Source organism: Myzus persicae, unplaced genomic scaffold, assembly GCF_001856785.1.
Source record: "Myzus persicae strain clone G006 unplaced genomic scaffold, MPER_G0061.0, whole genome shotgun sequence".
NCBI classification, from domain to species: Eukaryota; Metazoa; Arthropoda; class Insecta; order Hemiptera; family Aphididae; genus Myzus; species Myzus persicae.
The window spans coordinates 46,883-118,971 of record NW_019103912.1 but is presented as its reverse complement, the minus strand read 5'-3'; the positions used below and the strand labels follow the sequence as shown (position 1 = coordinate 118,971).

The following is a 72,089-nucleotide window of genomic DNA, read 5'->3' as shown; positions in this document are numbered from 1 at the left end:
ATAACTTTATAATATGTTTACACGTATAAATAATTTAAATATTTGATTTTAAAATACACTGTAATTATTTTGGACTAGGTATTCGTATTATCCTTGTCCGATGGCCGATTATAAATGTATGCGATTAAACTAATAGTAGGGTTAAGTATTAACTACACCAAATGTACTAACACGGATAGTGCATACAAAACTACTATTAAATACTACACTTTAATGCTGTATATAGTAACATGTATATAGTAACATAATAATATAAATGTAATATCATGCATGATATATATTTTTATTCTGATAATATTGAAACCATACGTAATCCATATTTGGGTGAACAATAATACATTTATAGATAATTAACGGCAATCGGATTTTTGGTAACAAAATGTTTTCAATTAAATTTAATTGAACAGATAACAATATTATGAATACATTTTAAATCATTTCCTACAAGAAGGCTAATCGATCATTACAGTTGACCTAGGCAAGAAAAATTATGGATTGCATAATTTATTATTAGGTAATAATATTCCAATATATTTTTTTACAGTTGGTTATTTTTATCAGCCTTATATTAACAAATTATATTTTTTAAAACATAAGTACAACTTACAATTAATACTCAATAGATATAATTGCCACTTCTTTAACCAAAAACAAGTCATTCTAACTTGAATCCCTCAATGGCAAAATTTTTTTTTACAAATTATAACTTGCTATACAATAATAAAGTGTCCATTTAATCTCATATGTTATATTGACTTCAATATTCAAATTATATGAGCTTTACACTTCTTTTTTATTGTTCAAGTTTAATCTCACGAAATGCTTTGGATCAGCGTTTTTTAAACTGTGTTCCGTGGAACCTCAGGGTTTCACAAAACTTGTGCTGTTTTTCAAAATGTTGACGCAAGTTGTAGGAACACGATCACATGGAAAAAATTGAAAACCTCAGGCAGTTTATACCTATTATTTTAACTTAATAGTTAATATAGTGGACAGTTGTGCTATTTCATGTAGAAAAAATTGTTTACTTTTAAACATATTGTATTATTGCAATACACAGGCTGGTATTAAAAGTATACCTTTAGTTAATATAGAAATAAATAAATAAATAGTAAATTTGTCAATATTTGTGAAATGTACTACCTTCATATTAATTACAACTTAGGTAGATTAGACTAGTATAGTTTTGACAATCTATGAACCAGAAATTCTACTAGCTAATAATTTGTTTTGACTTTATCGTGATTACAACAATCATAAATGTATATATGTACTCAAATTAAGTATATAAGAAATGTAATGCAATTCGTTACTAGTTTTGTAGAATGTCGTGACTTTTTAATGAACCGAATTTTGAAATAATTGCATACGAATGTTTGATATTAAGTTTGATTTCATATTTCATCGTAAAAAACGCAGTATAATTAATAAAAAAGAAAAATGGTGAAAAATCAAGGACACAAATAAACAATTAAAAAAACTTTGGAAAGTATTGCGTATACAGGTTATAGGTTGTAGGTACATAAGTAGAAGATCAATATCATAAAATCCTTTTAGTATTTGGTTAATGTACCTTTGTTACATGTATACATATAGTAATTCATTAAATCGAAACCCAATCAAATTACCATACATCATACACATAACTCAGTAGCTAAGTAGTTACACTGATGGATTTTTAATAAAATGACATACTGTAAACTTTATTTTTTGAATTACTACTATAAGATCAGACAGGGCAATATCTATAGTGCCTTACTGTCTTTATGTTATAGACTTTAATAGTATTAGCACTTTTAATTAATATACATTATACATTACAATGAAAAACTGCATATTTCATAAGTACGATTTAATTCTGTTTTTTATTTTTTATACATTTTAAAATCCTTAATCGCAATCAACGAATTATTATTCATCATTCAGCTCATTATAATTATTAATGATAGTGGTTGTTGTAAATATTTCTCAGCACAGATAATAATAAATTATTAAATAGTGTATTATACTATTACTATCAAATGCATTATGTATCTATTTACACACATTATTTATTTATATTGTTATATTATTAATTAAACTCACTGTGACAAAGGACAAAAATATTATTTTTGTAATTTGTAAACAGAGTCCATACGATTGATATACCTGCAATGTCCAATACACTTAATTTAAATTAAAAATCAACAAACAGAAATTAGAAATTAATAAGAATAATCATTATTGTGTTTATTTTTCTCTCATTGATAAGATGAGGGAAGATGGACTCTATAATCATAATAAATGTTTAAATACATTTATTTGATGTTATTATGAATTAGTTCAGAACAGATACATAGACATATTTTATAAACTCAATAAAGCATGATAAGGACAGCTTTTGAAAAGGAATCTATAAAACTTGATGTACAAAACATGTGCGCATTTAACTAATAAATATATGCTACCTTAAAATTACCAATCTATTACAACATTCACACTACATAACTTCATAATAATTATACACTATTAAGTGTGCAAAATTACAAAATAAATTGCATAATTGTTTAATATTTTGAAGTCAGTAACGTCATGCAAAAAAAAATAAAATTTTTAATAATATGTTTAAGTTATTAATGCTCATAATTATTAGAAATGGAAAAAAAATTTATTTAATATAATATGTGCTTTGCCATGAAATTTCAATAAATAATTAAATAAATTAAATTAAAAAAAATAGTCTTATTTGGATGAATAATTTACGAAATTAATATTGTATTAATATTATATACCCTTATGATTACTCATAATTCATAAATATTATCAAAAAATATATACTCGTTTCGGAAATAAATTAATATTCTCAAATTGTATGATTGTTATCTCAACAATTAGCAAAATTGTTTTACAGCACAATTAATTAATTTCAAGACTATAATATTATTTTTTTAATGTTAATTCATTTTATAAAGGTATTTTATAATTTTAAGCTTTTGATTAATTGTATTCTATGGTTTTGTTATCACAGTAATTCGTATTATAAACATCTAAACAAAAACACTAAAAATGGGCAATAAACTGATACCTTGTCTGGTATTCTCTTCGTTCACATCGTTGTCCGAAATCAATAGGTAATATAAAGAGCATTGGAAAAACAATTTACAGTGAAAATCACGGTGGCTGGCTACGAATTTCTTTAACTTTTTTCGACGGTTGTCGGTTAGTTTTTCCATATAATCGGACTGTTCGAAAATATAACTAACTGAGTGTATTGCGAAAATCGAAAAATAACCTTTTAAAAGGGAGTGTACAACGAGACTTATTGAGATTTGTTTTGATTGGGATTACATATTATGTAACTTTTTGAGCACTACCTCCAGAAAAAAAGTTGTCCGCAAAAAATATAATAATGAGAATAAAAAAAACCATCATTTCAAATCTAGTAATAGGTTTTTTCGCTTCACGTGGAATCTTAAAAAAACACAATATTATTAGAAACTTATTCCCACTTAGAATCGTTTTCCACGTGAACTGTTTCGTAATATACGAAAACGATAAAGAACTGTTTCTTATGCCAAGATGAGTAAACCAAGACGTTCGACGGACGTCCAAATATCCAATTTGTATAATATTCCATTAAAATTTTTTTTAATTATATTTTTTTAACACATTCCATAATACGTAGACATTTTTTTTTATTTCTAACAACAATTTAATAATATACTACGAGAAACTTCGCATATTATATTGGAATTACAAATGTGTAACAACGGAAAACAATGGTTTGTATAATTTTTTTGAGAGTTTTGAAAATGGTGGTGCTTATGTAGCGGACCTCCCAAAATGTATACTTTTATTTTTATTATTTTGTAATTTTATTTACTGCCTACCCTATATTATTGTGAATCAAGTAAATTTGAAATGCATGTATTAACAATATTATATATTGGAGTATTCGGAGAACGTACTTTAACTTAAATTTGTAGGTAAACACAGTTAAGTACAAAAATACAAAGTTTAAAAATATTTAATAGTTCAATAAATTCATAATTTCTATACACCGAATCTATCACATTTTGATAACAAATTTGTCATTATGTTATATTAATTATGTTTCCACTTGTGCACTTGTGTTCAACGCAGTGTTATTATATCTTAAAATATGTCAAAACGACGGTAAAATATTAATAATAGCTGGTATTGAGTATGCAAGTTTCACATAGTATACAATTCCATTCATATTAATTTCAAATAATTAATTAAAACGTCATAAATCATATTTGCATATATGTATTAATAATATATATATATATATATTAATTGTCGGTTGAGTTATACCAAAATCATGTATTTAACTTAATGTAGTGTAATACGAAATCCATTTACACTGACAATATATATGTATGGGATTCAAATCGAATGAGGTCTACAACCCAGTCATTAGTAACAAAAATAAATACCTACCGCGGTCGTTCCTTATATGGCTGTTACATATATTATACAATATCACGTAATCGTAAAATTATACAACTTTTTTAAGACATTTTACGATCGCGGTTATAATTATTGCACATTATTGCGTTTTCGGGATCAAAATTTACCGGTTCCAATTAAAATGTCTGAGCCTTAAGGGTATTTTGAAACTTGACATTAATTATTGATATCTATAAGTATTAAGTAGGCATAATATGCAAGCTTAATGAATTCGTTGTGGGTACCTACTTGTAATTCCTGAATTTCTAGATTCATACAATTTCAAAAAAAAAAATGTTATACCTGTTCCAATCATTTTTAAATGTATACAAGTGGTATCTACTATTATTTTTGTATAGGTACAGACTACAGAGTAAGAACATTCATAAAAATAAATTATCGATGTTTTCTCACTGTGTACAATGTTTCTTTCCTGTATAGATACCTACAATTTGCTTCAATAATAATACAACGCTATGAATATCATAGAATGGATGAGTGTATTTACATGACATTTTAATACCGGATGATTACAAATATTTCTTGATTTATATTATTATTAATTACGACTCGTATCACGTTTAGCTTGGAGATACGATCGTAATTCATAGTATATTTTCAAAATGGATTCGTTTCACGAACATCGGAACTTATTCATTGTAGTTATAACCAGTTATTAATGAATAGTTTCCTACGACTTGGGCACTTATTTTTACGAATACCTTTCTATTTTCTAAATTAATTGTTTTTAAAAGTAATGACTACGATTTAAAGCAATAATGATTCATCTGCCGCTATCGATTTACAATATTAAAGTAAACTAATGATGAAAATTCCAAACTATTTATGTGTACTCTTCTCTTATTAGTTATTAATATTGTTGGAAAATATTATTATCGAATTTAATTGTAATAGAAAACCCATCGTCCGATATTAAGATATTATAGTGAATATTGTGACAGAATTGAGTCAATGAGATATATTTGAAAAATTCAAGTAAGTAGAGTAAGCAACTGATATCATATACTGTGAGAGAATAATAAACAAACGATTTAGAAATATACATTGTACATAATATTATTAGCACAGTTGACGCTTGCAACACGGAGAGTTTTGTTTGGTGTTTTAATTTTTAACACTAGTCTTATAGTTTTTAAGGTGGGTATAATAAAATAATCGTTCGTTTTTGGCCACTAGTTTTTAAATTTGAACGCTGAACTGTAAATTAACAATTAGGCACAGTTAACATTTTTAAAACAATAAAATTGAGGTTTCTGATGATTCTCCATCATTTATACTATTCGCTTATTGTACATAGTATGCTACAGATTCTAAATTTTCTATTTAATAAAAAGAAAAAAAAATACATTAAAACTCGATAATAGTGAGATTGTTGAGATGTACCTATCTACCTACTGTAATATTACTAATATTTATATATCAACTTTTTAATAAGACCAGCTGCAACAAAAATGGAAGCGTCTATTTTCTATATTGCACCAGACACCTTCGGCCGCCTCGATGACCTCACTGACCTGCCAGCGCGAGACTTCTGTGAACGGAACATGAGTATAATACAACTGAATCAGCCTCCACATTCCACGTTAGCTACATATAATAATATTATATAGATTAAAGTATTCAACAATTTTCGAGGACTTTAGTGTACTATTATAAATTAAATTAATGCGCGATGACAAACTTCATGATAATCACGAAATCGCGTTCTCACAGAAATTTAAAAAAAAAAACTATATCGTTGTAATATAATATATTTTAGAACTCGAATCGCCCTCAGATATACTATATGTCTATATGATCATTGGAAAAATCCTTAAACAGATTATGTGTTTTTAAAACAGCTAATAAAGATAATGTACAACACTATCATCGTGGCTAAAGAACAAAAGATAAGATTTAAGTGTACCGCTATAATATAATGACCAATCGATTTACCTTGATACTTTACTCCCGCGGTGTTTAAGCGCAGTCAAAATGGCTACTAAAATATTATAACTGCGGGTATTTAAGGAGTGTTTAACTTTGCAGGCATGCAATGTGTTAAAAATTGCTGAATACGATTTCGCAAACAATGCTCTGTAAATGACAAACATTATTTGCCTTGAACTATTAAAAGTAGGCTATATCTGTGAAGTGGGTAAAATTTGTTTCGATTATTATTAATCCTGTTATGTTTCAATTTTGTCACGAAACGCATAATCCACGCATGTATAATTCTTTGAAACGTTTATTATTGATCGAGTATGAATAAAAAGTAAAATATTTAATACCATAATTGTACGGTCAATGCACGCATCACGTACTATAGACTTATGTATACCGCAGATTATAATATGGAAAATAATTAAAACAATAAAATGTTCATATAATCTGTGTATAGGTATCTACCTACGTCGTCCGGGTTCTAACTATAGGTTAGAATAGAGGTCGAGGACAGAGAAACACTGGTCACGTTAAGTCAACACCAGTCTCAAGTAGGTACCTACTAATATTTTTAGGAAACTGATCGGAATGATGGAAAAACAACATAGCTCTATTATCACACCTAGTTGGGGTAGTAAACCGTATGATAACTGTACCGGTTTTTTTTATATTATATACTTTGAGAATTGCACACAAGTTATATTTTTAAGAGTCAATTTTTTTTTTTTGCAACAGCCGTCAGTATTAAATATTTTAGTTGCTCTATGGCCAATGGTAAAATTAATTAATATCATAGTGCAAAGTGAGGAAATGCTTAGTACGTGTACGTTTCGAATTTTTAAAAAGATAATATTAGTCATAGGGTCTAGTTTATTTACTGCCCCAGGGTCCTTTCCCGTCTAGGTAGGCCACTGACTCTGGGTTGTATAATCAATTTCTAATCGCATTCATCATAATATAACAAATTTTTAATAGTCTAGGAGAGATATATTAAATTCAATAAACCATGTGTCTGTGGACATTTGCGTGGCAAAACTGTTTTGAACCAAACGTTTTTCAGATTTATAGTAGGAAATATCAAAATTTAAATTGATTTATTATCTGATTATTCTGATATATCTATACTTGATTTATTATAATTGTGAAATCTGAAGGCCGATACAACAAAAGTTTTTTACGATTTTAGTATAAAGAAAACTAAAGCAAAAACTATATTATATTTAAATGCGTATCTTAAAATAATGTAGATTTATGGGTCTAGATAATATTTTATGTCAATAATTAAATTTTCCAGTCAGGGCTGAGCGAGTCACGTCTAACACAATTTGAGGAACAGTCTTTTACAAAACTTGTAATTATTATGGCCGCAGCATTAAACTGTACGAATTACAATTTTGTGTAATAAACCTTCTACTTAGTGCGTATAATATAGTATTAAAATGTATCCGACAAACGATCGTAATAATTGTTACCCCGCGAGTTGTCTGTATGAAATTATATCAATGATATACTCGAATGAGCCGTATAACTATGTAACTGCTGTTGAAACCTTGTGTGTCCAACATTATTAATGGTATGCCACAGGTCGGTATAATTTATTTATATTCTTCATAACGTCAGTGTGAAGCTCATTCATTTTAATGAGTGAAAATAGACGAGAAAAAAAGTCAAAATAGTAAAAATAAAATAAAAAATTTATAAAACGAACGTGACAATTGACAGATCGTACCTACGGCTCAATGCTATGCACGTCAATGAAAAATAAACGACGTTTGTCGTTTGTGTTACATTTTATATTATTATTACATATTATAGTCCCTATCGGTAGATCGTAACGTCGATCTATATCTGGTCAATTCCTAATAATAATTTAGATTGCTAACCTTGTTAAGGCAATTTTTTTTTACATCACGTCTTTTTATTACTTATTTTCATTTCAAAAAAAAAGTGATCGAACTGACTATGCGGTGTCATGGGAATTTTAACGTTGACGTAATTATTATAAAAACTCATTTTAAAATAACACCGCTCGAGTACACCATGATAGGTATATAGAGTATAGACGTAAAGCAATTAAGTTGACCAGGACCATATTTGGAAGTTACAAATACCTTTGCACATAATATTACTCTTGATGCGACTTATTATTCCGTTATATATTGTATATAAATATAATTACACGTTTGACGCATAAATTAAAATACCATGCAATTCTCAGATTTGTATACATTTCTGAACAAAATCATATTATTTAGGACTTAGGTATATACGATTGTTGCTACTTTAATATTATAATCAATTTTATAAATCTTATTACTAGTGTAGGTACTGTTAAACACCGTTGAATCTAATCTAATTCAATAATTGACGTCATGGAGCTAGTAATTAATGGCACAAACCTTAAACTGCATTGTTGTTGTAATATTATAAAATAATAATGTTTAAAATTAAAAATAAACTATTTATTTTAAGTGGGTGCCTTTAGGTTCTAGAGAAACGACTATGTATTTTAGGTAGGTAAAATGTTTAACGATATAAATATCTATTGGATTGGCTTACATCATATAGTTAAATTTGTTTTAATGGAAGAGCTGCAGTTAAGCTGTTTAGCTTCGTTCACAGTTACTACTTTATTGCAGCTAGACTACACAAAAAATAACGATACGCAAACACCTATACACAAATCGTGTGAACATCATAAAATAAATGCAATTAAAGTATATATCAATCCACCTAACCTATACGCAATTTAATATTTTAAATAATGGAAAAGTTTACAATAATTTATAATCCGCTATTATGTTATTATTGCATGGTTATCAATATTGTAATGCGATGCCAATAGCCGACGGCCAATATTATTTTGATGTCCATCCATAATAATGGTGGCGAGGAACGCGTATTTCATTTGGTAAAAAATCTGTAAAATGAAGACGGAACGTTTCCATAATATTTTTACTCCACAGTACTCTGCGAGTAATTAAAATAATACAATAATCAAAAATATTAAAAATTGCATAAATATTGAGGTAGGTAAGGTCCGCGAAGTAAAACATTTGATCTATAACTGTTGTACGCAATATCATAATGTTATTAGCATGAAATAATAGTAAGACCGCGGTCATTATTCCCAGGATAAAATTGTAAAATTATAATTATAATATATTCATGGGATTCATACGAAATCGTGTTTAATGTATTATGATATATTGTGACTGACATTTCTTTAAATAATAAAACAATGGTATCTTATGATGTGATTTATCCACGACAGAAACGAGAGCAATATCGCGCTTTGAGAATTTTAGAATATGAGTTCAAGGTAAGAATTCAGGTGCGTACATTATTGACCTGCAGTGACGAAATTTAAAATGAGAGTATAATATTGTTATATTATCTCTTCTGTCAGGCCGCCGTAGATTGTCCGTGGATAAAATACACAATAATATAATGTTCCTGCTGCATATTTTGTAATAATATATAAGTTATATTATATTATGCGTTCATAAGATGTTGTCTGTGTCTGCGATTCGCGTGTTCGTAGGTCACAATAAATAATAATATTGGTACTTCCATGCAAATCTAAAAAATCGGTTTCTCGAATAATGTCTGTAAAATTAAAAGTTCTCTAGTTTACGCGGTACTCAAGTATGGGTGGAAAAACACGGTGTGTGCAATATTATACGCCAGGGTGGTCCTCATAATTCGAACAGAAATCGGAAAAAAATTGTTGAACTTATATCGAACCACTTATTAGGCCACTTCTATAAAAAAAAAATGTTACTTATGAAGTCTATGACCCTACTGGATCAACCATTTTGCATAGTATAAACTTTAAAGGGATTATCAGCTTAATAGTTAAATGTAATTAATAGTTTAAAGCTTAATCCAAAAGTGCCATGCCTTGTTTAAAAAGTGTTTTTATTTAGTATAGTGTTGACTGTTGAGTATAAATATCTACTATAAATAATTTACATACAAATTAAATAATATGAATACACAGAAAATAATACAAATAATATTGATTAAGTATATTACAAAGTTTCTCGTAAAGTCTGGATGTATAATATCCATAGTATAATAAATACAGTCTGTTGTATCCCAAGTTATTTTGAATTATACTTAGGTATGACGTCATAAGTACAACGTATACAAATATAATAACTGTTGTAAAATATCATATTGAAGTATTATAATGCTATTATCTAATAGATGTCTAGATTATATATTATAATAGAAGGTACATAATTACATAAATATACGTTTATGAATATACATTATCATTTCACTATATATTTGTAAAGAATATAGAATATTTTTTTTTTAGTTTATCTTTACTAAGTCAATGCTAAACGGCTTATTATATAAAAATTAAAAATAGAAAATTAACTGTGTCCGCCTAGAAAAATGATATCATAATGTTTATTTAATAACGATTAGATAGATTATTATTTTTATACTGATTAAGAAATTCCGTGTTAAGATGACTCTATTAAATTTAAAACGAGTTAACCTTTAGTTATGGTCGACTGTAAGAAAAATGTTTTGATGATTGCAATCGTTGCTATAATGATTTAAAAATAAAATGTTATATTCGACTAGGACTATCTATAGTCACACGTCGTATGAAAACCGAAGTCCCTCTCTCTATTATGTGTCTCCAAAGGCCAAACATACTTTACATTCCAATCTGATGCATGTCTCTTTTTTGTTTCATTATTCTGAATATACATTCATTAAGCTCTATCTCACATAAGATTATGCCTATTGCAATTTATGTTTTTACAGACTGTATAAATTCTTAATACCTAAGTGTTAAAAGAAAATATTCTAATTTGTACTACAATTAGATATTATCATAAAATAATACATCAAAAGTTCTTTAAACATCAATTCAAATAAATAATCATCAACATAATATAGGTAGTTGTTTGAAATTTGGAGCAATACAATGAATAATTATTGTAATTATTTTTCATTTTATTTTCAATAATTCTTGTTTTTGTTTTAAACGCTTGGATCTAAATACTAAATATTTAATAATATTACAGGGACGAGTATATTCGCAAAACTTTTTGTTTAAACTCAATACTAAAATAAATAATTACTATACAATCATATTCGTATATATTTATTAAAATTCTCATAAAGTTGGCTTAGATTGGTAAATACAATTCGCATTTTACGATTTGGGTTCTTTGAATGTACATTAATTTTATAAAAAAAAATCAACACGCTGCTTTTGAAGAAATTCTTATTAAATAATAATTTTACTGAAAAGTATTACAAAAAAGAAGTATTAAAAAATGATAACGAAATTGTAAAGTAAAATGACTGCATGTAACAAGATCATAAAATAAACACAAAATATTCAAATAATAAATAATTGGTAAATATAACCATAAAACAAAAAAACAATTTATTTAAAAAGAGAGAAAAACCAAAATTACGACGTAAGATTTTAAAATTAAAAAAAAACTTTAGAATATTAGGGATAATAATATTAGGTACGTAGGTAATTACTATGTCATATTTTTAATTTATTTCAGTGCCAGGCACATAAGGCTGAAGATATTTTTTCTTTAAGGAGAAATGAGAATGCATTTTCCGAGATACTTTTAAAAATTATATAGAATATATTATATTATCATAAAATATCATTTTTTCCTTCAAAGTGAGAGAATAAACGTGTTCGTTGTCTTTGACATATTTATAATTTGACGTATTTCATTATTCAATACACATTTCAAATTCTAGTAAGTATGAATTCATAAGGTTTATTGACAAACGACAAATAACAATAATCTAAACCGATAGAAATATGCATTGTTATAAATAAAAAAAAACGAAAACCACGAATAATCGAAAAATCGAAAAATGTTGAAATAAAAAGATGAACGATTGTCTGAGACAGACCGAAACGTCAAAAATGAGCTCGAGCCCTGAGAAAACGTCACTGCTGTGCCTATGCAATATTACAATGGTCACTTGAGTGCGCCCTTGATATAATATTTTTTGACGAAATCGGTGAAATAATAAATAAAACATCGCACGTACATCTATCTAGGCACGTGAACGCGGTGAATGGTGATTTTTTTATCACTAAATAGTCATTTGCTCGGTAAATTGATGTGTTTTTACATTGCTTAAATAGACATTACAACACAACATTTTAAAAAGTAAACTAGGTTTTTCAGTTTTCTGTAGTTATCATTTTTCTAAATTAATTGTAAGTGGAAACATACATCTCTTATTGTTTGAAATCAAAATATTTTTATAGTTGACCTGAGAATATTTAAAATTTAGATTAGTGATGTAGTAGCTACTAGTCAGTGGACTAAATTTTTGGAGGGTACTAGCTCCGTGCCACTCAGCTCACCTAAAATAAAAATGCTCATAACTATACAATTACCGGGTTATTATAACTTCTGTGGTTATGTTTTTAATTTTAATATCATATTTGAAAATATTTGCAAATGTTCAAAAAAATATTCTGTTTTAGAATGTATATGTTTTCACTTGAAAAAAAATTGAATTAAATTTTTTTGTCACAATCTTTAAATGATGTAAGAAAAAAAGTGTTCACAAGAACATATCATTATACATTTACCCGGAAAATTACTGTCAAGTGATAAAAGTATCAGCCTGTCACACACACACACACACACACACACACACACACACACACACACACACATACAGTAATAATATGTAATGTGTGTATAACGATCATATTATTTATGTACCTACATTAATAATGATATTATTATTTATGCATTAAACGTAACCGCGGCGTGTGTGCGGGATAGTAGTTATGTGTAACACGTTACACACGAAGGTATCCAGACGCTGCAAGAACATAATATAATACCTATTATACATATATATATATATAATATTATTGTACACATGTTACATATTTATTCATTATAAACCTTGTTAGTTATTGTTATATGGGCCATAACGCATGTTATACGGAATTGATGAAAGCCGCTTCCTGCTGCAGTATACCTCTGCAACTACAATGGTACAGCTACCACGGTCGCAGGAGTCATTTTTGCCGAGTTATAACTATTATAACGCGTGTTATCGTAAACCAAGTCGCGTTATTGTTTTGATAGTTTTCTGTGTAATATAAAAATACAATAATTACCGCCCGGACGACGTCATCTGTTTCCGTGTGAGCAAATCACACTCTCGCTCATGATACGATACACGCACGAAACGATAATAATTAATAATTACATAACCTGTACCCGCCTATGGTACAGGTACCTAATTGTTCTTGCCTAAAACCGTGCGCCTACCTATATAGGTATAATATATGGGTATCATTTTTGTCCGACTGGTTTTTTTTTTCACCGAGTTCGTATTATAATTCACATATAGTGCGTTTTGATGTGTGCCTCGATGTCGTGTCATGTGTCATAACTATGTGACCTTTGACTTCTATCGTCATAATTACCCAGGTGGATACATAATAATAATAATAATAATAATAATAATATCACCCTTTGGATGCCAGCAGCGTGTCTGTCGTCACTCGTCAGTGTATTATATAGCCAAGCGTGTATACGACGACGAATATGCGTCCGAAAAGGAGAGAAACGATTCGAAAATCCGTCGGGTGGTCGCTGCAGAAGTCGTGGGGAAAGCGTAGATAGGGGAAAAACCGTATATGTACCTACATACCCGCCGCGTATACTACAAGCAATGCGTGTTTAATTAACTTAATTGGACGTTAATGTAATATTATACTATTATATGTTTTCAGAGAAAGTTTACCGATTCTGTTCTTTAATTTTTTCACGGACATAATACAAGTAGGTAAACGCGTTACGCATTACATTATTATCATTATTATTATTATTATTATTATTTGATATTATCAAATGCTTTTCGGCGGATAGACACGTCTTGTACACACGTGGGCAAGTACGGTGATGTGTACCTACCTAAATATGCCACAATAACATTAGAGCATATAGTGCGTATAGACGCGTAATATTATGCGATGTGTTTAATTGCATGGCGTTTCGTTTAATAATGCAATTAATCGAAAAACAATGGCGGCCGAAGGACGAATCGGTTTCGGTTTTCAAATCGAATTAGGACTTGGGAGCTCGCGTTTGCCGACCGCACAGAGCTGCAGCCGCACGGAGACTTGACGGGTCTAGTCGCTGTAGTTTATGCGTACAACCATAACATTTTAATATAATATACGCAAAGTGCGTCGAGGATAGAGTCGGTCGCCGTTGGCTTGGCAGGTCGTCGCCGCTCGTCGTACCTATATATTATTATTATTATTATTATTATTATTATACACGGCCATAGATAATGCGCCTTGTCATAATGTTTTTACGGTCTTTGGTCGTGGCAATCAAATAATAATAATATACATATACAAACATTTGTGTGTTTCAGCAACTCACGTCATTAGCGCGAATGTGTTTGCGAAACACCATATAGTCGTCACCGTTGCCACACATTGTACTGTAGGGACCTTACATAGAATCTCGCAGAAAACCGCAACTTAGCTGCTGTGCCTAATATTTTACAAGTATTGTATCGGAGAAAAAATATAAATGCAATTTCGAATACTTCCGTCACCGGGCGAATTGATAATATCATTCTATTATATTATCGTTTTTGTTTCGACCGGGTCAAGTGTTAAGAATCGATTAAAAATCGAAATTGATTTACTTATGTTAGTTTAATAATAGTATAGTAATTATATTGACCTACCTACCTGGTATGTTATTGCAGTTGCATGCGATGGAAATAACTGACTTGTTACGAGTAATATATATATATATAATATGTAAGATTCCAATCAATACTATCGTGACCATCGAATCAAAATATTAGTGAATATATTTACTCAAGCATTAGGTCTTAAACAAGATCTTGACGATTAAGTTTTATAGTATTTCCCTCATACGTTTTGGGAAAATGAATGACTAAATACGTTCTATTTGAAATCGATTATACTAATAGAGACGCAGGTTTACTGCCCAAAAATTGATCATAAAATATGATAAGCGCACTATGATTATACCGAGTATAATGCCTAATGACAATCAGAAATTTTTGTAATTTGTAATTTATAACCGGGCAAAGAATTTTTCTTGTTAAATTTATTTTGTTTCCACATAATATAACATGTTAATACAAGTTTGATAAATGTTTATATTACATTATGTATAGGTATATGCATCGCAACTGCAAAGAATTTAAAATGTGAAACTATCATAAATATATAGGCGTGAGAGTGAGATAAAATAAACGTGTAAATAAAATCTAAACTTTTTTTACTTAAATTACCGAAGAAAAGTAACATATTATTACTATTATTATATAATTGAGTAAAATATAATACTTTAAAATACCTATATTATATCAATTCAAATAAATATAGTTACTTAGTTATATTCAAGCGGGAATGTCTCATTAACCTAATCATACTACACGCTAGTGTCAATCTGTGTATTATTAAGCTAACGTTTTGCAACAAATGTAATCGTTATTAACCTCTTTAACCACATCAAAAAAAATACATTGCACAAGTTTATTTGTGGTTAATATTCTGCCCACCTAGTTAAATGGGATTTGTATATTTAAGAGATTAACAAACACTTTACAGAGATTGGCTTTATTTTAAAAATTCTGTAAACAACAATATTTATTCATAGCTTTTGTTTATTAATCATGATTTTCATAGGCAATAGTCAGCACAAGCATACCTACGTTATTCTAAAAACAGTTTTACTGTTATATGAAAAATTTGTATTTTGCTATTTTAGACTAGCTTAGTCTCGGAGTGATGAATATTGTATTGATTGTATTGATTGTCCTATATTGTGTGTTTTTTCGTGTCTGAAGACACTTTTTCTAGTAGAAAAGTTTTTTCCAATTATTAACTCTGAGAGTGGTTTAAGTAGAAATTGGATCAAGTTTGTATTCGGTGTGTCAAAAGTAGGATTTTTTCAGTATTTTTAAAAATAATCGGAAAATACATTACCAACATTTCTTAAAATTGTAATATTTTTATTTAAATAATTGCTGATTAGCGGTGTTTTCGAAAAAATGATCATCTCCGTAGATAATCGTTTTTCGTATACGATGATTAGTCAATTTATTGAATTGAAATTTAACACATCCATTGCAGTAGCGTAATTGTAAGTGTAACCTAACACTTGTCGATATATATCCATATAGGACATAGGTACATCTATGCCACGATCACAGTTAGAAGAGACAGCAAACAGTAAGAAGGGTAATATTTTTTAAATCAAAAGTCCATTTAGTTATAAACGAAAGATACAATGATGATAATATCCTTACTTTGATACATATTATTGTTATTTTACAATATACACATGATGAATATAAACAAATTACAAATTATCACTCACTAGTTAGGTTAGTAAAAATGTTTCTAAGAAAAAGAAACTCATTTCAATTTGTAAGTCATTGCGGATACAAAATAAGTAAGTGACACATATAAATTTTAAAAATATGCGTACTAACTTATCGTGATCAGGTGATCTACACATTTTATTAAAATACTTCGGGCTGTATAATATGTTTCAGCTCGTTATTTTCAATTTTTTTTTTTTAAGAGGAAACGCGTTTTTTCCTTCTCTCTTCTCGCTCATATATCGTAAACCTATTCTGCGACGACAAGTTGCTGTGACATTTGAAATAATTGCTGTAGAAGTCTGTGTTATTTTTTCCCGAAAATCCAGTTTACTAAGAATAGATCGTAAAAGTGATCGAACGGTTTCGCTAATCGCACGGGCGTACGAAATGTATGCATTTCGAGGATTCTTCGCTATGATCGAGTGACTTACTACAATATTATTATAACAATTACGATGTCCATTAGAATACGTTAGATAAAGATTTCGTTTTAAGTATACGAAAATCACTAATTTGTTTTCTAACACAGTCGAACGAACTGTGGCTGCACGCTGCACTCAATAAATATTATGATGCATAATGTGTGTAAATCGCACATGTGAAAGTGTAGTGCAGTTCATAATATGAAACTTTAAACTTTCGAGAGTGCAGTTGTGATGCACGCGATTGCTGAGTGCATTTCAGCTGCAGTGGCGTTATTTTCGTTGTGAACTCCATGACATCGTTATTATAGAAAATTATTATATTAATGAGACGCGACATAATAATAATTATAATAATGACATACAAGACTGGGAACCACATTGTACACCTACTATATCTACCTACCTACCTACATGCCTACCTATATAATATAATAACACTCATAATATTGCACTTGCTGCAAAACGTGCAGCAGTGTTAAATTCACATTGTATGTTATTTGAATCGATATAATTAATAAGGTACCTACGTTTTAATTTACATACAGTGCAATGTACAACGCACGACGGCACGATGATGTATGTCCACAGGTATACATATTTAAACACCGTTTCAAAGATATATTATGTATACGGCTATATAAAATCGTTTAACATCTCTGGTGTCACATAGGTATGTATGATATGATGCAATTTCCTTCGTTTATCATTATGATGACTGTTATTAAAACGGTAGTACTCACATTTTTTTTTTTTTTTTATAACGATGCCTGCTACAGTATGTGAACGAAAAAACATCAAGATAAAAATGAAAACGAACTCATTATTTCAGTTCGACTTACACCGTTCAGATAGTGTTAACGCCGTAATCGTATTATTCTACTTAGAAAGTTACATGTTTCAGCTACGTAACGGAGGCACACAAGTGAAATAATAAGTAAGTGCTAATATGAGATCCGATCTAGAATTTTTGTACGTTATTTTTGATTTTAATTGAGTATACTTTTGCTGCATATGTTCAGAAACGTGATGGAAAATCTTCGACTACTAATCTAACTGTAAAAATGGGATACATACGACGGTTATCCGGCTATATTATTTTATAATCTTTCGTATATTTCGAGCACAGTATACTGTTTCTTGTAATATTATGTTTTCGTTTCGTTTGACCGAAATATAACAGTAAAATACTTAGGTACTGCACTAGAGCATTGAAATCGTGTTTATAATATTATACCTAATATACCTACGTATAATATGATAATAACTTGCGTAATATTTCGTTCGATCGAACGGACGACGATTGATGTTGAATAATTTGTTCTAACCATTAAATATATTAAAATATTTTAACTAGAAAGTATACTCACGTCAATATGTATCTGAAAAAGTTTTGACAAAAACCAAATCGAATTATAAAAAACATCGGCGTATTATATATTATAATATACGCCAACCAACTGCAAACCGAACCCATCATAAAAAATTCTGGTTCACGTCGCCGGTTCACATTCTCGACACATAATAGGTACCTATGCCAATTAATTTATATTTGTTATTCTGGGATGCGTATGCTCTGATAGTCTACAAAAATATTATATTATAACGTGGAGTACTTACACGTGGATTCGTGATGTATACATAAGTTATGTTTAGTTATTTGTTTATTTTTATATCGAACATCATATCCATGAAAACCGTTTACATATACGCTCGCGCTTGACTGCATTTGAAATACAAAGGATAAACAGTAAAGATAAAAAAATATCGTACAAACAGTAGATAGCAGAGTGAATATATAGTGATGTTTTTCTGCGTGCTCAACGGTCTAAGTAAAATCAAACAATTTAGTACTGCCTTTAAGTCCTGTCGATGTTATTTGTCATGTTCTTCAGAAATACGTAGGTGGGTACAACGCATCGCATTATTGTGCAGCAAAAAGAAAAAATTTACGAACAATTAATTACTGTTTAATAAATTGAAAACTCACAGATTATTTACATATACATTGTATGGCGGACACCCAAATTGAGGAAAGTAAATCAAAGTCAACTACAAGTCTTGAACTACTTGTGTATGTACAAATTTATCTTAATAACCTTTTTCCGCATAATAATTAATTTGTAACTGTCGACTTACACCTATTCGAGTTCATGAATGACGCAAGTACACTTATTGTGGGTCATTATATTATGTACCTACGATACTTCGAGAAGTTTTCAGTTGATAATATAATTATTATGTCAGAGATAATTTGAGATTGTCCGGATAGATTAAAATGTTTAGAGTGTCTCTGCGTGGGACGTGTGTCGTGGTCGAGTTGTAAAAAAAAACAACGATATTCAATGCTACAAATTGAATAAGGTAAAACAGACACGTACACAAGACAGTGACACCTATTATTGTTCTGACCTATAAGCCTATAATAATACTCGGAAATATTCCATACATTCTTCACTGCGCAGTGCCGATCGATTTAAAATATGAATTGATTTTTTTATAAAAGTTGAGATCTATTCCTTCGCAAGACAACGATAATATTATGATTATTATGACAGTTAATAGAAACTATTTTTATACAAAGTAATATAACATCAACAATTATTTACCCTTAGATATAGGAAGTTTAACCTGAGCTCAGAACACGTGTACTATGTATAATATTAAACTCAGGATTTGAATTAACAATAATTTTACACTGTTTTTTCTTTTAGTTAATATCTTTTAATACTAGAGTCAGCTCTAAATAAAACAATCTTGAACACCAATCTTAAATTGATTATTTTTAGATTATTATAGCAATATAGCGTATGCTATACAAATAAATAATAATTCATACTCAAAATGATTCGTGATTACATACTAAAAAAAAATTACAGGTTTACCTACCTACATAAATACATAATAATATTATCGAATAAAAGTTAGTATAATATTTTGAAATCCCGCCATTACACGCGGCTATTTAGAAGATAAAATAACAACTAAATAATACTAAATTAAGATTTTTTTTTTTTAATCTGTTATTTACTGATTGGAAATAATTTATAACTTACCTTTTAAACTGTGAAATGTTTTTGCACATTATTGAAATATAATATACGTTTATATGAGTTGTAATATACACTTACTAATGGGCCATTACAATTAATGAAGTTATAAATTGTTAAATATGTTTTTAATTATCTAAATTTAATTCCAAAATGAAATAAAAACTATTTGTCATCTAATGTTTTACATATATCAAACGTTAATATTTTCAAAATATATCTTACAACGCATTTTGATTTTATATTGACTGTTGACCTGACTAAATTTTGGGAATGATTTTTTAAGCAGTTGATTAGTAGTTAAAATTAATATTTAATATTTTATCGGAAAAATAAACATAGATATAAGGAATCAAAAGTGATTATGTTTATGTATCGTGTGCCGAGGATTGTAAAGTACGAAACTTATATTTCATAACCGATTAAATCAACACTCAGACTGATAAGGTAAAATCGAATTGAATTATTTAATACTGAGATTATGTTGTGATTTTGCAGGTCAGAACACTCTAAATTGATCAGAGAATAGTTTAAAAAAGAGAGCTATAGCTATCTATTTGGTTGTCATATATTACTGACATCGCCGTTATGCGTGAAACATTATTTTGGATTCTTGCATCAAAATCGAATTTAAAAAAAATTAAAAATACGAAAGCAACAAGTTTGTAATTAAAAACTGATCTTAAACAAGTTGTTAATTTTCTCGAAACAAACGTACAGAGAACCATGATAGCCGCAGGTATATGAGGTCAACCATTTTTGGAACGCGAAGATTTTGACAAGAGGGCATTCCCAAACACGTCGTGTTCCATGTTTAGCAATTTAAAAATAATTATTGATTAACAGAGAATTTGAAATTTTATATTTATCTGTTATTAAAATCTCAAACTTTTGCAAATTTATATTTTCTTTTTTGACTTTTAATTATTGTACACTTTAGCACATGATCCCAATAATATTATTATAAATCTTAAATACAAAAATGTAATTAATTGTGTTCTTGGACGACTAAGCATTATACGTAGGTACCCAAAGATTAAAATTTAAAACATTAACTGAGAACAAAGTTATGTTTTTCAAGTTCAAGATATCGAATCTTATAAAATTATATCACATAAATTACAGTGAGTAATATTATCTTCTTCTTTTATATTATTCAAAACAATTAATTTTGTTATGAAGAGTAAAATACGAATTTTATGTTCAGCATACATACCTATTCGATTCAAATCATTAGGCTTAAACCATTCATTAGTGTCATGTACAAAATATGACATTAAAAGAATTAAAATCAAGAATAAAATGCAGTTATTTTTAGTACCATGTGTGTTTTTCGTTTTAAACAGCAAGAAGAGAAATTGGATGATTGAATGAAAAAAGTGAAAGTCTTTACAGAAAAAAAGATTCAAGTTCGTGGAATTCAATTAATGACATCGAGAAATGTATTTGGTGACGTTATTAATGAAACTAAGTAAACAATCTCATCGCTGAAGACGATAATATGATTCTTTGTTCAATTGTCATAAGTATTGATGAGAAGACATGTTTTATAATACAGGTATAGTATATCATTATAAATGACTTAGCTATCAAGTCTACCTTTTAATACTTATATTAAGATTTTTATTTTAAACAGTATTTATTCACGAATGTAATTTTAATAAAAATACTCAATTAAGATCCATCCACATTACACAATATAATATTATGCATAGTAAATTTGAGAATTTGGAAAAAATAGGAATAATATTGTAAACAATAGAAACTGCTGAGATAGAAAAACACACGAATATAGTATCACTCGCAGACTCCGATGAATCTGCACTTGAAATTCGAATGTTTAAATCGTCAGGTTATAGGCAAAATTAAAGATATCAGAATTACGAGAACCATAATTTAGTCTTGGATCGATGTTCATAGTTGAGTAAATATTTACTTGCGTATTATGTAAATCAGAAATAAATAATAAAATGCCTGTACAACAGATAAAGTCAGAAGGTCTAATCTAATCGATAATTTTTAAAGACACGAATCATGTTTTGCACATTTAATGACAACTATGAATTTGTCTAAGATATATAGCGGATCAATTGTTGTTGTAAATCAATGACTTATTAACTTTTAGTATATCATATCATACAATGCGTAAAATAAAGATAAGCACGACCACATTTATATTATGGTCTAAGTTTAATCGTTCACAATTTGTTTTTCACTCTGCAGGTTGGTACCTGGACGTCCTGTACGTTGAACATACCTGTATACCATATTACAAATAACAACATTATGTAGCACGAAGTCATAAACAATAGTATATACATTTATAATTTCAAATATTTCGCTATTTATAATATGTACCTCACTACATAGTATGTATGTATACACTACTATTGATAAAATATATGACGTATTCTTTGTGTGCATTAAAACCACTTTAAAAAGTAGAAAGATATTTACTCGTAAACGTTTTTTCTATAAAGAATATCGTGAAATAACAATGGAGAATTCCGACTTTTATGATAATAGACAGCGCACGCATTGTCAATTCGAATGAAAATAAATTATAAATTTATTATTATTATTAATATTATATACATCATTTGTAAAGAAATAACGAAATTCTCAACTGATAAAATACAAACAGCATTACGTCGAATAAAATGATATAACTACAAAACACACTATCGAAGTGTCTAGTGTCCCTGCAGTATAGGTATTTGGGATATTGAAAACATGTCTGCGGTATGAGTGAAATTTTTGTAAATTTAAAACTTAACAATTTGTTTCGATGATGACAGAATTTCTTGTGGACATAATACTGAATTCGATGCCATTTTCGATTTTTGCTACTCTGTGATTTATTTGTGACAACGGACTCGTATTGTGGACGAATTAATATTAAACCATATTATTACTATGTTATTTTATGTTGATAAAAATTATGTGCATTCTTTTAATATATATTATATTATCTTTAAAGCGTTTTATTATTAAATGTTTAACTAAACACAATTAATATCGACTAAATATTTAGTATGTTACATCATAGCCATTTTTAACTCAGCGTTGATAAATGTTTAGTTATTTCTGATATATTCTTGTATCTATCTATTATTTTATTCTATAAAATCGTGAGATTGTATTCTTATTGAATATTCAAACGTTCCAACATACACTGAATTTTGTAAACTTTTAATTTTACACGAGAACAATATCATCAAATTAATAAGTAAAAATATTATAAATAATATAATAGGTAGTTATTAGTTATTATAATATAGTTTTTATTTTGTTCAAGAACAACTGCCTATTGAGTTTATAAGTCAAAACAATTATAGCGTTGGGTGCAAACAGTCCGATAGGTTTAGTAATTTGGGTTATAGTAGTTATTAGTTATCATATTGAAGTTTTCGTTTGATGTGCTTCGGCTTCGGAGTCTGTGCGAGCAATGGAGAGATGTTATAATATTATGTTAATGGTGCATCACATTATTATTATTATTATTGGATTGCGTGCAAAATATAAAAGATTCAAAACTATTGGTAGGTAGTCAGAGAACAAACAGTACCTAAAACAATTTGAATAACAATATGAGCGCATTTGTTCGTTAATAGAAAGGTGCGAATTGCGTCGTATTTATTTATCGGCTCTTTGAAGCGTATTACCATATTTGCCTCGCCAAAACTTGTATAATAATCGTGTAAACGCCGACGCCACCGTGTCAGAGCACGCGTACTTGCTAGTAATAAGATTAAGTAACCCGGACACGGCATAATTTATTTACGATGGACGAAAATTTTTGCTCTACAACGACCGTATTCCTTATAATATTGTCGTATTAAAATCGGGCAGGGCTGTAATTGGACGCGGAGGGCTGTTGTTTGACAAATACATTAAAAGGCACTACTCACGTATAATTATTAATATGTGTCTATACTTATGGACTTGATATAATTACACCTATAGGTATATATTATATGGTTTCGTGCGGCCATCACGACTTGGATAGAAATTATACACTGCAACAGCGCTGTGCGAGAAAAGTTTCAGTAAGTATAAAATTAGATTTAAAAGAAAAAAAAAATGTTAGAATTGTATACCAGCCGTCTGTGTATAAAGTATATAGCGTGTCACGAGGACAGGTTTTTTATTATCATACATTTATACGTAGGTACTACCTACGTGTTATGTTTAATGTTTAAAATCTCGGAAAATCACATGGTGATATTATTTATTCATTTTCACTTCAAGTATGATATATACATTTAAATATAAAACACATATTATGGTAAATAAAATATCTGCCATATACGTGCGGGTCAAACTAAACTGTCATACGATTTGTGTGCCCTCTCTATAGTATAATATATATATATTGTGATTCACCGAGAACCCCATTTTTCTTGTACAATGAATTTACTCAAATTCTAATTTTCTGAATTTCGTAATCATTATTTAGATTTGTACACCATGTGTAATGTGTCGATACAAACTTCTTTTTTTTTGACTAGGTAGGCATAAATTATTTTAAGTTAATTATTTTTTCTAAATCAAAACTGGGACGAATAGTTTCTGAGTAATCAATATGTATAAACATATATTGTACCTACTAGGAATAATAGTCCTTAAAAATGGTTTCATATGTATCAAAAACAGATTATGTAACATTGAATATAGTGTGTATATCTACATTCAAATGTTTTTACAAATTATAAAATATAGATGGATCAATACTTTTTTATAACCATTAATTGTTGTTAAAGTTTTAAAATCATCAAAGCACGCCCACATCTTCTAAACACATTAAATAATGGACATATATATTCGTAGGTTAAGTTATTTAAACTCAAAAACTAAGTATTTACTTGCTCGAATTTCGATACACCGACATTTTCAAAAGATTCATCAAATTAACATTTTACAGAAAAAAAAGAGTGATTGTCATTTGAAAACCAAAAACTGTATCGCGCCACCGTGCGTTTCTTAACTGGTATAGAAATATATTATCAATTGAAAACATTCTTCTTTTTTTGAGTAATACTTACACACTTAAAAATTCCAAAAACCAGAATTTTAATACATTCATTATTACAGAGAAAAATGAGAGTCAGCACTCTTTGCGAATCACCGCCATCGTGGTGTATACTGTACACTTTATATCTTTCGTATGATATACTCATATTGTGTTGTACCTATATATATATACTGCAGTATAGATATTACTTCGATGATCATTGGTATTCGGAAAAGATATTGCTATTACAGAACGAGCAAAACGCTCTGGGTCCCGGCACGAGTCCGTAATGTACAGATTGTACATTAAAATATAATATATTATACGTTTACAAGACTAGTAAAGCTAGAACGAGATATCGACAACGGGCAAAATACACCGAGCATTATTACGAACGAATCATTATCTTTTTACAGTGCAGATATGGATGTGTATAATGCGTGTATTCTATATATGACACGTATCGGCGAGTTCTGGTGTTTTCGAGTTCGTAATGATCGAGAGTTGAATGTCGGTAGTCAGTAGTGTGAAAACTTCCGATCATGTTGCGTCGTCAGATTACGTTAGACGAAAAAATCGGTATAATACGGCGGTTGGAGAACGGCGAGGGAACCGACGCAATCGCCAAAGAATTTAGCGCCTCGTCGTCGACGATTTCCACCATATGGAGCAGACGGGATTCGTTGAAAACGATGTTTGAGAACACGTCACTTCGGACCAAACAGTTGCGGACTGCGCAGCACATCGACCTCGAAGAAGCTGTGCTTGCGTGGTTCAAAAAACAACGATTGGCGAACGTGCCCGTTAGTGGTCCCATGTTGAAAGTAAAAACTGAACAGCTGGCTGAAGGATTGAAGATGGAGGATTTCAAGTGCTCTGCATCTTGGATTCTGAGCTTCCGCCAACGGCACAACATTGGTTTCGGCAAGATGGCGGGTGAGTCAACGGCGGTGTGTTCCAAGTGTCACGACGACGTATGGCCAGGTTACGAAGATGATGAATTTTGTTGTGAAATTCTTGAATCAGATCTAGATGGTTTCGACATAGTCTTGACTCCTGATAACTCAAAGCGAATAAGTGGTTCAGGATGATATTTCTGTCGAACCTGATGATGATTTTGGAACTATACCGTCAATATCCGAAGCTCGTGCTGCAACGATGACTCTTAAAAAAAATTGACTACATAAAAAACGACAAAGATGTTAGGAAAAAGCTTTGATTTTATTAGAACCTTCTGTTGACACTAAAATATATTTTATGGAGCAAAGTTCGATCAAGGTTTATTTTCAGGAAATTAAATTCAAGTGATGATATATTATATTATATATATTATATTGTATTAATAATTTAATTTGTAATTATTTGACGAGAGGAGTATAGCAATAAACTTGGATTATAACTCAAGTAGAATCGTCTGTTCTGTTGATATTTTCCCGCTTTCCGATTATGGCGAGTAGTTATGTCCACTCGTATACAACGAACTAAAGAGTGAATAACGAGCTATGCTGATTACAACGAGAAAACTCGCTGGCCCCCTGGGACTGGTCGTAACCGTTTTCTTTATATTATTATTACGAACAATTAGTTATAAAGTCTTAACTTTTCATTGTTCGATCATCGATACGTGTGTATAGGTTTCAACGTGTTGCATTTAATTTAGTACTCGTGCACATGTAATATTACGCCCTAGATTGATAGTATAAAAAAATACTTAAAAACGTCTGGAGCGAGATACTCATAAATAATATTATATCCTATTACTAGTATTATTGTTATTATTGTTCTTAATACTTTTCGTGTATATTGTTGCGCGCAATTGTTGCAGGATCCTGAGCGTGGAGTATCTATACCTACACCTACCCACCTATCTACCTACCCGCCTACTATTACTATAACTATGCACATAATAGTATGATATAGGTAGTGACAGCGCGCGTATATAATATTGCGTCAAAGAAAGAAAGAACAAAATTACCGAATTCCGAACGACTCGTTCATTATATTATATCGAACGGGCATTATTCTTGCGTATTGTCTTAAATTTAATTTGATTTATGCAATATGCGTTTTGGCCGGGGCAGGAAAAAAAAAGAAATAAACATAAAATCTCGTGTATTCGGACGCCCGCGAAAACCAATCGACGTACGCACATACTATTCTCGTTATGTACCTATATAATATTATTATATTATGTAGGTAATATTATTTTTATTATTATTATTATTATTATTATTATCATGATTGAGTTACGTAACCGAAATATTCACGTGTCATTCGTGTGCGGATAGTTACGGCGAACACACGCAATCTAACACTATATAATACTGCAGATGCCTGGTGCACATACCGCTTTATATACAATATATATATTATATATAGGTACGTATATGAGTGTAACAAGACGGAATTAATACGATTTGTTTACGTAAGTCAAAGGCTCATGAGAATTCGTTCAATTAAAAGGACGTACACACATAGGACTATAGGAGGTAGCTGTATAATAATATATATACAATATATTATTAGGTGTATAGATTTTCGCCGTGGATTACGTGTGCCGATAATTGCGTTTCGATACACGTCTGTGGGTGTTTCAGAAAATAAAAAATAGTAATAATAACAATAATAGTAATGAAATAAACGTGCGGAGTACAATGTTCATTATTGCCAGTTGGTGATCGTGGTAAATTATGTAACCCGAGCTGACACCGGCACACCCCACAAGAGTTACCTCTACCACTCTGCGGATATCGATGGCTTACGGAATATCGAATATAGGTAGGTACCTACCTATAAATATTATACCGGACACTGTATACCTAGGGTATTTAATTTTCTAGGTTTTTGGTCAAAAAAATATATTCCTTGGTGATATCATAGGCATTGGTGAGCGTGAATATTGGATATACCTATGAAATGGAAAAACGAGAATAACTAGGTCACAAGAATCGGAAATATTATTAGTAGGTATTTTTATAAGTAGGTATTAAGCTTGTCGTTTATGTAATTATATTGATAATACCTAGTATTACCTACGTATATGCGGTTATGTCATAATATATATTATTGTGAGTAGTTGTGACATGGTATCATATTATATCTGGATATTGAATCCCTCTGCACATTACACTAACGAGGACCGAATATTAAAATTTATAATATATTTATATAATATCTTATTGATACTAGTTATTATAGTTTAAATAGTAAAATAGCTGTTTTCCATGGTACTGCCACCCTTGAAATAGGTACTGAAACGAGGGTCCCTCTCATGGCTGTTGGACAATTTACACATTTTAATTGATTAGCTACATTTTATCAATATAAACAAGATGTTTAATAGTTACGTGTATATCAGTTAATGTGGAACAAAAATTAAATAACATGCAGATTTACCGTACAAACACATACTTATTGCAGAGAATTAGGAGATTGCCTAATATAAGTAATAGGCAATAATAATATTTGTGTTATGTGACTGTACGAGGTTAGAAATTAGAATATACATACGTCGTTGATATTATTATAATAATAATTACAGATTGTTGCTCGACATGATTTACTTAATTTAAGTAATTTTCTTGTGTAGGTACATATTGTGTGTCTGTAACTCTGAACTCTGAAGTCACTTTTTAAAGTAGAAAAAAGATTTTCAACTTCTATGCAGGTTTCTGGTACCAAAATTGATGTAGTTTGCAATTTGATTACATTTATTAGTACTTTTTAAACAAAATGGGAAAAACGAAAAAAATATTACGAACATTTGTTGACATTTTAATCCTTTTAGTTTTTATGAAAATAGTCGTCGTAAAAGTCAGACAGTCTATGCTCGGAATTATTTCGCACAGTGTACAAAGATTTATCATTGAATTCAAATTTAACTTATCCATTACAGTTGCCTACTCAATGATGAGGTACCAATACGACTACAACAAAACGGTTACCTACTCGACAGTTTTTTTTATACACTGGAATTCTCATAAAATGTTAACAAGTATAATATTCTGCTTTTTGTATTTACATACAAATATGTAAAAGAAAATAATCCCTTATAATGTTCATATTCCGAGAAAAAGAGTGTTTATCTTTAAAAGAATAGTTCTGTATAGTAATATAAGTCTCAAAAGCACAGTAATTAGCGTTACTATGTTACTATATTGTGTGCTATCTACTAATGACTAACGACTAACTGAAAATTGAATTACATTAAAATATGTAAATGGACTAATTAACTGTATAAGTATTAAGTAAATGGTATTTGTATATAGATATAAATAACTACTCAAATATTTAAAGATTTAAGTGTATATTTAAAATCTTAAAATTAAATAAATATATATTTGTATTTATATTTAATTTTAAAACCAGTATCACCATTAATCGCAAATCGCAAATCGCAATCGTATTATAATATTCAAACTTTCTAACCTTATCCAACGTTATTAATTTCTTTGTTTTGCACTTAAATCTTTAAATTTTTGAGTAGGTTATTTATGATTACATAAAAATACCATTTACTTAAAGTTTAAAAAAATATTTAGTCCTACACTCCTATATTTTAACACTCACGCACTCACGCCATGGTAAAATGATTTCGATTAAAACTTCTATACAATTATTTGTTTCATAGGTATAGGAACCTATCGTTTTTATTTCAAATAATATAATACCTATGTTCATTGTTGAATTTGATAATCTTCAAAGTAAAAAATTTCATTAGAAAACGATAATTGTTATATTTACCTCTGATATAGTAGTTATACTCGCATGAAAATTACCGAATTATAATAATAATATATACATTATACATTATATTTTATTTTATTTATATACATTATATTTATATTTTTGTGATTCATATTTCATTTATCCATTTCTAGAGAGATAGAACAAACTTTTCGTTTGTAAAATGAATATAATACTTACCCCCAAAATGTATCTGTAAAATACAATGTAGCAATTTAGTGCACTGAGTAAAAAAATGTATAGTAGTATTTTTGCATACATTTATGTTGTCTTACCGAATTGGTAACCGTCAATAACTTGTTTCCAACCTATTATTGACCATTATTATTGATGCAGCTAATACTTTAGTTAGGCCTAAATTTGTAAAGGCAATACATTGCATGTGTACTGACATGAATTTGACTATGTATATGTATGGTTAAAAATGTTTTATTTTTTCTCGATTAATTTATATATTCAACAATAGATTTTTAAGAAAAACATTTAATATCTAATTAGTGTAATAATTATCAAAAATCTAAATCATAATAATATATAGGCTGGTTCACCAAACACACATAACTCCTTTTTTCTTCAATAATGCAGTTATTCAAAATATGATTTTTGGAATTTTTTCACTTAAATTGTTTTTAAAGTTATGGATCTTTATATTATTACTAATCGACTGTGGCAAAACGTGTGTACAACCGAACAATCTATAAGAGTGAAAAAATCATTATCTAAAATAAATTTGGAATAAAAAAATTGAATGGTGTCATTGTGATCGAATAGCAATATTTCAAACTTATTAATAAAGCTGTTAAAGCACAACTGAAAATAATTAAAATGATAAAACATTTTTAGATTTGGAAAAGACACGTTTCTCAAAATGAAAATCCAATTAATGAAAATTTCTATTTGTAATTTGACCGAAAGTAAAAAAATAAAAGCTAAGTCAAAAGTTTTAAAATGTAGTTTTTATTATCACTAGAAATCATACTACTCTACTACCTTATAGTTATGTTATAACGGTTATGGGAAAATGATTGAGTAACACACATAAAAAGAGCACGTGGTACCAGTATCGTGGCTGGGTAATATGAAATAAATATTGAACGATATAGTACAATTTCACTGACAAAATCAAAATTGCTGCGTCTAGGTTAATATTGGAGCTTAAACAAGTTAAACACACTATTGCCAAGTTTGAAGAGAGAATATTTTCGAGATAGCTGTATATCTTTTTTGTAAAATATAGTCTACAATAAAAAAGTTACAGTTTTTTACTTTTTGTTTTTGTAATAATATATATTTTGTGACTCTCAAAAATAAATTATACTGGCCATTGCAGTAACCGTTCTTTGTTGAAAAATATTTTACAAAAAAACATACCTACGATTTAATCTCGAAAATATCTTCCACCTAAAATTCGGGTGAAAGGTGTTTAAACTCTCATACTGACCCAGACGCCACGATTTCGATTTTTCCCAAGTGGAATTAATTTTGCTGTACACCTATATACATTCGTTAGTCAAAAACAGTACGGCGTCCAGTACGCCCAGCCTTGTACGTACATAACACAACATCATAATAACGCACCTGATTATTGTTGCGGATAAAACGTCGAGTAAATATGGATGAAACAAAAAAGTAACAAAGTAAAAAAAAGAAAAGCAACAAAATACGGACCATATTATATCGTTGGTCAAGGACGCGTAGGCCATATTATAATACGATATTATGTGTAGCGGTGATGTGACTTGCGCAAAATTATATCTTTCGGATTGCACCCGGCGGGGGCGTCTGCGACTTAAAACAATACACCGGGAATGATGTAGGTATATTATACACGCACATACACATTATCATTATTATTATTATTATTATTATGATACAACACAATATAAATAATAATGGTATTATGCCGGTGCAGTGTCGCGGCGTAGTGCCCGCCGTCGTCGCCGACGTCGTATTATTATTATTATTATTATTATGTGGAGCACCGGATTTTCGCCCGAAGTGATCTTCGTACACAGTGTCCAACACGTATTGTTTACACTGGCCCAGTTAGCCAAAATAATAATAATATATTATCATCAAGGTCCGCCGCCGCGCCGGTCCGGCTACAGCAGGCGGCTGTAGTAATACTAAACGCCACTGACACCTCAGTTCAAGGACTCGTCGGTTTCGCCTTTTGCGGCTAAATGTCGAAATTCCGACGATACGCTTCCCGCGCATTCATATCATCAGTGAATATATTTTCGATGGATTCGATTTAGGGTCGCCGAGATTAAAATGTTAAACTTATTGGAATGACACGACTACAGTCGGGTACTTGGGTCTCACATGGATTCCGACAGGGTTTCTAATTACTAGTACTACCAACTATTAATATGCGATATGTGTTGATAAAATACGTGTAGACACTGTACATAGTGTTTGGCCGAGCACCCAATTTTCTTTTTTAATATTGAATTTATGGAGCTTTTAAATGTATACTTAAAAACTATTTTTTCAAATTCATGAGATTTGTTTGTACTGCAGGGTCCTGCGGCGATACAAACTTATGTTTTTCAAATGAGGACATGCCTGTTATACCTCACGTTGTTAATCCAGTAACACCAATAAATTCAAATCATATTTAATTCTAAATTTAAATAGACAAGTTGAAACAGAACTTGAGGGCTTAGACTATATTATTTAATGCAACCATTATAATAATTTCTTGTTAATATTAATCAATTTTAATTTAATGGTAGTTACTTATATATTTTCGTTGAAATAATGCATTTACACACAAATATTTTATTCAATTTGCTTATGTTTAAATGCTTTGTTTAAGTACATTATGTCAAATTTTAATTGAATACCGATCGTATTGTGTTAACTTATAAACAAAAGCGTTATTATAATGTGGTCATTCAATGCTTTAATTAAATCGAATTTCCAGTATAGTCATCGCGCCGGTTTCATTATTATTAATAAGGAATCATAATTTTTAACTGTAATACGTAAGTACATATTATAATGCATAAACGTATAAACAACAACCATAATATGTAAGCATTATGAAAATATAATAGGCTTTGTGTCAACATATTACATAAACAATATGTAAATGTAATTAATTGTACGTGTTAAATAATCGAATTAATTGACATAATCAGAGTGAGCACCGAAGAGGATAGTAATCGTGAAAACATCTCAATAATCTTTCAAACATGCTGTAAAAGAATTTAAATTTAAAATATGTTGGATATTATATAATAGCTAACACCATCAATAAGTATAGGTATTGACATCATTTTTTGTTTAAATCAATCACTTGCGGTATAATACAGTACTGTATCCACATATTATATCGATAAGTTCAATGAATAAAATGTGTATATTGCGTATTTCATAAACAATTGTAACATAAAAATGTGGGTGCTCTCTCTTTTGTCTTTGAATTATTGGCCGAGCTACTTGTTGTATGTGGAAATTAGAATTTAAAATAAATTAAACTTCAATTAAACGATAAATAACAATTACATAATACTTTTATTGCAGATATTAAGTTAAATTATAAAACTAATTTTCATACAGATTTGAACGTTGCAAACGATAAAAAGCAGTAATGATCATAAAATAAATTGTGTAATTACAAAATAAAATAGAGTGGATGGATCATAAATTAGACTCAAATAAGCCAACGTTCGTAACATACGTATAAAAAGAATACATGTACAAACGATCAAATTAAATATGAGTTTGCAATTTGAACAAAGATAGTTAGTACCAACAGTAAATAGAATGAATGAACAGATTTTTCAATGTTTCATAAACAATAGAAATATAATTTACATGTGATAAAACGATGTTATAATAGTTTAAATAATAGAATGATCATACCGTATGAATAGAATGTACATTATAATATGAATATTAATAATAACTCGAAAACGGATTCGCATTATATTATTCACAAGAAGAATAATTAATAGTTCCACACCAAACCGAAAAACTAAACCTAAACCTATCAACCTAAGCCTTGACACCGTGAACGCATACAATTTCTAAAAACTATCAACTTATCCAACAAAAAATCTAATATTTACCATAAAAATCAAAAAAATGTACCAATTTAAAATTATATTCAACATTTTTATTTTTCCTCTAAATTATTTATACTCTTCCAGCCGCATATTAATATTGTAATTATTTGATCAACACTGTCACGAAATCAAATTGTAACTAATGATGTTAGCCACCTATGTATTTTTCGAAATCAATAAAAAAAAAAATAGGGGAGGGGGAAAGTAGGTAACCGCTCTGTTGTACAGTAGGAGTCGAGTGTACTTCGTCATTGAGTAGGTCACTGGGTAATGAATGTGTTAAATTTGAATCCAATGATAAATTATTGCATACGAAAAACAATTCTGAGCTGAGACGGTCTGTCAGCCCATTATCATATTGTAAATATATTGCTATTAATTACTATAGTAATTTATTTTGCTATTTATAGTAATGAGGTCTATGCTGTAAGTTTAGGTTACAATAGGCGCATAGCATACAATCATTCTAAATGTTAAGAAGTGAGCGAAAAATGTCTTATTAATATCGAAAGAAAAAAAAAATCAAAAATGTCAAATATTTGACATATGTCTATGAATAGCTCAAAATATTTTGAGCTTTTTATTATGCAAGGTAATTCATCGCTCCGTAAGTCATAGATTCTAAAAAAGTAAACTTTGACTACGCTAATTGTAAATAAACCAAAAATAATGTACTTACTTAAATTTATATTATTCTACAATTAAAGACAATTTAACTTACTTATTTTGGATTATTTCAGGAGTCAATTTTTTTAACAACAAGTCAAGTTAAAATATTAAGAATATTTAACAAGAAAATATAATACATTAACACTCCATTAAATGTGTTTTTAATTTATATTATTATATTGTTTACAAAACTGGTAGGGAACATCATCGCTTCTACAATAATCTATAAAATATGTGATTGGATTTGAATTATATAAACGCGTTTGGATTGTGTACAAACTATACTACTTAATAACATTATAAAGTATATAGATACAAATTATTGGTATTATTATGGAATCAGAACTAGTTTGGAGTTGTGCTTGTGACCTGGGTGGCGGAGTAACCACATTAACCAACATTAAAATAATGGGTTTTCATGTTTCATTTAAAACCATGAAACGAAATGTAAAATTTAAGCCAATCTCTTTTATCTGAAAAAAATTAATCTTAACCCGTTTTCAGCCCTGGTACTTGCGACTAGGAAAAAAACTAAAATCTTTTTCAAACACAAACGTGAATAAGTAACCAATTGATTTTCACTGCCGACCGTGGACCATCTGTCCATACCACTTTATAATGCATAATATCGACTTTTTTACTTATTATTGTAAGACAATAAATTAACCACTTATTTTGTTATACACTGGTTATCAACACTAATAAAGAATTATTTGTATTTTCATTGTAATTATTATTTTGAATTTAGTAGGTATTGTGCAAAAAGTAGTATAATATTATACAATCAGATCATGTTTTGTTTTGTGCTCTAATTACATATTTTTAACTTTATCGTTTTAATGGTTGTAACTTGTAAGTAGGTACGACTATATATATTATTTTTATTTGCATGTATAATAGAATTTAAAATTTCTCTTAAGTAACTGCTATAAGTATAAGCCTTAAGACAATCCGAATGCTTGTACATTTAATTTGATGTTAGTAGTCACTATACAATTACTTGAATTGAATCGACCTAATATAGTAATACCTCATTTCGGTAGGTACGTGCATGCGGCAACGTAGTTTTACATTAGTATTAAATTAATTTTTAAAAAAAAACATTACGAATTACGAGTAGGTACCTACCGTAAAGTATTTAACTTCAGTATTTATATTATTCAAAGAATAATATTATTTGTCTTGTCGACACCTTACTTGCGGTACAGTCATGTTATTATGATTATCTGATAATTACAGCCAATAAAGCTACACAGGGTGATTACCAATCATGCTCGCCCCCTTTTTTTCGTTTAATAATGAATTTATTCGAATTCTGGTATAAATTTTTTTAAATATACCGTAAGTCGTCTTAATAAGATTTTTTCTATTATTCACCTTTAGACCATATTTTAAAATTCTTCAGATTATTTGTAAAAGGTACTTAAGAAGTGTCTTTTGGTGATGCAAAGTTTAATTTTTTAAATGAGAACCTTCCTACTTACTATAAATTATTTGGCACTTAATTTGTCTAAAAATATTGGCGTATTAAATTCCAAATTCAAACTAGTAATTTTTTAAGTTATTTAATTTCGGGTACTAAAAGGTACTATTATGGGCTTAGGAGATCCAGGGGCTATGCGAATAACAGTTTTTTTTTCATTAATTTAAATTAATCTATCAATTTTATACTATTTTTAAGTACTATTATCCTCGATATAAACATTTTAACATCTGAAAACTACTCGTTCGGCTTTTGAATTAGATACATAAGAATTTTCAGTAAAATTATTAGGTAAATAATTGACTGTAAAAATATGGTGTTTTCATTTGAAAAACAGAAGTTAGTACTTCTGCAGGACACTTCTTAAGTAGTACGAAAAATCTCAATAGTTAATATATATATATATACATATATATGATCTTGAAGTAATTTAAAAAAACCAAAAATCAGAATTTGAATAAATTCATTATTAAATTAAAAATGAAGGTAAGCATGTTCGGTGAATAACACTGTGTACACGCAAAATGGAAATCGTAAACAGCCATTATTAAGTTGATATACTGTTATTTTTTGATAACTTTAGATAAGATCATATTATTATGGTTGTTATTACTTATTTTATTAAATATTTATTGCATTATTACAACACTGTTTTGGACAAATGCAGTATTTGTTTTTAAATAAATAATTGCTATGTTTGAATTTGTGTCCAATAACGTTTTACTGTGATTTTCTTTATTTTAATAATATAGTAAACCTAGTTATATATGTACTTGAAATAAATAAGCATACTGCAACAATGTATGATTGAAAAAATACGATTTAAGGGAACAAAATAGCTAATCAGTTTGATAGAATATTAGATATTTTAATTATAGTGGATATTAATACATTATAACTCTAATGCATTAAATCAGCCGGAGCTCTCGTATATTGTGCAAAGTGTAAACACTGCGTTACGTCCATACAAACTTTACTTAACGTAAAAAAAAAAAAACAAAAAATTAAGGAAACATTATTAAATGTTACTTTTTTCAAAAAGTGCTGCGTTTGTTTGATTTTATAATGTTGATAACTCTTATAACATTTTCGCATTAACCAGTCATCACCTCCATGAATTCTGAAAAAAAAAGTTTATTCTATTACAGATCACTTTGAATAATTACGTATAAGCTATGTATAGACATTATCATCCCAATAAGGGCAAATATACATAATACACTTGACAATATTATACTGCTAAGCCTAAAAGGGTCGTTTCGAGGGTCTGTCCGGCCAAGGATTAGAGTTGTAAAGTATTTGAGAATTGTGTTCCAATACGTATTTTTAAAAATGTACATCTTAATCAGTATTTTTAATATGGGTGCTAAAATAGGTTTTAGAAAATAGGATATATAGGTAAGTATAAATGTTATTAATAATTAATAATAGTGTAACAAACTTACAATTAACAAGTTTCAAAATTCTACAACTTATAGTCTTATTAGACTATGCATATTATAATGTTTATAGCATTACAAATTAAAATTAATAATTAGTTGTATATACTATAACTGAAACCAACTTAGCGTCAAAAACACCTCAAACTGGGCTTTACTGGATCAAAATATGTAACAGTGTGATAAAAAATACATATACCTATAATTAATTCACAAATACTTTTTAAAAGTATTTTTTCCTATACACTAGGCTGGGTAGGCATAACTTCAATATTATATGAGTTCCAAAACGATTGATTTTTCGAAGTGAAATTTCCAGGGAAATATATAATGCACGGCACGAGAAAGTTGTAATAATAATAACTTACTCTAGTAAAAACGCCTTGCACAACAACGAATTTAAGAATCGTTTGCTAATAAAACGATACTTGACTAATAAATTATATAGACATATCCAAACAACGAACGCAATAACGGAACAAGCTACCGAAAAAAAAAATTTTAAACGGTTTTGCGCAACCGAATTCGTCTTATAGAACACCTATTGACCATTACTATATTATTATTTGTGTCGTTATTATTATAGGTATGATAAACTATAAAATAATAATAGTATATAGCTATCTACTTATTAACTGTTTATAAAAAAAGAGAGATAGTCGAACTACTCTTATTCGAGTCGATTTTTTTTTTGTCGACTTGATGAGTGTACATGTCTCAATATTATGAGAAACGCGAATACGCGATGCCCCGGGTACATGCATCGCCGTCTTCGGGGAGGAGGGTAAATATTTTTGTATTTTTTTTTTTTGCGCCGAGAGAGGGATCGCATCTAGAAACACATAATATTAACACGTTTGCTGGCTCGATGATGTTTGCTAACAAGACGCGTCACGGCACGTCGCGAAGACCTACAATTTTTCACGTAATTATAACGTCCTCTGGTTCGATTGAAATGAAAAATATATAATAATAGTAATACATTTTTTAGCTTCGTCACACTTGCGTTCACTTCTCGCCGTTTAGTGCACGACAACCACCGAGTGTATGATGGACCTATTATAGATGCCTATAGTGTCTGCTGTAACTGCAGCTGCCTCCAACCGCCCATTGCCGCCAGATTATTGTTGTTTTCGTTATTATTATTATTAATCAGTCGATGGTGCACACGCCGCAGCCGCTTGAATTCATTTTAAAATCCGATAAATTATTAATCATCGTGACAGACGGACGGACACAAACATAACACGTCATATTATTATATATCGGACCCCACAGGGTCTGCCATGTTACCGTGTTGTGCTGCGATCGAAACGATCGTAATTGATCGACGGCGAATAATAATTATACCGCCCATATTATAATGATTATCAGCGTTTCGAAAGTTATGTAGCAGGAAGCCATCGTTGATAAACTGTTTTAGCTGTTTTTAATAACACACTGATATCACACATTCACCTGGGTATAAAAATAATCATCGTTTCCACTCCACGTCTGACAGGTCCCCTAAACCAATGATATGTTTACCGCGGTCGAAATGATAACGCAACGGGGAGACGACGTCATCTGCATGCCAACCTTTTTGATCCCTGGAGGCGTTAACGACGATTTCGTAATAATGTGCACTCGAAAGAAATTTTTTTTTTTGCTCCTTGTACCTACTTAAACCCATTCAGAGCGCGTTTCGACAGTTTCTTTACGAAATTACCACTACACATTATTATAAGTTCATGCGACTGCGTTAAAATAATATGCAATACTCCGCCACGCGTATATTTTGTCACACTGCCGCTGTTATGGTGTGTTCTGTATTATAATTAAAATAATATATCAAGATTGGTACCTCCTATGTGTATATTATGATTAATACTATACGGGATAATTAAAAAGTCACTAACATCCATCTCGGCCGGTCAATTGCAAAATCGTATAATGTATAGTTTTATATGTGCATAACTTACCGTCAAAGTCTACAGTACCGGATCCGTCCGCGTCGATTTCATCGATCATCTGATCCAGTTCTTCGTCGGACATGTTGTTGTCGAGTTCAGACAATATTTCTCTCAACACTTCAGTGGTGATGTAGCCGTTTCCTGTATGCAAATTATCAACTTTTAATATTAAAATTTTAATAAATTTCAACTTAGGTTATAGTAACCACCATCCGCCATTGCGCCATTCCTATATAGGTAATATTATATGGGTGTGTAGCAAGCAAGTATTTCCATTATTCTCACCTTCTTTGTCGTATAGCCGAAAAGCTTCTCTGAGTTCAGTTTTGATTGCTTCGGAGTCCTCTTCCTCCTCGGTCATAAATCTCGACGCCAACGTACAAAAGTCATCAAAGGATAATGTACCGGTTCCTGTAAAGGGAAAAAACGACGTGTATTATAGTGATAAAACATCTCGAACCCAAGTACAATATGCTGCAGACATAAATAGTAAAAATAAATAACAATCGACGATTTACACCGCGATTTCGGCACGGTAATAGATATTAATATTACCACACAAGGCCGCCTATTGTGCTAAATTTGGCCAACAATGGAGACTGTAAAATACTCGCAAATTATACTTTGGATGCATTATTAGAGCACCGAACGTTATCATACGCACTATTAACAAATAAAATAATAATAATATTATGATCACAAAATATAGCCTTTAGGTACCTATACTGCGATGGCTATCGTTAAAAAAATCGAAAACTTAATTGAGGGGGGAGGGATTTCGTTGGATGCTATGGAGCACTATTCCTCAAAGGTACGATCGTCAATCGATATCGTACGCTTATAAAATATATTTTACTCCGTGTGTGTGCAGGTTTTTAAAAAAAATTGCAAATAAAAATTGTTAAAAAAATAAACATATTATATTATTGTAACACATTCCGCCGACAATAATATTATTAAAGAGTAGCACCAATGCGTACAGACTATAATAATATATTATGTTATACAATATTATGTAGGTAGTGTCTTCTGCAGTAGTATAACCTATACATAAATTGGTAATTTTTTCGAAATGCTATAAAGTAAAATTCCATAAAAACAAAAATATGTTTTGTCTTGAGGAACAAATTGAAAACACGTTTCACATTAAGTGTCTCACATACGGATCTTTTTTCCAAGACATTGTCGTATTGGGGATATTCTTGTGTCATGGTGCCTGGGGAAGGGGGGGGGGGTCCCGTTTTATTACGACACGTGGATATCCGTCTATGCTGAACACATAAATAATGATAAGTTTTGTTTGACCCAGTTTTTAGAAGCTCCAAAGCGTTGTACAGAGTTTAGACGAAAAAACAAACCGATAAACTTATGCAGTACTTATATATTGTATATAAACCTATACTATTGTATCGTAACAAAATAATATTATTCTGTATTTTTACATTGAATACTGATGTATTACCTACGCTTAAGTACCTTTTTTTATACACTGTTATAAATAACAATATTGTAAAAAAAAAATACAACTCATCATATTATTAAATTAATTAGGTTGTTCTTTTGATGATTAACGTAGAAAAGTAAAAGTTCAACAATATACATACCAAGTTATTTCGTTTGGTTATAAAATAACACATTGATATATTGACTACAATTTGGCATAGACAATTACGGCGAAAATTTGAGTTGCCTACTGTTTTGGAATAAATAAAATCGTAGTATTTAGAAATAAAAATCATGTAAATTGAAAAAAAAATAGAATTCTAAAATTGTGTCAGTGCCTGTAAGAAATTATTTTTTGTCCACGTAGAATGTAAGAAACTTAAAAATTCACATAGAAAATCACATGGTTATTGCAATTAAATATGATGCATTTATTCATTATTGTTCGTTAAGTTATAATATTTACGTATTTTCTTATGCAGTTCCGAAGTATGATAATGTGATGCAGTGGTATAATTATCAAGGAAACAATGTATATCATGACTTAATAATATATTCAGTGTGATGAGAATATTGTATGGTATTATGCATTTTTATGGCACAATACTACAATAGTGTTGAATCAAATTCTTTTTATCAACCAGTTGTTGTGTTTTCTTATTCTAGTTTATATTTACGACAAAATTTTGGATTAAAGTATTTTTAATGTGAATTAAAAATTAAAAATATGATTTGAAATTTAAAAAAAAATACGAAGTACAAAAATTGAAAAAGAAAATATAAGTGTAGCACGTTTAATGTACCATGCTGTTTACACTTTTTATTTTTAATTAACGGGGCTTTGGATTTATAAATATCGTATTAAAAAACTACGAAATTCGTTGTAAAATAAATCGATGATATGCAAAATATTACGGTAAAAACTAAAAATATGTAAAATTAATTTTCTTCAGATACAAAATATTTGTTGAAAAATATTTAAATCCAACCAAGTCATGAACTCATGACTTACGACAGATTTGCTATTTGATATTATAATATACATGTTAAAATATGCATGTGCTTATATTTGGTTTTTTTTTATTCGTGAAGTATAAGTTTATGTGTTTTAGGTGTATGTCGGACTAAGAGGTTCTTATTTTCATATGCACCTTCTCCATTTCTCTTTCTCTTTTTGTAATATATTGTTAAAATAACAAATTGTCTGTTTTTTATGTGCCGTTGTGCCATACTGCCATACATATAATATTATTGATTATTATAAAGCTCTAGACAGTAGTAGAGTTTAAAAAATAAACTACATAGACCCCCCACATAGTCAACACTTAAGTAGGTAGTAAAGTATATTGTATTTTTAATGTGTCCATCAGTTGAATTAAAGTTTAAAATTCATGTTTTAGAGTGATTAAATACAAAGTTTCACATTTTTTCATGACACTGATCAATTAACAACGTTTTTACATTTAAAATTAACCCTCAACACGCTAGGTACTCACTTTAATGTCTTATTCAAATACTATTAAATATGTAGTTAGTTAATAGCTTATCTATTATGCCTTTCTCAAGTCATTATGTTATTCATAAATAGGAAAAACGACATTTATATCAACATTTTTAAAGTCACTGACGTACGGCAGTGTGGTACTATTATTTGTGTTTGTTTCCGAAGTAAGCTTGATGCTACTTATTTATTATTTCGTGGTACATCGCTTAAAATACAAACTCTCTGTATAGGTACCCCACTTATTAATTCTAAACAATTTTCTATTATAAGTGTTGCCAAACAAATTTAGACTACATAATATAATATTATAATAAATACGCAGAAGCCTAAACCTTCGTCCATTGCCCAGTCGGCCTTCCTTTCCAATACAATGATTTCATCATGCACTAGCTATAGCTATATATCGTATATAATGTATATATATACTATGCAAGTACATAACGTATATTAAATCTTAAAGGGCTTATCTTTTCGACGAGTTAATTTTATTTGCAAAACAAAAACGTAGCGTTTAGTTTGTATTCCAAAGCTCATAGCGTAGATTCGAGTCTTATAAGAACTATAAGATGTGTAATTATTTCAATCCATGTGTGTGAATGCTGCTCTAAATTGTATTTACGTTGACATGTTGTTGAATGAGCGATATATGAGAAAAAACGGACGTGTATAAGCGGATCATGAAACAAAATGGTTATAGAACTAATAATAACATCGCTCTTAAAATATACAACTAGCAGATATAAAAACATCAAATGCAGAACAAAATTAAAACTAAGTAAAGCTATAGGTACAGTGATTAAATAAACCTAAACTGGAAAAATTCTGAATTAAAAAGAATATAATACCGAATAATTAAGAATCAAAAACATCAGAATAACACACGTGGTTTATCTATCTCGAAATAAAAGCCTATACTAAGCTCCTATACCTACATGTGATATCTACGGCTGAACACTTAGGTAGGTACTGACAGATTTCCGTCTAAGCACAGATTATCTTGTCTTGTTAAATACAAACAACTTATGGGACCAAACCTAGAACACAACAATAATATGATATTAATTCTTTAAAAAACAAAGGTAGTTAATTTGTTCGACGTAGCTAATTGAAAATAAATATGTAATGTACAAATTTTAAAAACACCAATGTAAGCTAAAATTGTAAGCACGTGTGTAGCCAAAATGTTGGTTTAACCGTTGAAAACCAAATCGTTTAATGTATAAAATGGCTTAAATGTGTGGACCGGATGTATATAATGCATACTGGAAAACGCTTGAGTAAAGTTACATCGTTGTTGAATATACTGATTTTAATTAATTAATTTACTTTTATGTTGGCACAGTTTGTGAAGAACCAACTTTAATCAATTAAGACGTTATTATACATTCAAGCAAACCGTTTAAAGTAGTCACCCATCGATTTTCGTTTGCACTCTATACTTCACTATGTATATATATATAATAAACTAAATCTCTACTAAACCATTATTCCACTAGTTAATTTTAATTGATTTTATAAAAACCATGTACATACTTTAAACATAAGTTTAATTTCAACTTGTGGAAATAATAATTATAATAATTGTATATATTTGTATGTGTGGACGTGTGTTTTATACATTATAATTAAATTAAATATATGGATTGCGCAAAGTGTTTTACAATTATATTATTTTCAAAGTTGTATAATATAATAAGGGTATATAATTTAATAACGCAAATTTGCATTTTTATCGTTAAAATAGTAAAATTTTATCATAACATATGATTTGAATTAGTAAGACAAATAAACATTTTAATACAATTTCCTTTACTTTATCGTAACATGTAATTTTTGTGAATTTTTAGTCGTCGTTTATAATATTTTGAAAGTACATATTTATCATAAATCGATTATCATATAAATATGACAGAGAGAGAGCACGTTATTATGTTATGGTGTATAACTGTTTTTTTTTTTTTGCCTCAAAAACTACTATTTGAGCTGGACCAAGTTATTTGTTATACTGTAGAAATGATTAAGATACGCTTTATGAATGCGTTTGAGCTGTAAATAATAGTATGATATTCATAAATTGTATGTTATTTAAATTTTTTATTTCGTATATTGGAAATACTACAGAAATAACACTTTAACAACAAGTGTCTACTGTACTGGTGATCTACTTTAATATTAAATGTTAAATGTTATTACTTATTATTATTACTCATTATTTTTTATACGGTAGCGTGGTAAGAGAGAAAAAAAGGAACATGACTGTTTTATACTAGTCGACAGTTTTATTTCGTAAAAAAAACTAAAACCTAATGTTTTGTTTGTGCTTATACATGTACATTGTTTGAAATCCGCTACAAAACACTTTCTATCGACAACGCTTTATAATCCACGATCGTTTTCGTAACAATAGGACATAGGTATTAATTAATTTATGAAACTTTTCTTGTAACACACTCGTACACGTTATTATATTGAGCAACCCATAAAGCAAAACTAGGTATTTATTATTTTAGCGTAGGCGTGCGTACCCATGGCATCGGGTGGATACAGAGGATAAGACGTATTAACAATTTTCGTCGGATTAACCAAATTATTATTTCAGACGATTAATAGATACGTGTCATAATAAACATACATACACTTCCCACTAGAAAGTATGAAGTCCATAAATGTGTGTGTATATATATATATATATATATAAGTAGTACGCGAAAAGAGTGTTTGTTTGGGGTCATCGGTTCAATCGCGGAGAACATTAAAGGACCATAATATTATTCGTTTTACATTGGACAACCCATACTACATATATACATATATACATATATACTGAATTGAAGAAGGTATTGTAATTTATTAGCCGGTGCGTCGTATATACTTAGTACGAATTGAATAAATTATAAATTGCAATTTAAAAAATATATATTTACATTATAACTATTTGGATAATCCTAATTCCTAGTTATATAGCTGTTGTTAACGTCTAAATTAAATATAAACAGTATTTAATATTATTTATGTATTCGTTTATAAGTCATAATGTGCTTAGCAGCTGGTACTTATTATGAGGGGTTTTTTCATATAAAAAATCGTGAGTATAAAAAAGAATTATTAAAAATTTGAACTTTCAAATCGTTAAATAACGAATAACCGTTGAGGCGCGTGTAGGTACTAGGTACATTTGTTAAGTTATATATATATATATTTGTTTATCATACAGTAGATTGCATCAAAATTTGTTTATTGAATTATTTTTTATAGGCAGTAAAAAAACCAAGTGGGCGGCTATCAGAGTGGGTGAATCGTCGATTTCATCACGCGATAAAATGAATTAGTATAATGTATGTGCTTTATTTCGTACAATTTTTTTGCAGCAAATCGAGGCATGCCAAACAATAGTAACTTTTATCTCAGACGCTGAAAGTTAAACTGTTAATTAATAGGTAATATCTAGTGTTTCTATAAGTGTTGACGATGGTTGAGTTGTTACAATCGGTTTACAGAATATTGAACAAACACGTTTAATATGCATAAGAACAGTATTGCGAGGAATCACCTTGTTTGTACTCATAATATTTTAGTTTTAGAATTTTTATCGGATAGGTACTATAATATTATGATGATAAAAAATTGTTTTATCGCTTTTAAGTAAATACGTAAAAATTGATTTCTTGATAATTTATTTGTTGTACGATTTATAAATGAACACACTGCCGGAAATATTACACTCCTAATATAATTGTAGCGCTCAAAATTCATTACATATAAATCATTTTTTAAACGGACAAACGTAAACTAAAAATATATTTGTGGCTACTTCGGCAGACCATGTAAAAAAAGTGTGTCTTTAACAATATCGTGTATTTAGTGATTGAATAAAAATTTCAAAAAACCAATAACACTCAATGAAGCTCGGGAAATGCATTGTAAAAATCATTATATTTGGTTAAAGGTCAAAAACAAATTCAAAAATGTTTGTGGCTATTTGGGTAGACCGCCGTGTTGAAAAAAAGTGTCTATAACAATATTGTATAGGTAGTGGCTGAATAACAATTTCAAAGAACCGTTTGATAGGTATCTATTCGACCGCGTTCTTTTATATACGCCACTTAATTGAATGTTTAACGATATAAACTAATTAAATCAAAACTATCAATATGCATACATTTAAACGCAAAGATTAGGCAACGTTCATTAAATTATAACACATAATGGTATTATAATATAGTGTACCGTATACTAGTATTTAGTATTTTCGCTGGAAGGCCCTTTGCGTGTATTGAGACTATTATTATAAAACACGATGACGATAATCTGAAGGTCTGTGTTGCATTATCAGATATTTTTAATAAAATATTATGCAACTGATCTAATTGAATAAAATGAAAATTTTCTGTTCTAATTTTACACAATACAAAATAATAATAATAATAATAATAATATTATAATAACGCATCGAAAACAATCACAATAATATTATTATTATGACCAACAAATTAGCCGACATGCATAGACGGCATAAAAATATCAGGGTAAGGCTAACCCTGTTAAGATTAATTCGAACGGGGGGCTAATTTGTTATTTCGGGGGAGCTCAACCCCCCCCCCCCTCCCACGATTAACGCCTGTGATAAAGACATCTTACCTTGGTGGTCGATTTCGGTTACGATTTTCTTGACAGTTCCGGCGTCGGTAGCATGACCCAACATATCTAAAATTATGTTAATGTTGGCGCACGTAATTTTGCCATTCTTCTCAGTGTCGAAAGTGTCGAAAGCTTTTCTTAAAACTTAAAACAATAACTTAAATTAATGAAATCACTCGAAAAGATTTATAACCATATACCGCGTAGTCGTTACCTTTCAATTGATCTTTACTCAACGTTATGCCTTCCGAGAGATCGATGGGTTCAGGGGCTGGGTCCATCCACGACTATATATTATACAAAATAATACGCAACAATTTGTTATTACAGGTACACATCATCATCATTATTATTTGTAATTCGATCGTCTGTGAAGTCGACGATGTGTATCGAATAAAACGACAACGATGAGCGTAACTTTTTTGTCGTAAATACACAATATCAATATGATAATTGGAAAAAACTTACCATGTTTGATGTTGTTGTCCGGGTTGCTGTGGTATAAGAAAATAATAAAATACGTCGACCGATATGCGACGGATAATGGTCTGAATCTGTACCCGACGAAAGCTTTGAGGTAACAATGGCGTGCGAACGTCCAAGTGTATAATCCAAGACGATTTATTTATAGTACTAATTTACCTTTCAATACGTATAAATGACATGACGCCAATTAAAACTCAATTGCTTTTATCGAACAGCACGACATTTTTAGCGTTGATTTTTCTAGTGGGGGCACATATATTTTTACATCCATTTGGTGCGCCATTTCATTAGTAGGCCAACTAATGAGTATTTTTATTCGAGAAAACAATATGATTAATACGAAACATTGATTTACTCGCATATACAACTAAAGGTGTCATTTAATATCAATATCCAATTATTATTATATAATGTTATTTAATAGTTTAAATACAATTGTCATTCGTCAGTAATTATAAATACCTATTACATATATATATATATAGTGGTTAAATAATTATAAAATATAAAATACAAATAGTTTTTAAAATTAAATTTTTAGTAATTATTTTAATTAAAATGTGAAAAATTTAAATGTTATATATTAAAATAAATCTTGTCGATAATAATATTATGATTTGCATAGTATAAGCATTTAGAGCAAGTAATATTTACTAGTACCCGACATTAAATCGTTAAGAAAATTTAAATTATATTTATCAGTATGTATTTCTATAGTCACTGTGTACATATAATGTAGCTTAATTTGAACGTAATTTTTCTTTATCATACATGTTTTATTCAAAACATTTTTTAATTAATCCCACCCACGTTCTAGATAACGTACTTTTAGGATTAAAAGGTTTTCGTGTAACGTTTTTTGGTTTGAATTTGTACGAAGATTGTATCTATCAAATTATCATATTTTGATTTAATTTTAAGATTGATATGTTCAGCCTCTTAATCACGAAATTCAAAGATACGTCAACATGACAATATTATATTTTTACCATGAATAGTGTCTTATGGAGCTAATTAATTTTATAATAAACAATATGAGTAAGGCTATATAATATATTAAAGGAACATAAAATTTTTTTTTTTCATTAAATTTTGTTTTTTTTTTATCTTATAAAAACCATTAACTTTGATAATTATGATATTTTTTTATTATATTTTTTCTCTTTTCCCATCAGTTGTAATAATTAGTGTGGTGTCGATATGAAGGAGAAGTGTTTCTTTTTGAGATTGTTTTTAACTACTGTAATTAAATCCTTAACCGTACTATTGCGTACATTGTACATAGGTACTTACGTATTATATAACCGATAACCATGTTTATAAGTGATAACTCTGTTGGTGAATAAATCATATTTAATATAGTAATTAGTAGGTGTAGGTATAGGTTTACTGTATCATAGTACATCAAAGAGGAATATTATAAGCTATAAAGTAATAATATTCTAATGCCGGGTTGCATGAACAATCACTAAACATTTAACGAATCAATAGTGATAGCTAATGGTCCCTTAAATGATTTAGTAGTCCATTAAATTAATGCATTTTTCATGCAATCCAGCATGATATGACTCTTTATGGTATACATATTATTAGCATAATAACCATCTCTCCTCCATTAAACAAATGGTTTTTATGTCGCTGGTAAGATTATAATAATTTACAAGACAATTTATAAACAATATATTACCACTTTTGACCGTAATAGTTTAATTTATTTACCTATTATACGTATTACAAAACATCATACTGTTATATACTTATATTGATAAATTTAATTTTTTTTTTGAAATAAAAATTAAGTAAATGGAAACTATTCATAACATTGTTATACATATTATTTGGTACCTAAATAAAAATATATTTATTTATTAAATATAATATATAAATACGTGACAATACATGAATATAATATGGTACGTATAATAATGTAAATATTACATATTATTATGTTAATGCGTTTTGTAAATCCGTATTTTTATGCTAAATCCATTGACAACTTTTTGAATATACCCGGCGTACTCCAAATATAGGATTGGATAGCGAATTTATACTTCTTATATTAGCATATTATTACTTGTTCCAACAGATTTTTGCCTCTGCCAGCCGAGATTACAAAGCTCTGAAGGATATTCGGCGTTCAGCTAAATTTATAAAAATATATGTACGCGTAATATAATATTGTATATTCATACTTATCTGCTGAAAATAAAAACCATCGGAGAACGGTTGCCAAAACATCGTAAATTACAGTGCAGGAAATCCGGCAAAACTTCCGGATGCCATTTCTCGTGCTACAGTGGTTAATTCCCGCTGTCGTTTCGCGAGAAGGGACCGGCTTTAAACGTTTTTTTGTCTTTTTTTTAATTATCGGCACCAGCAGATAACCGTATAGTCCGTAATGACTTGGGATATTTCCTTTCTGCCCACATGTTTGCTGCCTAATAAATCATTCTGTCTCATCCCCATTTCAGCAGTTATTTATTGTATTATCCTAATTATTATTATCAGGATCAGTGGTTCAAAGCTTAATCCATTTTTTCTGCAACTCAGGGCTGGATTGGGTAATCTCGGATCTTCGAGAAATATTGTTCTACCCACCAGCCCACAATTTTTTATGTGGCTGGTATTTTAATATTAATAACGATACCTAAACACATTTGTTGACGAAATTGGATCCTTATCTTATAATATCAAATATTTTATTTGCCAAATATAGACCGATGTAAAAAATATGTATATAATGTTGTGTATTTATGAAATAAAAAAAAACGGCCCTTCGAGATTTTTTGAATGTTTGATTATGGCCGATAGCTTATAATATTATGCTGGTAAAAAACCCCCATATGTTTATTATATATATATATATGTGTGTGTGTGTAACGTGTGTGTACCTATTTCATTTGTATTTCCATCGATGCTTCAACTTAAATATTTTAACTGTATGTGCATTTATATTACTTTAAATCAAAGAATGCAAACATAAAATATAGCTGGGTAATATAATTTTATCATCAAAAAATACTATAGTAGTGAGTAGTGACATATAGAAGATGTATTGGTCCAATAGTTATAATCAAAACATAAAGTATTTAAAATTGGCCATTAATTAGGTAATCATAAATATTAAGTAATAACTATAAGACATTATGAGTATTACAACATATTATAACATATTATTCTACACTATAAGTACAAGACACAATACTTCCATATAGATTATAGTGAAGATTAGAGCTACTGGCCTAGTAGACAAAGTTATTATGATCAAAAAAAAAAAAAAAATTAAAAAAACTGTTACACAAAATAGCAAAATGAGGAACTTCAAACTGTTTTTATAATTAAAAAAATTACCTATATGGAAGGGAGACGAGCGAATGAAAGTATTTATACATAGATTTTATATATTTAATGTACGTCTCAATTATTGAATTATAACATAAATATGACTATACCACAATATAATATTATACCAACGATTTTAAGGCGTAAAAAAACACTATAAAAAGTTTGAAAGAATAAATTGTATCATTAAAATATGTACCTACCATTGTACCAATATAGGTAATACACTAATCATATTTTAATATACTTGTACCAGAGTTAATATTTTCAATTGATATTGATAATTCAATTTACTGTTTTTAAAGTGGCACAAATTGTTGAAAAATATAATAAATTCAACACGGTTAGTTTAATGAAAAAGTAAAAATATAGGTTTATTATAAAATTAATTTTTAATAAGCCTTTATATAGGTATACGAGGTCCGCGGCAGACTCATCGTGCTTGTTATTTAGCATAGGTACCTACCCAAAGTTTCAGAGGTTTTCATTAAACTTGTAATGGCTGCTTAAGTAGGTTTTCTTCGCGGCTATGGTAATTTGAAAAGTACCCTCCGACCCCTTGGTTTCTCATCGTCATCGGATCAAGTTTCGCAAACTCCGCCGAGCGTCTCATATACAATTTCGCGTGCACTTATCACACACACACACACACACACACACAAACAAATACAAATACAAGCACAAAGCGCACACGCTTAACTCCTCGACAACTTTTAATGGTGACCTGATCGAGTTCCAATTGAACGACTATAGTAGTAATAATAATAACATGTATAATATATCGAATGTCTGCAGTATTATATATAAGTATCTACAACTGTTGTGCCTACGCGAACTGCGAGAAAACACTATACGAATACCTACACGCCTGAGGTGAGGGTTAACAATAATAACGCCCATTCGAAATCGGATAAAACTTTTAATCCGACAAACTCTTTATGAGTTTATTTTATTCTATTAGCGTCCGAGTACCATGGTCTCTGTCCGATGGCGTTGTTTTTAAATTGCCTACGTATGTACAACGAATTTCGTAGGCATATATATATATTTATTTGTACGTATATAGACATACCTGGGTATATACCGCGGCTCAGTTCTTGTGTCCGCGCGGTATACCACACCGCGGATTAGACGGTTAGAGTCTTTTACGACTGTAACGTCGACATAATGTTAATCTCACTTAAGGACGATCGAAATAAAACTAATTGATTTAGTATGCGACACGCGCTGAATTCAAATCGTGCCGTAATTAAACGGTTTGTTGTGCGCGTGGTGGCGGCAGAGCGGAAATATTATCATACGCGATCGTTCTAACTACTATTTTATAGTTGTAGTTATTGAAGTAATTGGTATCTCGTTACACGACGGTTATTTAGAATGTGTGTAAAACTTGTGCTCTAATAGTTTGGGAATGCAAACGAACTATACTTTGGAAACGGATCGATCGCGTACAACCCACAGCCCATGTTTCCGGAAACTAAATGTGTAAAGCGCTTCAACGTGATTTCATAACGGAATTTCCGTAAATTCGTTTCTCGAAAACTTTGGGCTTTGGTTATTTATACCAAAAGTCAAATTGAAAATGTTTGCTAATATATTTTAACAATATAAACTATTGACTACAGCAACAATGTCGGCGTGCGCGAGGTTTTGCGGCTATTGAGTAGTAATCACGATTATGTTAGAGTTTGAAGACTTAATATCAATTATTATTATTATAACAAGTGCCTACCAATTACCTAAGTTTTTAAAATATTTAAGTCGAAATCAAATTCAATTTATTGTCGTCGTGTTTCCGTTAACTTTTAAAGTATTATAGAGGTGCACATACGAGCTAATATGATTAATCATCTGTGATTTATAGACATTACAAAACTTTTGTATTTTTATTATTCATCAAACTTATAATTGTTAACAGTACTATACTATCACAACGTCAAATAAACGAATCTGTTAATGTTTACACTTATTTATAATTTCAAAACATTATTTAGTTTATACAAATTAATTACTATGAGTTGATAACTGAATAAGTTTTCAGATTTCTTTGAATTTTTCGTTGACATTGTTAACTAGTAATCGCTTTCTATTTACAGTTTTTTTTCAGTTAATTCTTTAGTTTAAGTTTTTAAAATATGCCATGTTGACACAAATGATTACGATTTTAAATTAAAAATCAAATTGTATTACTATATTAATTACTTAACAATATTATCTGGTACCTTTGTATTGATTTTATGCTTACTGTGTAGTTTAATGAACAGTTAATAATTATATTATGTAATTCATTTTATTTCCATTCTTTATATAAATTATATTTCAAGAAGTTGAAAGTTTAATAATACAATTATTATATGATTTTTAAATCTATTTGAAGTAAAAATATGATTAAAGATCATTCACAAAAAAGTTATTTCCATGAAAAGGTTATTAATTATTATTAATCGGATATACCTACGAATGCGGCATACCTATAAAAATAATTATAAATTATAATGCTTGATAAATAGAACAGACAGCGCGGACTAGCGGTGACTAATAATATTATGATGGTTTCAAGAACTTTTGATTTAATTTTCATGGTTAATAAATCAAAAACATGACTGTAATAGAAACCACCAACAACGTCGGTTAAAATATGTATACCCGAAAGTCGAAAGACGAAAGTGATTCGAAATGCATACACAATAAATATATTGTTTGGAATAAGAAGAATACAGGAATATGGTTTTAAGAACGACACGAATTCATTTTAAGGTAATAATTTCATCAAACGAGAGTCATCTATTCATTCGTTAATTATATTATATTATATTATAATACAATTGAATTACGTTAATCAATTTGCACGGTTCGACAGTAAATAAAAGAAACTTTCCTCGAAATCAGTGGTTCTCCACCTAATTTTCTTAAAAATTAAATCTAAATAAATGACTGCACACTTTAATATAATCATTAAGTCCAAGGGCAAAGCTTGTTAAAAATAACGTTTAAATCTTAAAACAATAACTGTCAACATTTTTTTTTTTTTGGTGACGCACCTTTCGAGAACCACATCTCTAAAATATATTGTATTGATACTTAAAGTTTTTATATTTTAGATGACAAAGGTGTTATGTAAACGTAAGATATATTAACGCTGTACATATATTACTCAATAATGAATCTATGTACTTACGTATTATACAGTAAACTAAATCCGTAAATATCAGGAACTACAACTTACAAACTACAAAAATATTTTAAATATGTTGATAATATATTACACAATAAACAATTATTATTGTTTCCTCGTGTATCTATAAATAAATGTAGCGATCAAACAAATTGTTTTTAAATTATTATCTACGCTTCTACAGAATGTATACGGACTTTTGCAATCAACAAACATACTTCAGTTGACATTTTAAGAAATAATTATTATAAAAAGATAAACATTTTGTAACATACTAATATATTATTATACGAGTGAGTACGTAAAATAAGACTAAAATATCGGTCCGCAGAATTTAACACACGGCACTCTCCTTCGAATCAATATAATAGGTTCTAAAAATAAAACATTATATTTCAAGTATATAGACTTAAGAAATATAATATGTGTACATAATGATACGTTTAACATATTATAATAATTATTGTAACGTATCAATTTATTTCAATTTTCAATACTATTACAATATAAATTGTTTGAGTTAATAATACAAATACAAGAAATTATTGTACTGTTTAACTTATGGAAATATGTTCAAAACCGTAAATCAAATTATTTTTTATAAATATTGGTTTTAGATTTAGTATGCATTTATACCTATTATTCAACAATAGTTGCATAATATGATAATAATGTGGTGATAGTAACGATGAGGGCAAATCCTTCAGGCCTTAAAAATTTGGCATGCGATTAAGAATTTGAAAAAGTACACACACATACACATCTGAATGGTATGGAATTTTTCAACCGACACTATATATGGCGTACGCGAACGAAGCTGGAAGAAGATCATCAACTATGTATCGTATGACATTTGTGGTTGGGCCAGAAGAACGTTTTAATTTGATGACAAATAAAATATAGTGATTTAAGGTTTTGAAATTTTTGAGGATGGTCTAATATAACAGAAACATTTTTGTGAAAATTATGTTATAGCTTATCTTATAGGATAATAGTTTGAGTCAACCAAACTTTTCTATTTTATGACAACTTACAATTTTTGAAATGAAAATGTTTAGGCGCGTTAGTGTAAAAAATGGATTTATGAGCTCAGCCTTTGCGACCAAAAAATGGCCTACTCGACATGCTCCAATTAGATGATCAGATTTTGCCGGCCAGTCACCTTGTTCCTTCTAGAGCAGTAAATATGCCGGAGAACTGGGCCAACTGACTGTTATTCAAGATAGTTTGTGCGAAAAACGTCACTGCCTGTCTGTTTACCGCAATCGTATTCGATAAATTATTAAATAAAAAAAACAGAAGGCAGACGCCGGCTAGCAAAGACTTTATACTAATGGAAAAGAACTGTGCATAACAGCAGCATTACGAGCATAACTCTCAACATCTCTCAACGATGTCTCAACATCAATAATAATAAATCTGTTATATCAGTTTATATTTGTATATTTTTTATTCTACTTAAGAACAAACAAAGCTTATGAACAATTTAAATACAATACTACGGAAGTCCACAGTATTATTTTCAAAAACATATTTTCCAAAAATATTTTAGCACAACATTGGAGGTAAGCAATTTATGTTTAAATTAATTTAACTTATGTCCGTAAATGGTATCTGCATGATTCACCTTTTCAGTTCTAGAGAGTAGTACTGGTAGAAAATTAAATAAATGTTGATTTGGTTGCCTATCCAACGTCTAGTGAGAATTGAAAGTATATTATTGTTATTCCATTATATAATTAAAATTCTTGGTTTTTGAATTTCATTTTTAGTATATTTACCATTTTTTAATTAATATTTGAGAGTATTTGAGTAACATCTAGGTGGGAAATTTTAGAACATATTTTGCAATTTCTCGATATAGCAGATATTTACTATAAAATATTGTTGCGTTGTATTTATCTGTAAATTCTTGAATGTGTTCTCCGTGGAGGTAGCAATATTATACTCTCACAAGTATATATATTAGCAATCAACCAGGACTCAGGAGTAATTGTATACATAAACTAAACTGGTTTTAAAAATGATTTTTAAAAAAGGGGACAAGTAGGTACAGCTATATCTTATATTTTAGGTAACTTGCGGTTCACTCTAATAGATGTATTTTTAATTTTATTTTTCGAATTCAATGATATTAGATACTTGTATACGAAAACGATGCTAAGCGAATACTGTCAACTTACTAAATATATTATTATTTATATTGTTATTAAAGTAACTTATATCATTAATGGTAATACAGTATATGGATTTAATTTTTGCCAAAAACATTGTATTTGAAAATCGGAAATGCCAAATGAAATTGTGGATACTAAAATTTGTATACACAATTTCGTCAAAATTTGAATTAAAAATGACTATAAAAACTGTGTTAATATATTTTTTAGACTTTTTGTTTACATCATTAACTACTTATGACAAATCTCATTTTAAACTTTAAATCTTAAGCTATAAAAATTAAAAATAGAACATTTTGTACATTTTTAACTACAAAATAAATTGCAAATGTTCGTGTTACTGAATAACTTTGTCAAAATTGAACTTGCGGTATTATTATAAAAAAATAGTGCCGTGTATCTTTATTATTTTTAAACCACCATTATAACTAATAACGAGAAACATTGTATTTAATATTTTTGATGTGGCAAAAATTGTTTTATTGATATGTATAGAAAAAAATATAATGTTTTAAATCTTCAATAGCTAAAAAAAATCTGTCAACATATTTTTAAAATTTTATCATGTATATAGAAAAATCTATATATTATATAAAAATTACATCCTAATTACAACATTAACACACTTTTCTACACATAATTTTGAATATTTGTTTTAGTTTTGTTGAGACATTTCAAATGTTTGACTTTTTAGTTTTTTCGATTTATGTTATACGAATCACTTAAAGTCTGTATTAATCCATGTAAACTTGATTAGTAACGACTTCGAGAACCCAAAAGTTTGTATCAACTTTTTAATTGGTACATTCAGCACATGAAACCCGAACAAACATTTTGGGTGCAAAGCCGTTATGTTTAAAACAATTTTCACACTACTCTCAAAGTCGAAATATATGATTTTTAATTAATCACGTAATACATTGTACCTACATTGAAGTTTATCATGCTTTTTTTAAATTTTTATTTATTTAGATTTTGTTTTACAGTATGCAGAGGGTACTTTTTATAATAAATAAAAATTACTGATTATTTAATGTAAAATCTATCTGGTCTATAATAATATGGCTGTAATTAATATTTTAAATAGATCGTATGGCTATAGGTATTTTATTTACAAGTAGCAATGTAATAAGTAACCTACAAAGCTACGTCATATGTGAATGGCATTTATGTCGTTTGATTTCGGGATGATAACCGTTTGAAGGGCATATACCTATATTACATATACCCAGGGGTTACAGTGGAGGGATGCAGGAGGACTATAGACATTAGACATTATATACATAAAACTAGTTTTTATAGACTGACCGATCTCAAGCAGACATAATGACGAATACAAATCAGTTTTAAAAAGTATAACCGCACTACTAGGTTCATCAGTGTGAATTGACAAAAAATTGCAATGTCTTGGCTAAAATCACTATCCACCACCGATCCCCGATCGAACCTTGGTAATTTGCATACTAATTTATTATAATTATTTACGATCGGTAATTTAATACTTTATAGTTCATAATATGCTATGTTATGCATTTCATTGATTCAAAATTATTAAATTACATTGTGAAGTCTTTAAATAATTTATACGTAGATATATCTAAAACTATTTGTAGAAAAGTAATTAAATCAATTTTAATATGGATGGTTTTAGATTTTGAATAGAACAATGTATTGATTTTATTATGTGTGATTTTTAAAGTTCTTAAAAATTGTTTTAATATTTTTATATTCAATAAATAATATTGTTATATACATGAATGCCATCTATTGGTTTCGCTTGGTAAAAAAATCTGATAATTTTAGATTCTTAGTTGTGCGTTGAATGTATAAATGATTTCACAGTTCTGTGAATTTTTTTTTTTTGGCAGTTATCACATTTTGAATCGGTAAAAATGCTTCTATGTTTTATTTCAGCATCTCTTCTTGTGCGACAGTGAATCTCGTTGGTAGTTTGGGAGGTCAAAAGTAAAAATGTTCTAGTTGTTTTGAAAACCTCTAGCAAAACTCTAAGGTAAAACGACAACTTTCCAGACAAACCCAGTATTTGACGTAATCTATTTTTATTGTAGGATTATGGGAACAAAATAACTATTTAGCTTATTAGAATTCAACATTTTGTTTTGGATGTTTACATTATTATTTATAATACTCCAATGCATTTAATCAGCTGGGCGTTTCTCTGGTATTGTTTACACAACGTCCATACAAATTTATAACACAACGTCAAAATGAAAATTGAGGAAAAATAATGAATTATTATTATAAGTATATTATTGGACGTCATATTCACAAACTAAGATAAAATAAATTTATAACAACACGAAGGTAATATTACAGTGTTTCTTTTTAAGATTGTGTTAATCACATTTTTAACCATATAGTGGCGAAAGCCATACATGTATGTACCTCTATTTTAACTGTGGGACCATGTTTCAGAATTTTTCCGACGCTTAAAAATTATATTATTGAGAAAAAATATTAGAAAACAATGAATTCGATCCTTGTACGTGGTAATCACTGACCACACTGAAATGCGTAAGCAAGAAAATATTCAACTTTCGGTGTGTGGCTACTGGCTACGTTATAGCAGAATTAGCCGGGTAGGTGGCACAGTCTTTAGTGCACAAAACCTGTTGCTGATCTGTTCAGACATCAAAGACTTAGTATGAAAAACGGTGGCATTTCATCCAAATCCGTTTGGATGTCATGATGTGACCAACTATGGTGGTGTAGCTAAATTGCCTATCCAAGATGCCGTGTTGCTAAAATATCTTTTCTTTTTAAAGCTCAGGTATGCGAATATTGAATAATAATAAAAACAAAACAAAGAAGGAAAGTCTAGCTTACCAAGAATGTAAATCTCATCAAAGATTCTCTACAAAATTATTTTATTGTATTCTCAATATTACAGTTAAGGGATTTTAACAATTGACAGACGGCAGTTGATAAATACGGGTAGTATTTTATTGAAATATTTTTGTTTTGGTTTATGATTTTAACGTTTAACAGTTAGAAATACAGATTTTTTAATATGAGTAAACATTATCGTTTAAGTTATTTCTTATAGTTTTTACAGTTAATAACATTTATACTTGAAATCTTTGATTTTCATAGTAATTATGATTAAGTAAATTGTATAAATGAAATTGCTACAATAAAGTTATTGGAAGTAAAAAACTTCTAGTAATTACTAAAGGACACTTAATATGTAACATTTTTACCTATTTAACATTCACTAAAAAAAAATTTGAAATAATACTCTTGATTAGTCGAGAGCATCATATAGAAAGAAAGACGAATATATTTTTTAGGAGTAAATCAGTTATTGCCATCTTTATATTGGGACGAAGAGTAAAAATAAGCGTTAACGAACTCAAATCCAATGAGACTAATTTGAACCAGCAATGGGTCATGGGTGGAGGAGTGGGGATGATATATCCTTACCACTCTCTAATTAAATTTAAGGATAACTGAGGATAACTCCGGAAGCAGTAAGCCAGTAAAGCACTAAAGCCGAAAAAAGGTACAGAATATCAATACCAAACACTAAAGAAAGGCTCTTTTAGAAGTCCGAAATTTTGAGTTAGATTTACGTTATGGACTTGTACCACCCCCTGTAATTCACTAAGGGTTACAGATCAAACGATAAAAGTCTAGTCCAAATCAGCGCAAACATAGCACAAAAATTAGCCCTTGGTTTGAATCCAAAATTCTGAAGAGGGTTTGCCAGCGAAATAGACATTTCAAAATATATGAAATGTTTAATTCTAATACAAATTTCCAAATAGGGCTTGCAAGTTTTAAATACTTTTTATACATGGTTTTCCAGATATTACTTAAAGCAATCAAAAAATATCGAAACAATTTAGGTAGAAACGATTTTTTTATGAGCATGTGATGTGTGAAGCTCAAATGCAAAATTGAATAGTCCAACTTAGAATTATGATTTCTCCTCAAACAAATTTAGTAATTATATAATAAATTCATAAATTACAACCAATTCGTTTTTATTTAAATTATATTTGTGTAAACACAGTGAAATTTCCAAAATGTTTAGACTGATTTTAAGCTATTTATGGACATTTCATATTTTCTAAGTTTTAATTTTTTTTTTTTTAGATAAATGATGTGAAAAATTGTCCTTCGGTAAAAAAAAACTTGGAACCGTAACACACATTTTCTCATAGATAGGTTATTTTTAATGCAGTTTAAAAATATCAATAATAGTATTGTAACGATTGTCGTCATCGACATCGTACAGTACTCCTTACGTTGAGTACGGCTAATATGTTGAATATTAGATCGACACAGGTCGCGGGTAAGATCGAGCGATAGGTAGAGAGGGGACGTTACAGTATACAGACTATTTTTTACCAGTTTACCATTTATTTGTTATACGTGTTCCCTAAATAATTTATAGTTTGTATATTATTGAAATCTGTTAACCATAGCCTATATTGTATAAAATTAAATTAATGATACACAATTTGTTCTACTTAAATGTTTATGAACTATGAAGTAAGTTATAAGATATCATGATTCCTATAAATATATAAATTTAAAAATGATCTAGAATAGCTACACTTTTTTTTATTATTATCGATACTAGATTCGGAATATATTTGGTAATGACTGGTTTTTGAAGTAGTAATAATCAAAACAAATATGAGTTAATAGTTATTACTTATTTCTATACAATTCGAATATTACATTATTACATTTTTTTTGTTAATTGTATATTAAAATGTTTAGCATTACTCCTGGATGTTGTCTAACTTATATACTCGTGAGTGTAGAGTATTGCTATCGCCGTAAACAAACATGAATTTATAACACAATATACTTATATCTCAACATTAGTATATACCTACTATATTATGTTGAAATATTACTAAAAATAAAAGTAATTTGTTATATTTCTATCTTTTGAAATGTAATAAAACAATGCTGTAATCGCGTTAAGCATTTATAAATTCAAATTATATACAGTTGAAAGATATGCTACACACAAATTTCGTCACGTAGCAACAATACCTTTCGAATCACTCCCCGTTTATAATTTTGGGTCATACTAGTTGCGTCCTTAATTTTTGTATACATTAGTCATCTTATAAATTATAAAAATTAAACAATATACATTATTGTACTGTGAAATAGGGATATTTATAATTTTGAATTTCTATTAAAATGTAAAATACCTACCTAGTTAATTTATAAAATTACTCTTAAACTAGATTAAAAAATAAAATATAGTTTTACTCTGATCCCAGATTTGTTTTATAAAGTGTAGTTCAAAAACGCACGTGGTAGAATAAACAATTATAGTTTCACTGAGTTATTAAAATTTATTATAGTTTTTAGTTAAAAAAATATATACATTTAACATATAGATCATTATATTTTGTAAAACTAAAATCCTAAATACAATAATTAATTATTTATCTTAAATTGCATTTACTCTTAAAATACAATTATAATCATATAAAATAGCTTACAATGTATATCAATTATCATATGTTTAGTTATCAATAATTATTATTGATTAACGCTGATACAATAAATTTCAGGGGATGAGGTGACCGAGTGGTCTGACACGTCCACCGCGACGCAGCCGGTCGCGGTTCGATCCTCGGCTACCGGGCGGCATTTTTCTCCGGACAAGTCGCGGTGACCGGAGAACAAGTGCTGCCATCCCCCACCCCCGGGGCATGGCAGAAACCTACGGGTGCCCCATTCGAAATTCTGCCAAAAACAAACACACACGTGTTCCCCCCTACCGTCCCAAAATATACAATACAAACAAACCTACAATACAAATCCTACTACAGCTAATGGCCTCAGTTGCCGAAGCTTAAGATCAATATAAAAAAATAAATAAATAAATTTCAATAATTAAAATTTGCATTATTAAAGAATATTAATAAACAATGAACAATCCTAGAGTGGCCTGATGAATAATTCGAATGTATTATGTCTTATAACGTCATGACTCATGAAAGCTTTATTCGGTATGGGATAGGTACGGACACAGTCCAAGTATGGACGTTGCTGAATCAGATATAAATAATTATTACAGTCTATAATATTTGTTTTGTTTTTCGTTTCAAGAAGATTCAGAGTATATCAGCTGTGTGCCTGTGTTCGACAATATAATTCATAATTTATATTATAATGACGAGTTTTTTTCAGTCAACTCTTTTTAAAGATTTCGGAGTTCGCGTTGATTAATATCGAATATAATATTGCACACTGTAACATTTTTTTTTCTTCGTTCTTGTAGTTTTTTAATTATAACATTTTACTTCGTCAATAATTCCACTTCATAATAAAATTGATTTCCAGTTTTAATATACAAAATTAATACAAAAACCACACTGGATGTAGTACCTAATTAGTAATTACCTATTTAATCGAAACGACGGGATCGGACTCAAATAAAATCAAAAATTAATAATATCAAATAAAATGTTGATGACCCTTCAGTAGTACAAACCCCGATTTAGTTATAATTTATTAATTAATATTTATATAAAATATGTATTTAAACTTAAAACCGACAATTTATTATCCCATACAATAATTATCTTGGTGATTATTTATCTCAGATGACCATTTAATTATTAAAATCAGCGTTTCCCAACCGGTGTGCCACGTCTCTGTAGGTGTGCCCCACATTTTTACGATTTTTAAAGTAAGGTTAGATGTTTACGTAAAATTTCGGTAATAGGTTGAAATATTTTCAATTATAATTGTAATAATATTTTTTTTTATCCTAAATAAACACACCATTTTAAATTGTTTGTTTGTAATATACTGATATACAACTACTACTTTGGTATTAATAATTAATTTGACGAGAGAATACTAAAAAAAAAAAATGTATACATATATAAGTCAGTGACAAGTGTACTTCGGCTAAATATGGGTTAGGATTAGTGTGCCACGAGGGAAAAAGGTTGGGAAACGCTGAATTAAATAGATGTATTTGAAATTATTTGTGTGTAGTTAATATAAAATAATTAAATATTTGTATCTAATCAAGATAAAATCATATAGATACAAATATCTAGATAATGCACAACACCACTGACTATATGTGTACAAATAATGAGAGCTACGGCCAAAAACCTATAAACCACGAGGACTGAAAAGTGAAAACTAACTATAACAAACCAAGTATGCATTTGGTGGACGTGAGAAAATGTGTAAATAATATATTAGAGCTTATTAATTATACCTAGGTCGAGTGCGCGTGGTAGACTGATAACCATTTTGACTGATCGGTCACGTGACGGTGACGGTTATACTCGGTAATAATAATATAATGAATGTATAGAATGACATTCGACCGCGGCCGATTTGCCGGGAAAGAATATTATATAAGCTTTGGAAGATTTTTCATATTTTTCTCTTGCGCATTCCGGCCACCGTACATAGCTGTATAATAATAATATTATGTGCGCATACAACTGCAGAAATCATATTATTCATGTACCGTCGTGCGCTCGTATATACTTATGTATATGATATATATGAGTGTTTGCGTATATATATTAGGTATATGAAGACAGAATAACGAAAAAAAAAAATCACATGTGCGCGAGGTGTAATTTTTGCGGGCCATAAAAAATGAGCTGATTGACGTCGAGTTCACGTTGACCATAAGTCATTTCGTGAATCTGGCGCGCGCGCTCCAAGATCACGAAACCAGTTTCCCGGTACCGGTATAGCTGTGGTGTACCTATACATGAGCGGTACCTACACATATTTTACAGTCTGCACGAGATGAAAAACGCTAGCCGAGCAGGAGAAGAAGACGACGATGGCGGCGGCGGAAAAAAAAAATGTATAAAAATAACGAAACGGATCAGTGCCTTACGGCCGTTGGACGGTAATTACCCATTCCTGTGCCACGCGGGTCGGTACAGTATAGAAAAGAAAAATAATTTCCAAGATAAAATATATTTCGTATTGACCGACAAATCTCCGACAAAGAGTGCGCGCGCCGTGTAGGTATATTATATACGATCGAGATTCCGTGACGAAATTCCGTCGATTTCGTTCCCGGCCGGCGGCCGCTGCGAGACGAGCACCAAGTCGGCCGGCGGCTGTCGTCGTATGTAGATAATAATATAACATCACATCGCATCATTACTATTATTATTATTATTATTACCGAGTATTACCGGGTATTACCGGGTATTAACCGCGCAGACCTGTGCGCGTTTTATTCGCGGTTTCGCAAACGCCGATGATTCTATAGCTGCAGCATTGCAGTATATTATACTATAATAATCGCAGCCATACGACGCGTCACCCAGTCGAGGAGATAAATTATTATCATTATTATTATTATTATTGCTATTGACAGCGAGACCTGCAGACCGTCCGGATCGTTTAACGCGAGAAAAATGCATGTCCGACGCATGTATAGGTACCCTATCGTGATAATAATATAATAATATGTAATAACAAGGCGTGATGCAGTGTGTGGCAAAACGGCGAGATCGATATTTTATACAATATATTATGTAGGTGCGACGTGAACATGTAATGTACGATACATGAACAGCGAAGATATTCCGTGCGAGATGACCGCGGGAGAAATTTAACGGGCCTCGGTACTCGGCAGACTATCGGAGATACCGAGGAAAACATAATAATATAATATATAATAATAATACTATGATCGATTATTGAATATTTTAGTCGACAATATTCATCATCGCAATATTTCAGTAATTTTACTTTTGTATATTATGCCGATCATAAAGCCGTTATAGTTGGGTATAGGTACTGCAGTTAAACTCGACAAAAACAAAATGATAAATATATTTATTACAAAATCATACATGTTAATAATTATTAACGATATTAATGGAATATGGATACATATAGAGAGTACATTAACAGGCTCAGTACTTGGTAGACAATCGACAAACCAGAGTAATACATATAATATATTGTTGAATAATTAATTGGTCGAAAAATTATCTTGATATTAATTTTATCTAGTTTTGTGTTGATTGTACATCTACAGTCCGTGGCCGTTATAGCTGTTAGGTAAACAATTATATTTATAACAAAACTATTAAATTTAATACAAAATATTATATGGATTTTTTTTACATAAGATTTCAAATAGATTATTTACATAAATGTAAGAATTCTCATCGAAGAACATATTATTTTCATTTGATTGGATGTCCTGCAATTTGCCTTGCAGTGTCCAAAGCACTTTGAGAATATTATGTGGTTTTAAAATTACTCCTCGTAACATAATCATATTTGCGGGATTCAGTGTAACAATATTATAATATGTTTCGTTATATTATGTTTCAAATCCAAGTGATTCATTCAACGATGGTTTGACCATTGCATAAGATCATAATATGTTTATATAGCTAAATAATGGCCGTTTGTTAGTAAGGTATAATATATGCGATAAGTTCATAAGTCATTTGTCATATTGTTTCATCCTTGTATAGACTTATCGCTGCAGGTAGCAGGTTGGTACACATTAATAATTTACTCTTGTGTTTGTGATCACGTGACCTACGCAATAATTTTGTAACGGTTTGGGGAATGCCCATAACAAGAACACTGCTTGTTTTTGATTTTAATTCATGCACGATTTTACATTAAGGCCCCTGCAAAAGTATAATTTTTAAAGATTTGTGTTTAGGTAAATATTTTGTCTCTCGCAGTCACTGCTCGTATTCGTGTGTCTATTTTCCCCACCAATCACTCACATCAAACTAGCACGCTCGTGAGCATGTCATTTTTGTCATTAGATAAAAATATTCAAAACCAATAATTGATGTGAAATAGCCATACGAAATTGCAAGTACCAACAATGAACAAATGTTCGATTAAAAAAAGGTAAAGATGTTTGAAATGTTTGAATCCATAAACAAGATTACTTTTTATCGGACGGAGCACTTTTTCAATTTCAGCAAATTCTTGGTGGAAATAAACATTTTATACATCATCAATTTTACAATTTGTGTATTTAATATGTGAAAAACATTGAATATATACTCCCATCGATGCAAAGTAAACTTCTTTACATAAATTTTATGATCAATAAAAAAAAAAACTTCTTTACAAAATCAAAAATATTTACCTTTTTCAAATCAAACCACTTTAGAAGTAGGTACCTTAAATTTTTGTCGTCGCTAAGATCGTTTCGATGAAAAATTGTTAAGGTTTACATGGGCCTTGAGCACATTTTGCAAAATTTATTAGTGCATATATTTTTTAATGACAACAAGTGTACATTTGAATGTACATTTATTTTTACGTTTTTAGTGAAAATAATATATTCCTATAATAAAATGATCAGGTGAAATGGTCTAGCAAAAGACTCGTGTAACGGTCGTGGGTTGGATAAGGCGCAGTTAACGAGTTGTGTCCCAACCAAATTTCTCGTACACGAGTTGTGTCCCAATGATAAAAGTGGGGTACACGAGTTGTGTCCCGATGATAAAAGTGGGGTACACGAGTTGTGTCCCGATAACACAAGACATTTTTCCATTTCAATGTTGTATAAAATATACCAACATAATATATTTTATAAGATATTTAGGTACTGAATAAAATTCGATTCTGTCGATTATTATTATTGTAATAATATGACGTTTTTTATACTCATTTTTCGTGTTAAATATAATATATAACATACTTTTAATATTTTAATAAAAAAAATACCTACTCAATGTGAATTTTAAAAATTATTTTATTTAAGTGTTTGCCTTATATGAAATATTATTAAAATTATTTTGTGTAGTTATTTTTGCTTTTTATTTATATTAGTTAGACCAAACTTGTGTGTAATCTGAAAAAAACTGGGGGACACAATTCGTGTAACCCGAACAAAACTGAGGGACACAATTCGTGTAACCCGAACAAAACTGAGGGACACAATTCGTGTAACCCGGAAAAAACATAGGGACGCAATTCAGTATTTGGGACACAACTCGTTTACAGCCGGATAAGGGGGGCCGGCAGCTGAGGTTATTGAATGTAAATAGGCAATCCAACAGTTTTATCCCGTCACCCCGTATCAGATATGATAATAAGTAATAACGATATGGTTGTTATATTATTATTATTATTATTTGCCTTTTCTATATATAGGCACTTGTTACTACCTAGGTAACGTTTTACACCTGTAGCCTACGGTATACGCAAATTAACAACCATTATAAAACGCTCTGTGTTATTCTCCGACCTATATAATATCGCCCGACCGATAAGCCAAAGCCATCATCGCTGCTGTGCAATATTATTTACTTCATCGCCGAGTCGTTGCACTTTATAACGTTAACGGCTGTATTATTGTTGTCTCTTAACCATTACCTACCTATATACGACATGTACACGCCGTTACCGTGGTTTCGGTCCATTGAGCGTGTACGCGGGTAAGTGCACCTGTATACATTTATGCGTCGGTACAATAATATAAAACACGGTGAGGTATATTAAAAAAATAGCGGTGGTTTATACGGTGAAACATAATATTTCGCTTTTTCGCATGTATATTTTATACATAGGTACTAAGAACATCATCGGTGTACCGTATAGCATGCAAAGATTTGTCCGGGACAGAGTTTAACAATAATAATCGATAGTTGTATATTTTAACAAAAATAACAAATTTTCCCGTATACGGTAGACTATAACATGATTGACTACATTATTTATTTATTATTATTTTTATTATTGTTACTACAAGTATATACGCGCTTTACACTCCTTATTCCGGACCCCACCCCATTCCTTGTATCATACATTTTAAAATGTAAAATAGAATTATGAAAAAAACATGATTACAAGACCTGAAAATCGAGCGCAATAATAGAGAGTGCTTTTTCGATCAAAGCACACGTATTTTTCATACATTTTAGACTAATAATAAGTGGTGATAAATTACATAGTTCAATTTTTAATATATTGTGTAAGAATTCTTTGACAAAATATCTAGGCTTTTTAGGAAGTTGATTTTTATTTTAAAATACTTTAAATATTAAGATTTTTTTTTAAATTCCATAAAATAATTGCAATGCATTTATATTTATTTTGGGCACATCTGATTTTAAACCAAAAAACTGATTCCTAAAGAGCATAGTCCAGAAGCTTATGAATTCAACCATTTTTTCGAAATTACAGTAGAACTTCAGGACGCTTTTAGTAGTCTTTATAGTTGTACAAACAAAAATATATTAAGATTTCAATTTTGACACATTTTGATATGTGCGTGAGTGTGTGAGAGTTATATCCGGCAGCAGCGGCCCAAATGTACATGTCATATGAATTGCCTAAATATTACTCCTTAAACTTGACAAACTCAAGCCCTCTTAATAATAATTACAAAAATAATTTGTAACATTTTAAACCATTTTAACAACAAAATTACAACATTTATTACAAAAAATTATAAGCACATAAAATGCCCATACAAAAAATTATTCTAGTACCTACCTAGCGATCGTTTTCCTAACAGTACCCTAAATACCTACTTATCTTGTCCCCGTGTGTATAGTACGTACATAATATAGGATATAATTATCAGGTTAAATACTCCCAAAACATTGATACATGCTTTTATTCAAAAACCGGTTTTTTGATTTTTCAAGTACCTATTCATAGGGACTGTTTTGTAAAAATGCTTATTTACAGAATTTAAGAGGACGCCACACCCGCATGTGTTGTCTACTTGTCTCCGTCTTACAAACGAGTAACAGACCAAATTTAAGTTCAGCAGTTCAAGTTTTATGCCGTTAGCTTAAAATTTAGAGTGAATCGACCTATTCTGAAACTCGATGGTAAGAACTTTATCTGTATTTTGTTGGAAGTTTCATTTACAATAATTCAGTTTTTAAGTGAGTTATGAGCATTTTTAATTTACATTTATCATACAAGCGTACCTCGCTTAAAAACTGAAGTATCGTAAAAAAACTTCCAACCAAACACAGATAAAGAGTTCTTACAACCAAGTTTCATAATAGGTCGATTTACTCTAATTTTTAAGCTAATGGCATAAAACGTGAACTGCTGAGCTTAAATTTGGTATGTTACGCGTTTGTAAGACAGAGACAACACATGCGGGTGAAGCGTCCTCTTAAGAACTTAGCGATCACACGAAAGTTTTATAAAAGTTGTATGTTGAAAAATAGTGCGTTCATCACATTACATATGCTTACCTACGATACAATTTAAAAAATAAACAACATTCGCTAAGTCGTCTAAAACCAAGGAACCTGTGAATAATATACATAGGTGATTGATTTACGTCTTACCTCGTCTTATCTTACCAAAATATTCACAAATCCACCCGTAATAGTGTAATGCTTAAGACATAAAATACCTGTGATCTATAGAGGTATATTCTTTTAATAAACAATTTCTTTAGGTTACAAAAAAAAAAAAATACAAGTAACAATTTCATTTGATGTGATAACATAATTCACACGACACACAAACAAAGTGGCTTTTAATGGTGTCTGTTGTCATCACTATAGTTCTATACTTATATAGTATACCTATGTTTTTTTTCTGAATCAATGGAAACTGTTAGTAAATTATTTCTCGTCCATATTATTTGGCCCCCTTTCCCCTTCCCCTAGATGTTGCCGAATTTCCACTATGGATGACAAGGACCGGAAGTGATGAGGCTCAAAAAAATACGTATTGAGTTTTATAGATTCATTTCACCTGCAGGATGTCATTGTAGTTCACAACACTCTCTAAACACTAGCAAACGGTAAGGCAGTGGACCTGAAAAAAAATACGGTCAACCAAATGCACTGGAACTTCGATAACTCCGTTAAATTGGGGGCAAAAAAAAATTTCGAACTCTAGGAAGAATTGCATGAACATACAAAGGATCAGAGGCCAAGATATTTCTTCGGATCATCGAAAATTCAACTAATAGGCGAGCGAGTTATCAGGATTCCACTACGTATAGTACCTATATATATTGCATCAAATGCAAGGGACACAAATCAAAAATTAAGTAAATAGAGTTAATGTGACTTTAAAGTTTAAAATAAACGTTGCAAACTCTGAACTCATTGTTAATAACCTATAAATATGAAAATATAACATGTAAACTAATGCAATTTCATACTAATAATATTTGGGTGGAGAGCATTAATAATTGTAATAAGGAGCCTGAGTACTTTAGAAAAACAAAATCTTTGAGTAAAAATTCTATATTATTTAGGATTCATAATCAACAATATGATAATATAACATCAAAGACTATGAGTTCCACCTACTGTAAAATGTAATAACTAAATTAGGAAAACTATACTTACATTAGGTACCTAAATGAGATTCTTCAGAATAAAATTATTAACACAATTAAATCCACTGTCTTTAAACGTCTGTATTGTACGGTAATGAATATCTGTTAAAACTATAAAATTCATAATGTATAGAAGAACTAAAAATATAGTATATGCATCACCATAAAATAAGCTAAATTTGAAATTGTCTCTCTCGTGAGATGAATGTAAACGTAAACTCGACCGGAAGAAAACAATGTTCAAAAGATGTATTTTGTAAACTCAGTCCGGTTTTTTTTCCAGGTGAAAATGATTGGCATGTAAACTTGGCTTGAATAAAAAATACGGAAAATATAATATGCCTAGAACTTCTCATATCTAATCAATAATTATACAACAATATTTTTGAGATGGTATTTACCATTACCAGGGGAGAACACTACTAGGAGGCAAATCTCATTATCCTCCAAAATGATTTCGTTTTATTTTCATTTTGATATTATTAAAAAGTAAGGAAATTCGTAAGAGTAGAATTAAATTATATAAATATATACATCTAATAGATTACACGTATAATTTATTATTTTCGGATTGAATTATGCCGTGCTCATTATATTTTATTGATTTTATTGGTAAAAATTATCTAGTGAGTTTACAAAAAAAAAGGCAATCGCGGGCCCCGTTTACCTCTGACAGCATTTAAACTTAAAAGCATATACTATATTAGTTTGAAATTTTAACTGATAATATTGGGCGTGTTCGTTGACATTATTATAGACTTGTGTCCATTAAAATGCAGTGGTGGTGGGCCGAAGTATGATAAAATATTCAACTGAAAAAAAACACAATGCTTCTTCAAAATATAGGACTATAGGAGGATAGGACTACCTTGCGTTGAGTAGGTATTTATTATTACATATTTACGGCTAAAACAAATTCGAGTACTGCACGCAATGTAATCAATAACCAAACATGTCCCGCTTCTATTTGTTATATATATTTGGAACTTAAAAGTATTATTTCCGGAAAATCCGTCGTTTATCTAAAGTCTTAACATTATTTAAACAACTCCGAAATTGTCTTTTCAAATACAATGCATTGTAACAACGGTTCGCTGCTGATTACAAACAGACGAATGACTTTTTCCCTATAGTGTTGGAAATTGTGTCGAGAAATATCGCGAATCAATAATATTATTATATACCTAAGTCTAGGTAAGGAATGACATAATACGTGAAGCACAAAATAAACGAATGGTACAAGGATAGAAAGGAATAAGTAAAAATCATTAATTGTAGAAAAGCTAACTGGTCGTTTCGGCGTAATGGTATTTTCATTTTTCACAGATATAATTTAATATGAGA

General features: G+C 29.6%; 2 protein-coding genes across 2 annotated transcripts; one reads left to right on the top strand and one right to left on the bottom strand.

The window, feature by feature from the left end:
* The first annotated feature begins 25,787 nt into the window (after window positions 1–25,787).
* Window positions 25,788–26,708, top strand: LOC111036234 (tigger transposable element-derived protein 4-like). The gene has a single exon (XM_022318197.1). The coding sequence runs from the start codon at window positions 25,847–25,849 to the stop codon at window positions 26,393–26,395; it is 549 nt and encodes a 182-aa protein (XP_022173889.1). The 5' UTR covers window positions 25,788–25,846; the 3' UTR covers window positions 26,396–26,708.
* A 10,471-nt stretch (window positions 26,709–37,179) lies between these two features.
* LOC111036236 (troponin C-like) lies at window positions 37,180–47,905 on the bottom strand. The gene is made up of 6 exons (XM_022318200.1): window positions 47,723–47,905; window positions 47,469–47,541; window positions 47,255–47,398; window positions 39,955–40,080; window positions 39,679–39,810; window positions 37,180–37,398 (listed from the first exon to the last, which is right to left on the bottom strand). The coding sequence occupies exons 1-6, from the start codon at window positions 47,723–47,725 to the stop codon at window positions 37,373–37,375; spliced, it is 504 nt and encodes a 167-aa protein (XP_022173892.1). The 5' UTR covers window positions 47,726–47,905; the 3' UTR covers window positions 37,180–37,372.
* Window positions 47,906–72,089: the final 24,184 nt, after the last annotated feature.

Excerpts from the sequence above, each read along its gene's own strand:
- LOC111036236 (XM_022318200.1), bottom strand. Across the intron at positions 40,081-47,254 it reads AACCGAAATCGACCACCAAG|GAACCGGTACATTATCCTTT; the intron begins GTAAGATGTCTT and ends TTCCCTTTACAG. Across the intron at positions 39,811-39,954 it reads TCGGCTATACGACAAAGAAG|GAAACGGCTACATCACCACT; the intron begins GTGAGAATAATG and ends ATTTGCATACAG.
- LOC111036234 (XM_022318197.1), top strand. The coding sequence starts at position 25,847 with ATGTTGCGTCGTCAGATTACGTTAGACGAAAAAATCGGTATAATACGG.